Source organism: Amphiura filiformis, chromosome 9, assembly GCF_039555335.1.
Source record: "Amphiura filiformis chromosome 9, Afil_fr2py, whole genome shotgun sequence".
Lineage (NCBI taxonomy): Eukaryota > Metazoa > Echinodermata > Ophiuroidea > Amphilepidida > Amphiuridae > Amphiura > Amphiura filiformis.
The window spans coordinates 30,646,643-30,718,731 of NC_092636.1; the positions used below are offsets into that span (position 1 = coordinate 30,646,643).

General features: G+C 36.3%; 1 protein-coding gene across 1 annotated transcript; it reads left to right on the forward strand.

Annotated features, from left to right (window-relative positions):
* The first annotated feature begins 25,835 nt into the window (after positions 1–25,835).
* On the forward strand, positions 25,836–29,070 carry LOC140160857 (growth hormone secretagogue receptor type 1-like). The gene has a single exon (XM_072184180.1). It carries the CDS (start codon positions 25,955–25,957, stop codon positions 27,164–27,166), a length of 1,212 nt encoding a protein of 403 aa, XP_072040281.1. The 5' UTR covers positions 25,836–25,954; the 3' UTR covers positions 27,167–29,070.
* Positions 29,071–72,089: the final 43,019 nt, after the last annotated feature.

Below are 72,089 nucleotides of genomic sequence, written 5' to 3' on the forward strand. Positions count from 1 at the left end.
GTATCTATTGGTAACCACAAAACTAGTTACATCAGTTCCTTACACTTTGCAACAGTGTTACCATGGTTACGAGTACTAATTACTCAAGGCTACAAACACCTTTTTCCCGTTTTCGCACACGAATGCACAACAATACCACACTGTTCGATTAAGTTAACAAAATCTGAATGAAAAGTAAAACATGATTGATACGGATTGTACACATGAACAATATAATCACACTAATAAAATTGTACTACCCTCCATGGCAGTCTTCTTCCTGCTATTTTGTGGCATGTACCCTTATGCTATGCTGCACAAATGCCCCCCAAAATGGCCCCCGTAATGGCGGCGATGTAAGAGGGCGCCCTTTCGAGAGCGCTCGCTCGGATTCGTCTATACAATACACACAAACAAATATTACGCAAATTCTGTATATACCTAAACAAACTATATAATCGATTAGCATTGTTTTGTTGAGATGTTGTTTTCTTATCATAGTAGCGAGAGTAAATTGCAACAAAGTTAATCCAAGTAATCTGCATCGACACGCTGTGAAACTTCGTAAACAAATAAACTCACGGCCCGAGACGCTCATGTTACACATTCTTGTTTTCATTTCTAGTTCATTTTATTGAAAGTGCTACATGATTCCATGAAACTCTAAATTTCAGTCCTAAGGCTACACTATGTTAGAGTTACAATATTGAACACCGTACTCATGAAAAATAAGTTGCCTGTTGCATGAAATCGGGAAATATGTTGTTAACTAAATCATTCACTTATTTGAGTAGTTGAAGAGGTAAAAGAACGCTAAATATCCGCCTTAGTTAGCGTTAACCTTATACATGAATACATGTACGTTGTGTTAACAGTTTCGAATTTAAGTGGATTTACCGTCTTTCCTAGGTATGAAAATAACAGATAAGATATTTGGGATAAATCAAAGAGACAGAAATATCTTTTTCGAATGATATATTGACAATAACCCGGGCAATAACCACGATAACTGCTCGTATCTTTGTGATTTGATATGTGCTTCATTTCAATAACACATTTTGACTATAGAGTGCCAAAAGTGGAGAGTTATACATTATTTACAATAAATATTATCGTTTGGATTATTGTTTTCCAGAGCATAATAGCTTGTCTCGTTTTGAACATTTGTCTGTGGTGACGTTTGCATCATGATTTAATGATACGGCTTACATCATTTGAACAGAAATTCCGTATGAATATGATGTAAAACATTATTTACAATAACTATTATTGTTTCTTTTCCGATTTTGAGAACGTTTTGGACATTTGTACAACGTTTGTGGTGACGTTTATGTCATTTAACCGGGTCGTTTGTTGCATCATGATCTATCGGTATACCGTATTTGAATAGAATATTGTTGAAGCAAAATTATGCACATGATGTCAAACATTATCTACATCAAGTATTACTATCTGGAATACTTTTTTCAGATGATAAAACATTTTTAAAATTTTGACAATAGTTAGGGTGTCATTTGTGTTATTCAATCGGGATAGTTTGCCGTATTATTTGAATAAAATATACTTGAAGTAAAAAAGTTAATAACATGTCAAATATATTATAACGAAACGAATTGGTTATGACTGAGGGGCATGATTTCCTTAATATTGACCGACATCCATCTTAAGGAGGTTGAGTAATTGAAATCAGGTTAGATTTCATTGTAAGAAGAATGACCGAAAGAGAAGGCAAACACTTGAAAGGAATTAAACATACAGACAAGGCAAATATAACAAGCAAGACATTATGATCTAGAAATTTGACAATTTGAAAAAGGAAGCAATTCAATACCAATCAGTATGGATATTCAAAAGGATACAAAGGAATCGTTTGGTGCACAATGTAGGCTATAATATCAGAAGTATCTTTGAAATTAACCCTATAGCCTTGTTCAGAGTGTCCCGAGAGTGGCGCTTTGCTCGGTATTTTCTTTCAAGACGGGCTGTGCTGTTGACTCAATATTACTTGACCAAAACGATATTAAAGCTCCCTGCAGAGTGTGCCAAAAATGCTTGGATACATTTTACGATGGAATGTGAAGCAAGATCATCATTTTCATTGGAATTTATGGAGCTGCACAATTAATTGGTGGATGTTACAATCAATAGTGCGGATAGGTTTGCGCCGTGTTCGGCTGCAATCGGCTTAGTTGATGGGAACTTTGTCCCCTTAGAAAGTCCTTCGCGGTCATTCAAGGTGTCGATACTTTCTTCGGATATTTGTGTCCGAAATTCCAGTCTGAATTTACAGGACAACCCCAAACCTCAGGAAATCTCAGTTCGGTCGATTCACAATACGATGCGCCTTCCGCGATAGCTGAGGTAAGGCCAAACTACGCAGTGCATCATGGGAAAATGTCGACATCCAAAGTTCGCGTAATACGAATACAACACAAGAACATGTCATTGTGTGTTTAAATGGCAATATTATTATGTTCCAACGAATGTTCACTAAACAACACTTTACAATAATGTAGTAGATCCATTTTTGATCTATTGATCACCCGGAATCCTTCGTGGAGATGTTTTCAGCATAATTATTATCACACTCGCATAAACATCCAATCGTGGCTAGGAAGGTGATGTCGACTCTGGAGGTCAAAAATTGGACTAGCAAGATCAACCGTTGGCGGTGCATTGTGAATCTCGAGAATTCACAATATTGATGATCAAAACCGATAAATCGGAAGTACTTGGAAAAAATCGTGTCGCACACATTAAATTATAATTTTCATGAGTGTTTTAACTTCCATTGTTAATTTCTTTTGTATAATCAAACATTCAGTTGGAACATGGCTCGTATTTGAAGTAACAATCTATACTGATACAAAGCAGCGAAAATTTAAATGCCATGGCCTACTTTGAGTTTTTAGAAATACCATCGTAATATGTCGCAAGGTTTCGTAAAACCTACGTTACCCCGATATGTTAACACGTACCTTAGTGCAAGCTATATGATAGTTATGTTTTCAGGTCCACATGATTTATGTATTTGAGAAAGAACTCCTAGGAAATTCGAATATTCAGACCGTATTTTTAAGAAATGAAACATACGTTACCATAAAGTGCAGGATTAAAACAAAAAAGTGACTATAAACTGTTGAGCAAATTATAGCCGCAGGTACACTTGATAAACTTTATTTCATTAACGCATTTCCATCACACTTGTCGGGTATTTTGAAGTTAAAATGTAACCTACGTGACAGAAACATACGTTACCATTAATTTTAAAACCATATTAAAATGTATTAAAACCGCGTCCGATTACCCGCGTATTGTTTTCTTATAACGCTACCATGCATTATAAGTACTTAGGAAAGACAATTGCAGAAAATATGCTCAAGGAAAAGTATCCTAATTGTAAGTTTCATCTAAATTTTCAATTCTTTTTGAACTCTTTTTGAGGCAATCAATTCCCCTTTAACAAAAGTTTCTTTTTGAACTAAAAGGCGACATTGCATTTTTTATGCCAAAACAATTAGTTTTTGCATTGTCAACAAAAGAGCTTGCAGTACTCCTTTCAATCCAATGGTAACATACGTTTCCCTTAGTAACGTAAGTTTCCCATAGAAAATACACGGGCATTATTCAAATTGATGTAAAAACAAAAAGTTCACAAGATTTGATCGTCATATTTTCCAGAAAGAAACTTAGAAGGACTGCCTTTGATTTGTGAATAAAAACGAGTAGTTTAGAGATATTTTATTTTTGCCGATTTTTCAATTCCAAGTACTGCCGATTTAACGGTTTTGACCAAAGAACGTGTTGCCTTAAAGTTTCTCAAAAGTACCTCGGAAAAAAGACAAGGTCGAGACTTGTATGTTGCTGAGGCAGGTAGGCAGCTTTCTGACAAGATCTTTGACAAATGTATTCGTGGATAGCTCATTTCTCCTTCCTAGTGATTTTATCATTTTGAAACAACTGCTGATTAAAAATTTCATTTAAGAAAATCTCATTTTACGCCGAAATTAAGTTCAACAAATCTTTGTTTTGCACTGGATAATGGGTGCACGGGTGCCTGCAGGATCGGAGACAGAAAGGTGAAGGAAAAACCAAGAATTAAATCAACCTTAACATTATAACATCGAGAATATTTTGCACATAATGTGGTAAAGTGCAAACTTTTTCTGAAAGCATCGTTTTTGAAAAAGGTGATTTTTCTTTTTTTACCAAAAATATTGTTTTTGCAAATGAAACAACTTTGGCAGGATTGTAAAACGATTCCTCTATTCACAGCTTTTTGAATTTTTCAAATCAACAAAATATGTGTCAAGTTATGCAGAGAAATGTTTTGTTATTTTAGGGGGGGTATTTCTTTTGAACCCTGTATAAACCAACGTATCTTCTTAAAACTGTCATTAACCTTATACGCTCTAGCAGTCAAACAAAATCCGCAAACCAAACACACCTCTAATTCTATCAACTACTCGGTAGGGTTTAGTATCGACCAGAAATGGTGTGCATATATTTTGAACTATAATTTTACTGAACCTTTGTACTACTCGATATAAATATGTTTCATAACCCTTCACAACGAAAGTAGTTCAGCAAAAATAATATGTGATGTTGCCTCCGGTGTGTTTTAATATCAAAATCAATAGTTATGTTTTCGAAAAACATGAGATAAACGATTTTGATATTGATGAAGAGGCCTTCCTTCTGCAGAAAATACTGCAGGGAATAACGTATATCGATAGATAGATTGGGGGTTGTCTCTTTAAATCCTTATATATCTCTGGGATATCTGAATTACCATTATTTTGGTTTGGTTCAAAATCTATAGAATCGATGGAAGAGATGCTCATGTTTGATATCCACTGTTTTTATATAACCTTTAATTAACAAACCACACCTGCGTATGTTATAACAATTTGATTGATACAGTTTTATTTCCAAGTTGATACCACATGTGATACCGAAAGCTCTAATTTGACAACGATTGATACCAGTATATGAAATTTTGGGCGTTTTTAAAAGTAGCAAATTAAAGGAAGAACGCCGAGCTGCGAAGGTTAATGGCAGAACGTTACCAAAACTTATACACAGAAAAATAATGGTGTCGAATTGACTCTATTACTAGATACGAATTTGCCCTAGTACTATTGCGAGTACTGATGCAGCCATTAAAGAGTCCATTCGACTCTAGGTAGCTTCTCCAGCCTTTTGAGTATATGAAAGTGTCAGGTATATGTCTGAGAGAGTCAAGATATCTCTTTTGGAGGGTCAAAGTAACTTGTGTACGGAGTCAAATTTATGCAGATACCAATAGGGGTCAATACAAACTGACTCACTTTATATCTTAAAGATATGCAAGTGTTAAATGGGGATCAAGATGCCTCCCTCATAAGACTTCCTGTGATTCATGGAAAGAGTACTGCGTAAATATGACTCCGTAAGGAGGACACTCTAAAAAAAGGTGACTCGATTACTAGATCCTAAAGAGAATCCATATGCAGCCATTAAAGAGTCGATTCGACTGTAGGTAGCTGCTTCTTCAGCTTTATGCGTATATGAAAGTGTCAAGTATGTATCTGAGAGAGTCAAGATAACGCTTTAGGAGGGTCAATACTACTCCTCATAGAGGAGTGTCTAACCTTGACAGCGTTTACAACAGAAAAGCATTGTAACAATCCATGCGTTTCTAATTAACAAATGAATAAACTGCGCCTTGTACGGACTCTTGGGGTAGTCGATAACTTTTGAAAATGCACCAAATATTTTGGTAACAAATGCGGTATGCACATCTTTGTGTAAATCAAAATAATGTTCCGAAAGGGCCGTCAATAATTTTCGAAATTTTTACTTTAATACTTACCCACAAAGCGTGCGTAACTTTTTACCCCACCCCCAAAATAAAATGGCGAAGGTTCCACTATATACATGATATATATTAACCAACATTAAACGGTAATAGTGATGTAAGGTCTTCTTGCACTTGTTTTATTTTCTACCCGTAAGTCAGATAAACTTTCGGATAAAATTAAGCACCGTTCATTCCCAATGGCATGGGTGGCAGTTCCTTCTCGGAAAACGATATTTCTGTAAACATTATTATCAAGCAAAATATCCGAAATCAATGTGTGCATCCTTCCTTGCATCACAAATCCGGTCATTTGTTTGCATGTTTGGGTGGGGATATGCAGCTGGGTCTCAAAAACCTTAATAAGAATTAAACCATATTTGACGAGAGATTTTCAGGAATCATGTAAAAACTCTGTATAGCGCTATACTTCACTGTGTAAATAATTTTCTTTTCTTTTAATTCCTTATATTGCGTACTTTTTATGATTATTTAGGCCTACTACTGAATAGTTTAATAAATATCAGTATAATTTTGAGTTCAACGGAAAGCGTTCATCATGAATAAAATTTTTATTTATCAAAATCGACTATGGCATAGTCTAGTCAGTATCGGTCTGATCACGGCAATATGTATTGAAATCCAATTTCAGTATGTTGTATTGTTATCAAGCACATTATCAGTATATGTTGTATTGTTATCAAGCACAATATCAGTATGTTATATATTACCAAGCATAACATGCAGCTAGTACTTTTTGGTATTCAACGAACATCCTGACAAATATTATGTGACTTACATCATCATGCAGTTATTGTTAACTACATGTATGCACACAACACAGGGGCACTCACATAGGTAATTGACCCGTACGGGTAGCGCTGTGCTCTGGGTATAGGAGATGAAATAAAAGCTCTGATTTTAGTACTTGCTCTATGTTTCAATTACTTATTCTTTTCATAATATCTGAATTTTTAATCCGGTACAAGCTTTAATAACGGGGGACCATGCATTTGTATGAGAAAGGAAATCTACCATCTTATCCAAACTCCCGTATTAATCCAATGCACATTTTGCTTCACCGGACCGCCCTGACTTGGTCGCGTTTGGAAGAGGGATGCAACCAAACAGTAATAGGTGCAAATTTAGTACTTTCTGTCAATCAAGTTTATTTCTACATGTCAATCTTTAAATTATTAGCATAGTCCTATTAACACTAATAATATAATCACGTGGTAAGAAATGTGCATTGGACAATCGATTACTATAATGGTTAGTACTGCATATTTCGGTTTAATCTTCACTAAGCGGGTTTATGGCTGAAAAGGTCACGGTGAATTTGCCGTGAACAAAACTGCACTATGTACGTTAATAAGGTTGTTGTACCATCTTGCACCTGAAACTCTAGACTGGTCAACTCCTCCAATATATCATTTCCAGACGTAATACATTACAAATGCAACGAAATTATGTGATCTGATATTAGGGGATAAAAATGTATGCACTCCTGCTGATGAAGTGTATTTATGTTGCATGAATATTTCATTACAGTGTTGCGTTTCACTGACTGTATACAACATTATCGGTTTAAGTTGGGGTGTGTTTGCTTAAGGGGTGTGTGCGTGTTTGCTTACGACCATGTAGAAGTGCCTATGTTTGTTAAAAATAAAAAAGAAGAAGACTTATAGCTGGCCGTTACTTATGTTCTGAAATAAAACACTAAAGCTCTGTTTTTTCACCGGCCTTGGACAGAAAGCAAAATTAAGAAAAGAAATATATTAATCCCGTTCAGATTTTTTTCCATGTAGCAAATGAGGGCAAGATTAACAAAACGAGAATATAAGTTATACATTCCCAACTAATTAAATATCCAAACACCAGTAAGTTATGTGGCCATCCACTGAAGCAGATGAAGTTGAATTAATAGAGAGTTCGCAAAGTGAAGTTTAAATATTTACATCAACTTCCACGACAACTTCGCATAGATCGATTTGGTTTCTTGCTCATATTTACTTCAACGCGATGGGTATCAATTGGCAATCAGAAGAAGGGCACGTGTAAGCGACTGCTGCCAAATGTGTCCATTCTGTTTGGTCAAGTAGGTTATTGGTCATACCTCAAGATAAAAGACACTACCTTAGGCGTTTCGTTTGAATAAACATGAATGGACTTGCCAGGCGATGACCTTCTCAAGACAGATTATGTCAAGAGCCAGCGCTAATGTCCCTATCATGATATTTCTAAACTAGCTATAATGTTTTAATTAAAAATTTCTTTTGATTGTAGAGCTGTATTACTTAATAATGATTCAATTATTGAAGTTAACGTTAGTTTTGTCAATTTCATATTTTCATTTTGCAACACAAAGCATCACGAATTTTTGGCCCTGATTTTTGACACCTGTCTACCTTCAAACCTCTTGTAATATCTACTTATAATGTCCGTACTGTTAATCAATGTGAAAAACCATCATCTATTCATGGGCTGTGCTGATACAAGTTCTGATATTGCCGAAATTCAAGACTATCGTCTCATTACACCTAGCCCAACTGATGAATTTTGGTCAGACGATAGGAACTGAGTTTTAATACCAAATTCTGCTACCACGCAAAGGCACGGAGGAGTGGGCCTGGTCAGGTCCAAGCACATTCACAGATGTCTTAACAGTGGAAAGAAAAAGAGCAAGGTACACCAAATTGACGTGGGAAACAAGTAAAATACAGACTAGACAGTACGCAGAGTGGGGAAAAAATAGCAAATGTAGGCATTAGAAATAGGTAAAGTTTGATAGCCAAAAATTACCAATTCCAAGGCCCACGGAAGTGCTAACCCTGCAAAAACAACAGAAATCAATGGGAACACACAAGTACACTAGAACAACTGATGGCAATCACTGTGCACATAAACAGATACGATAAACCAGACAACCAATCAGGCAAAGTTCGATGGCCAAAAATTGCCAATTACCGAGCCCACAGAAGTAGGAAAGCTTCAAGGAAAACCGACTTCCCTTGAATGTCACTTTAGTGAACTTCAAAAACTCCATGAACCGGTCCGTCATGTTTCAGTGCTGCGACATTGGATGGTAGATGGCAGTATCTCCGAGCCTTTCCAAGTAATAACTGAAGTGTTTCAGGGTGGCGTGTTGGCACCATTCCTGGTCATTGTCCTGTTCATTGTCCCTCTGAAGATATCCACTTCTGGAATTGACGCTGGATGGAATTGGTACCTACCCACGTCGGTCAAGCAGGCATCCTGCTAGGATGCTGAATGATCTGGATTTCGCTGATGATATTGGTCTGTTGGAATCTTCCAAATCCCGATCCCAGTCACAGCTTACTAGGACTGCAACTGCAGCAGCGGATCTAGGTCTTGTCATCAGCACACCTAAGACAGAATATAATGAGCGCAAACTGTAACGCTCAGCTAGCACTTGAAGTCTGTGGTAGTACCATTAACCATGTCACAGACTTCACTTGGGATCCAAGATGGGCTCTAGTGTTAGAGACCTAAAAAGAAGAAAAACACTAGCCTAGCATTCTGACCAATCGAAATAAAATCAAGCTGTTGAATACAACCTGTGTTACTGTCTTTGAGTACGGGTGCGAGTCATGGCTAATCACAAGGACATGAAAAGCAAGATCAATGCCTTTGCAACATCTTGCTACAGAGTCATGTTAAACATCAAGCGTGCGGATCGGATTCCAAATAAAACAATCTACAATCTGACCAAGACCATACCACTGGTTGCCAGAGTCAATACTCATCACCTCAAATGTCCCTGCCATTCCACCACATGGGAAGAGGAAACGGACACTGTACTTGCAGTGTGTTCAGCATCTCCTGTCTAATACTGAAGGGATGCTGCAGTCAAACAAAATTGTTTCGCTAGCCCAAGATGGCAACAGTTGGAGAAAGCTCCGCAGCCGACTGATGATGATGATGACACAAGGCATAATGAAACAATTTAGCCCTCCTCCCTTCTCCATATTTTCCCTTCCCCCATCTATCCTTCTTTCAAACCTTACTCCCTCCTATAATATCCCACTCCAACCCCAGTGGCGTTGTCAGGGTTTTTGTTGTAGGGCATGGGAGGCCTAAAGAAGCCTAAAAACGTAAACATTTACAGCGGGCGGAATCCACAGGCAGGAGAGGCCAGGGTCAAGCATTAGCTGTCTCTTCGCTTTGGCTACTTTTTCCAATACCGTCTATCTGCTCCTCTCTATCCCCTTTCTTAAGAGATGCAACATAAATAACTCTTCTATATAAAAATATATGCACCTGCTAAAGAGTGTCCCTGAAAAAACTGTACCATTTTTGTGTCAACGCCACAACTTAATCATAACTAAAACTACTGGCGTGGTTGAAGAATAAAATCAGCTATCATACACTTATTTGAATTTTGACAATTAAACACACCGTTCCTGAAATATAAACACTTTCCACAGATTCAAATATCACTCGATGATCTGTATTCGAATCAGTGCGCGGCATCAGCGCATGAAGTGTTTATGGTCATTGATAGATGAAATAGTTTCGTAAACTTCTTATTTCAAAAACGGAGCGGTTAATTGTCAAAATTCAAAACGTATGTGATAACTGATATTTCCTCAACCGCATCAGTAATTTAGTTAGGTTTGGTCTTCAAATACCCCCAAAATTCGATTCAGATACCGACGATACAGTTCTTTCAGAGACACTCTGTATACTCTTCCCAGAGGTACACTGCTAGCTGGTACCAAACAATGACCTGATAAAGAAAACCAAAATGAACAGGACACGTTCCAGAAGGTAGAAAGAAGGACAGTTGGTCGCCCTAAGACAGCATGGAGGCGGACAATGGGAGATGAAAGGAAGAAACTATGGTGGAGGTCATGGAACGAAGCCAAGGGAGCCGGCCAAGATCGACTGAATGTTGACGTCCTCATTGGTTTTACACGTAAACATGAAAATGTCTCGAATATTTCCAAAAGTGTATGTATGTTTTCAAGCAATATTTTATCAGTCTAAATCCGTTGAGGTTCGACAATGAACCTCATTGTAAGTACTATTTTTTTGAATTTTTTGTATGAATAACGCACTATGTTATGATACAATATTTAAAAATTCACCCGTGTTTCACAATAGCCCTCCGTGGTGTATAATTAAAGACAGAGATAAAAAGAATTTATCGCGTCTGACGTCATCTGTCAATCAAATTCTAGCACGGTTTGTTTACAAGTGTCGTGATGATGACTTGGTGAACGCGGCGGTATAACCGGGCGCCTTATTGTTAATTTTGCACCTTCAAACATGCAAACCATCTCAAAAGTTAGGTCTTTATAGTAGGAAACTTTCTTTGGCGAAGGCACTATGTCAACAATGCCTAGAAAAGCTGCTTTTGCCTTGTAAAATTACGTATTTTTCGCCATTTGCTGCTATTCCTTTTCTCCGATCAGCATCAGATACACCGGTCTTCCTTTTACGCGCTATTATTACCTGTGTAAACCAATCAAGGATCGTAATTGACAGTGACATCAGACGCGATAAATTCTTTTTATCTCTGTCTTTAAGTCCGAGTTCGATCCCTATCCCCGCCCCAGCGTAAGAATTGTTTTCTTCACATTCGTTTGGGATCCAAAATCATTTATTTTCATGTGAAAATGTTTATATTGCACTAGGAAATATATTCTATGCACTTTTTTTCTGTAACGGGGCCAATAGAGCTCGGGGAAAATAATATTAAATTGCGTCGAACGTCCAGGCAGTGTTGCCGTCATATTGTTTGTTTTGTTTACGATATTGGCTGTTGCCGCATTAAAATGACGTCGTCCACCATCGTCTGGAACGAAGCTGAGCCAATAGCTAGAGACAGGGACTTCAAGGAAATAGTACACAGCAACACATTAAAATGGTGGGAAAAATATGTGCATATTCATCTCAACATAATGTAATTTGATTTGAAGTTTAATCAATCAACATGCTTCAATGATGGCCAATTTAATTACTGCGTTTTGTGCATACACGTATCTATTATGTGCTTAATAGTTTAATTAAATTGATTAAATCTTCATGCTATTTACTTCATATCAGGGCAATATTATGTTTGCCAATCTACGTCGTTTAAGTCTTATGGTGATGTAATACCACTGAAGGGGATATCATGTAAAGTTCATTCTAAGGTCATTTTATTCGAAGCAGGGAAAATGAACTCTGGTAAGTGGGTTTTTCTAGTTGTTTGTTATGTCCTCTTACGTATTCTCCAAAATATCGTACAAAATGGACGAGAATGTACGTGGGCCTCAAAAATTGGAAGGTCTACCCAGCAAACACACAACGTTTTAGAGAAAATATTGACAAAATATTTTACAAAAATGTATTTTGAATAAACATTTTAAGGGGTACTACACCCTGTGGTAAATTTGTGACTATTTTGCATTTTTCTCAAAAATAATAACACACTGGTAACAAAAGTTATGTATATTATTGGGGCAAGGAATCCAATTACTACACTGAAATTTCAGTGACTCAAGACAAGCGGTTCAGTATATATGATAGGAAATGTGGTACAGCCTAGCGGTACCTTATTTCTTATCATAAATAACGAACCGCTTGTCTTGGGTCAATGAAATTCCGGTGTAGTAATTGGATTCCTTGCCCCTATATAATATACATAACTTTTGTTACCACTGTGTTATTAGTTTTAAAGAAAATGCAAAATAGACACAATTTATCGAGGGGTGTAGTACCTTAAGAATATGTTTGTGTTTGCTGGATACCCTACCCGCGGTTAAGGTGTAGGATCTCATTGTTTCACTAGGTCATTGTACTTGGGGAGCTATTGAGAGGTCTCATTGTACGTGGGGAGCTATTGAGAGATCTCTTCTGAGACAGTGGTGCATGTCTAAATTTTCCAAACGAATCAGAAGTGAGTTGTAGATGACTGGCATGGTTAAGGCAGTCCCTCCTCATTTTCATCTGTCTTTGTCGATAATTTTGGTCTCTGTTATGTCAATGCTATTCCTTGGGTCTTAGCATGTTCTGCGACAGAGGAACCCTCAACGGCGGTGTTACGAGATCCGGATACCTATAGTTCGTTTTGTCTCACCAACATATGAGGCGCTGACTCTTGACATGCAATCTTATATACAATGTCAGTTTGAATGACTTTGTCCTTGGGTGCAGGCTTAAGTTTTTTCAGGTTATTTCCTGTGTTTATTAAGTGAAGGCTAAAAATCCTTACCCGCTCGTTATCTAACTCCGTAAATTAATTACAAGATAATAATTGTGAAAGAGGATAGTCAGCACTCTACCACGCGCAGCTAACGACCCAACCACGTAATTAAATTGACGATTCTGATTGGTCAAACAGCTGCACGTAGCTTTAAATAAGCTGCGCGTAGCTATCTGCACGTTATGACCCTAATGGCTTGCAATATACGTCCGCCATGGAGAACATTGAGCAAGTTTGTCTTTACTGGTTTACTGTGTCCCTCTTGCAAACAAAACTGTATTTTGTTGCCATCACAGATCTGAACATTATATTGTAAGTGAAACACAAGTAATTAACTTTCAGTGAATATGTCCGCAACGGAGGTGTTTCGGTGACCTGTCATGCCAACGGAGAATGGGGTTGGACTTAAATTTTCAGGTATTACACGTCTATCAGAGATACAAATACAAGAGTTCAAAATACAAAAGCTTCAATAATTTAGAAGTTCTGGGTCCTCATAGTCTTCTGAATGTACGTCCGCAACTACGGAGTGCGCAAATACTTCCAACCACAAGCCCTGCAACCTCAGACTTGACGATATACTGTCTATCAATACAGACACAGGTTCCAAATTCAACCAACCGACTTCGTCACGCCAGTTATAAGTTCAGTAAACACGTGATGATCGACTCGAACCAAGGAAAGTCTTATATTGTCGAAATCTTGAGTGCGCTTCTTCTAGCCACATCCCTTGTACCAGTGGGCAGCTGAGTAGGCGGCCGACGCACGGCTTTCTGTTTTAACTTTGTCCCCGACACAATCACATTGCAAATGAAATACATAACTGTGAAATCTAGCATTTATTTAGTAAAAGAGACACCATGGGGCTTTTATACTGCAACACGTACGACAGGACGCAAATTCTTCAATTAAAGTGCTGTTTTTTTGTATCTTATTACGTCCATACAAAGTCCTAAAATATCATTAGAATGTAATGTCCATTCGGTGTTAATAACAGGCGGCAATAAGCTTTCAGTAAGGTAATTAAATCCACGGGAGGGTAACACGTCGCTCAAGTAAAATTGGACTGACAGTCTCATCACATCAACGTGTGATCTGCTGCACAGTAAAAGTACTTTTCAAGGTTATCCACATCAATTGCTATTATAAACCTTTGCAGTATCCTTTGAATAAATAAAAGGTACTTTCATGATTTAATTTAAAATTACGTAGTTTGCGATAAGCATTATCCAGTATTTATTTGTTTACTTGGATACGAATCGTGTGTTTGGATGTGGTACATGCCCCCCCCCCCGTAATCCATTACCCATCATGCATATAGTTGCATACTTTAGGTTATACATAGATCCCTTATTTGTACACAAAGAAACTTTCCACTCAAGTAAAATACTTATATTTTTATGATTTCGAGTAATACAAACGTTCATCAAGATGATATTTGCTATGTTTTAAAAGTGTAAACTTGTGTATGACTATCATTATCTTTGCTTTAGCTGCGTACATGAAGAATTATAACGGTTGCCCAGTGGGTACCCTTGGTAATTTCGAAATATTAATGTCTAACAAAGAAGTTTACACAGGGGTCAACATTGCTTAAACCAATTCCAATGTATTCATCTGCTTACGTATTTAAAGATTCAGACATGGTCACTCTGGAGTTACTAGTGAAAAGTTCGAAGGTCAACACTTGGGCTCCACATAAGTTAAACCAGTTCCTCAAATTTTCGCGATTCACAATACAATGCGCCGCCAACGGTTAATTTTGATAGTCTAATTTTTGACCTCCATGCTGTGTTGTATTATACATATTACGCTGCGTATTTTGGCCTCTACCCAGCTACCACTGGAGGCGCATCGTATTGTGAATCGACCGAATTGTGATGAAAATGGTCTCAAATAGTTTGATAAAGCAACCAAAAACATGATAGTTTACACTTTGTAGGATATTTGCCTACCATGAAAATACAGCACAATAGTTCATAATCAATAGGACTGAGTTGGTAATGACCAATTTTGCGGTGTTACCTAGGTAACAAAATATCTTACATACGGCGTACTATTCTCTTTGGGGATTGTTATAACGAGACATACAATTTGAGGCCATAAATGAAATGTGATATGAAGTTGGGATACGCCAACAGCCATTCAACATATTTGTAGATGGAAAAATAGATACTTTTAAGAATGATATTCACATAGAAGGTTCAATCCCTTGATCAATGATCACACTTTCAACATACGAGGACCTGAGACTTTTCTTGTTTTAAACCACGGAAGTGTAAAAACTGCACATTTTTACAGTGCATTTTTGTGGAGGGAGAGGGGACCTGAGTAGGTTGGGAAAATCGAAGAGTTGAATTTGGGGGAGCTGTAAAATAATGATAAAAAACATAATGATGTCTGTATGTTACCAGTGGCTTAGCAGACGGGGCAGGGACGGTCTATAATTAGTTGGCTTCTACACAATTGGCTTCTACTTCAGTTGAATTTGTTAACAATGCCCACATTAACTTTTGCACAACATGTTTCAACCAAGTAATATTTGAAAAAGGAGTGATTTGCTGACACCATCTATATGCATGGTGTGCTTGATTGATTGAAGACCTAAAGACCTGTACAAATGCAAAACAAACAAACAAACAAACAAGCTTTTATTTCTGTAGTTTCATCTACCTTACATAGTGTCACTCCGATCATTGTTTTACAGCCTCGAATTCACATTAGCTGTTTCTTCGCATCAAGTAATATGTCAATCGCTTGAAGGACAATCATAAGTTCAACCTTTCTTGTGTACGAGGCAATGAACTTTCCTATCACTTTGTGGGATAGGCTTTTACGATGGGAATTCATAACAATTAGTAGGTTTTTAGCGGGTTCGCCGTCGGACAAGTTTCCTATCACTATTAACAATTAATGCTGCAATGAGAGTTTTTAAACGAAATGATGTAGTTTTATTGTTGTCATTGTGCGGCACCAGATGAAAAAATTCCGACTAACATCCTGAACATGAAGTTTTTTTATCAAACAAACATAATTATGTTGTGCATTAATTGTATACGTCTTCGTTACTGTGCAATCTAAAGGGCGATTGTAGCAAGCGGTCAAATCAATAGAACTACTGAGCCATATTTTGTAACACGGACTACGAAGGGTTGCACCCTCCAAATGTCAAATTATAAACGTTATATTATACCCTTATATTTGGTATCAATGTACCCGGGTCAATGTATAGGTATGAGTTTCCTCTATCTAGTGATAAGTACAAACATTTCCCACATAATGTCGCTATGACGTCATAATGTGAGGGCGCTCATGCAAATTTGGGAAATTCTGGCTATGTACAAAAGTATATTTGTACAAAATTACAAAATAATTATTGCAACATTTTGGTCGATAATAGCCAAGGATGCAAATTTTTATGTACTAAGTGTTTGACAGTGTTATAATTCGGCGCGGCCACACGATACTGGCCAATATACGTAATCGATAAGATCGGTTTTGCAGTAATACGTATCTTAAATTTTTTTTAAATTAAATAAGGCATCAGCTTAATATCAATTAAGCCACATGCGAATAAAAGTCTTATTTGTGGCTGCAGCAAAACGGATTTCTTATTTATAGGCGTGATAAAGGTTAACTCATGCCCTTGTGGCGGTCTTATGGCGGTAACAATGTCCTTCACACGTTGACGTTATCTCTTCGAAAACGTCGCAGGCACAAGACCTTTAACCACACGCTCACAACAGCTTCAAGAATTTAAAAACCTTTTTAGAAATACTCGCGTGAAGGCCATAAGGTGACGTACTATTGAAGCATCTCTGGCAGTGAGTATAGAGTGTCAAGTTTTCCACAGGCAAGTTCACAACCAAAGAGTGAATACTTGAAAACATTGTGGTGGCAATCATATGACATAGACAACTCTTGCGTTAGATTATCTCATCCTTTAGGGGATTTCGACACATATTCGTTCAGTCATAAGTGTTATGTGGCATTTTGAATGAGTCTGATATAGTTAATTTTAGAAATGAAAAGTGGAAGAATTACTGGAGGATACTATTTACATTTGAGTTGTCGTTGTTATCTACTGGAGACACTATGATCTAGAGCAAGTCCATTGGCAAAGACACATTTCTGTAACCTCAATATCCTTGCACACTCATAGATTTACCTTTGCACCAGAGGTCAACTTTGGATCTATACAAGCGAGTGAACTCTGGCATTAGAAATAACACCATTTCGGCTCTTATTTATCGTGATAGATGAGAACAGTTTAAGATTTCTAAGATCAATGGTTTTCTTTGTTAAATGTTACAGATCTGTAACAAAGTAACAAATTGTGATGAAACTTAATATCGATAACAACAACAAAATCCATGGCAAGAGTTGACATCTATAGACAACTCCACTTTTATAACTGAGAGAGTGAGCGTTTCTATCATACGTATGTTGCAAATATAAAAAAATATCAAATAAAAAAGAGAGTAAAAGGAAAAAGAGGATAAGGGAAGGTACTAAGAGGAGGAGATGAAGATGGGGTAGGAGGAGAAAAGAAGAAAACGAGTGAGGACAAAAAGAAAGAAAAAGGAAAATTGATTTAATTATAATTATATCAATTTCCCTTGCCCTTAGTAATGCCGCAAAGCCAAAGGAAATGGATAATACAAGGTGTCCCAGAATGATTTATACCGTGTTTGAACAAAATATCAAAAATATATAGTCAAAAGTGTATCTAATCTTAATAAGTGCAATACAATGCCACACATGTCTCCTACTTATTCTGTGACTTTCATGGAAATAGCTTGATTCGTTTTCGCGTGACATTACTATTACTGAAAATGGACGAAAACTGCATGTGTGTAATTTACAGTGCAAAGGCATCATAACACATGGATACTTTATCACCATCGTCCAGCCGCACTGTGCAATATATTGGAGAAAGCCATATTCTTTTATAGGAAACACATCAAATTTGGCACAGATGTAGAGCTTACAATGCTAAATAATTCTTGATATGTGATTAAGTGAAACATTTCAATATGACATCAGATATTTAGGTTGAAAACGTACTTTTTATGTGATTTTTACTTCAATTTTTACCCCAAAATACTCACGGATCCTCCGCAGAAAACTTTAACCTTCTTCGTCACGTAGCTGTGAGTTTGCCAATATACTGTGGACATAAATGCATGCTGTGACACTAAGAACGAACCTTCTCTATACTTTTATGAAAAATCCATCTCTGCCGTCATTTCAAATGATGAAACTCACACACCGTAATAATTGGCTTCAAAACCGCCGCCAAAGAAAGAATTGTCTAAGGTCACTCAAGCATAGCAACTCCTTTATTCCATACAAGGATTGCTTCGTAACATCATAAATAAATGATAGATATCGACTATTTAGTAGAAGTAAAACAGGACACATCAAATATACTGCATAACATTTTCCAAATAACTTTGTGCTGAACGGTTAGTAATTTTACATATTTTCAAAATAGGTTGCTTTGTCAAAACTTGGAATTCACCCTTTTTTACGTAATCCTCTCTAACTTCTACTAGAAACGTCTAATTTTTAAAATCTAAAAAATCTGAGAAAGCTAAATATATGTAGAACTTAAAATGCAAACCAATATGACCAATAGGAATGCCGTTCATACCTAGAAAATTCCATTTTTTCCGGTATAAATCATTCTGGGACACCCTGTACTTATACGTATGAATTGTTGTTCCGCCTGAAGGAAATGTAATATACTTGGGTTTTATTAATGGAATGGCTTGGTGTCGTATTTGGGTTCTTGATGTTGTATGGGATGTTTGTTTGATATTATCTTAATATTTGGTGCTCATTTTACCTATGCCTATGGTGTAGCAAAGGATATCTAAAATGAAACTTATATAATCGGAAGAGAAACAAGTAATATTTAAAATATCTAAGACATGCGGAATGTATTTAATAATTGATACCCTTCCAATTAAAAATACAGTATCTTGTATCTGGTTTGTAATTAACAGCAGATACTTGTTTAAGGGTGGTCTTACCCCTGGAATTATGGAAACTTTCGGTCCTCATAACTTTTAAATTATTGGTCTAACGAATATAAAAGTATAAATATATCTGTGAGGTCAAACTTAGGCCAAAATGCTAATTTTTGGAGAAAATCCTCCCAAAAGATAATTTTGATGAAAATATCTAAGACCAGTTAATTTTTTTAAATTTTGACCAACTTTGAGAAATTTGGTTCTTAGATATTTTTATCTAGTTTTTAAAAATTAATAAAAACAAATTGCCCAAGATTTTTTTTGTTACGTTGAACGAAAATTTGGGCCCTAATAATTGAGCAGTTATGAGGCCCGAAAGTTTCCGTAGCTCCAGGGTTAAGACCACCCTTAACTGAAACAAATCTTAAACAAAGTCTGATATTGCTTACTAATCTTCAATGACATTGATCAAACATAAAGTACCGTTGATGTTGTACACGCAACGAAGTGATCTGTCGTATATGTTTCTTCAAAGCTAATTAGTTTGTTACATAAGAGCCTTGATATAGAAGGTCTAGACAACAAGCAAAAACAACATATCATGATGGTTATTAGTTACTAGTAGAAACGACCTTGTGTGTTCACTGCTACTAGATGGCACTGACCTCTGGATGTTGTATAATCAAAGACATAATTAAAAAGACTAGTTTGCGTCATAATGTAATGATGGTAATGGAGGCGAACCTGTATATAAACAGTGAACGGAGTGCCCATCTCTCTTTCATTGGCGATTGGGCCAGACTCCTCCATGTAATGTTGCTGTAGGTGAGATCGCTACTCCTCCTTCACAGCGAGTCTGTTACCTTCCCAACATTTAAGAATGCCGGTACCCATTTATACACCTGGTGGATCGAAGTAATCGAGATAAAGTACCTTACTCAAGGGCACAACACGATGGCGTCACCGGGGGTCGAACCCGCAACCTTCCGATTATGAGTCGGCGCCCGTTCCGCTCGGCCACCGTGCTCCCAAGTTTGCGTCATATGTCTCTCAAACTCCGGTATTTGTAACAAGCGGTCCAATGAATACATTATAATAAAGATATTAATAATCGGATAACTTAGACAATGTATAGAAAAGGTAAATCATCACCAGGGGTAAGACCACCCTTAAACAAGTATCTGCTGTTAATTACAAACCAGATACCAGATAATGTATTTTTAATTGGAAGGATATCAATTATTAAATACATTCCGCATGCCTTAGATATCTTAAATATTTAGTTTCTCTTCCGATTATATTAGGTTCATTTTAGATGTCCTTTGCTACACTAGGTAAAATGAGCACCAAATATTAAGATAATATCAAACAAACATCCCATACAATATCAAGAACCCAAACGCGACACCAAGCCATTCCATTAATAAAACCCAATTACATTACATTTCCTTCAGGCGGAACAACAATTCATACGTATAGGTATTATCCATTTCCTTTGGCTTTGTGGCATTAGGGCAAGGGACATTGATTTAATTAAGATATTAAGTTTCATCACAATTTGTCACTTTGTTACAGATCTGTAACATTTAACAAAGAAAACCATTTATCTTAGAAATCTTAAAATGTTCTCTTCTATCACGATAAATAAGAGCCGAAATGGTGTTATTTCTAATGCCAGAGTTCACTCGCGAAGTTGACCTCTGGTGCAAAGGTAAATCTATGAGTGTGCAAGGATATTGAGGTTACAGAAATGTGTCTTTGCCAATGGACTTGCTCTAGACCATAGTGTCTCCAGTAGATAACAACGACACCTCAAATGTAAAAAGTATCCTCCAGTAATTCTTCCACTTTTCATTTCTAAAATTAACTATATCAGACTCATTCAAAATGCCACATAACACTTATGACTGAACAAATATGTGTCAAAATCCCCTAAAGGATGAGATAATCTAACACGCAAGAGTTGTATATGTCATATTATTGCCACCACCATGTTTTCAAGTATTCACTCTTTGGTTGTGAACTTGCCTGTGGAAAACTTGGCACTCTATACTCACTGCCAGAGATGCTTCAATAGTACGTCACCTTATGGCCTTCACGTGAGTATTTCTTATTTTCAAGATGAAATGCTCTAAAAAGGTTTAAATTCTTGAAGCTGTTGTGAGCGTGTGGTTAAAGGTCTTGTGCCTGCGACGTTTTCGAATATATAACGTCAACGTGTGAAGGACATTGTTACCGCCACAAGGGCATGAGTTTAACCTTTATCACGCCTATAAATAAGAAATCCGTTTTGCTGCAGCCACAGTTAAGACTTTTATTCGCATGTGGCTTAATTGATATTAAGCTGATGCCGTATTTAATAAATCATTGCAAAAATGAGGTGTCATAATGCGCAAACATAAATTCTAGTTCCCACTTTTTACCAATTTGACTTACGATAAAACGTTTTCATTACGATAAAATGGTCATTCATTTAGGTTAGGGGATAGTGTTTACAACAATAAGAAGCACAAATGAAGAGATTTCTAAGTTCTTGGAAAATACAATAATCAGTCAATTTGCAAACAGCATTACTCCACTGATTATAGAGATTGGTTTCTGTAAAACATTCGGTCCAGAAGTAAGTGTTGTTGACCATACTCGTGAAGATCAAAACAATAATGTGTTTGTCGTGACAACTTACATTTTCTCAGAATTTCAAGTTAAGCCTGTCCGGCAGTAAAATATTACTGTTTGATAATAGCAACAAATATTTGCTGTCTTTCACATAAATATTTAGTTCAAGATGGTAATAGCCGTTGCAAGTCTATTCCTTTTTCATTAAAATTAATGTTTTGTAAACTTTCAAAAGGTAAAATTAAAACAAGTGTGATTTTTTTTCTCCAAAAGTATATTGGTCTTCCAATTCCTGTACAATATATGTGGTTTGTGGTTAAAGATAATGACATTCAATGTCAATTATAGGACAAGAAACTCTTTTGAGGCGAGCTATCAATTGAGGGTTTAAATGGTTATGAACTCTCTTACCATGCTTACAGCCAGGATTTAGCGATCGTGTCCTTGCCTCAACAAAGTCTGAAATCCCTTACTAAGTCAATAATCTTCAATGACACTGATCAAGCATAAAGTACCGTTGATGTTGTACACGCAGCGAAATTGAAGTGATCTGTCGTATTTGCTTCTTCAAAGCTAACTAGTTTGGTACATATAAGAGCATTGTTGTAATAGGAGGTCCAGACAACAAGCAAAAACAGCACTTTATGGACTGCGATAAATTACTGGTAGCAACATAATGACCGTATGTGCTCACTGTCACTAAATGACACTGACCTCTTGATATGTCACTAAGATATAATCAAAGATATAATTATATAAAAAAATAGTTTGCGTCTGACGTCATATGTCAATCAAACTCGGGCATGATTTGTTTACGCGTGTTGACGATTGAGTTTCTGAACAAACCGTCTCAATGTAACTAAGATTCTAGGTCTTAGTTATAGTAAGCTTTCTTTTCTGAAGGCTCCGTGTCAACAATGCCTAGAAACGTTAATTTCTGCCTCGTATCGCTATTTTCATGACCATATCACCATGGAGGTCATGGGTATTGGATAATCAGTCAGTATTATGTGTTAATGTCTACAGAATGTTATTTACCTCCTGATTTAAAATGATGTAAATATGCACCATTTTAGGATATACGGACAGCAAAGGGGAATCCTTTTAAGTAGCGGCTATATACACACTGTTATAGTGTGAAAAAACATATAGCTGTGGTGCTAGTCTGTTAAAAACATTTAAACAGATGACACCAAGTTTACAATAGCTAAATAAGCTGTATTTTCACTGACAAGGGCGACAGTTTTTGTCGCAATTTCGTCGACTTGGCCTTTTGAGATCATTTAGTAGACTTATTTACCAGTCGTTTTAGTTTCGTAACAACATTTCGCCCTTTGAAAAGTGATCTTCGACGTACGTGGTGCGACACTCTCTTGCCAGAAGCCGAGAAGTTTTTACGGCGTGTCCTGTTTCTTCTAATCGTGTGGTTTGGCAGTGCCTGAAAACAGGAGGGATTATGACACACGGCACTAGCTTTATTGACTTGTCTGAACTAAGGTCAGTAACCAAATGTAAGAGTATCCGATCTGATCACAATGTAATAGCAGGTGTTGGAAACTTTTTCAATCATTTGTAATCATTGAGGCTATTTTTTCATTATAGTGGCACATCATGACCGATTTTGCAATTCATCATAAAGCATGCAATATGTTGTAATAATGATTAAGTAAATAAAACATAATATCGGCCGCAACGACTGTTATGGTCTATGGAATGGCATTGACCTCGTGGGGGGGGGGTGAAGTGGGGATAGAGAAATTGAGAAGGCGGGGAAAGAAAATACAGAATTGGTGTTAAAACAAATAGGAAGAAACAAATTCAGTCAAATCCAAAACCTACTCAAAGACCGGTCACTCACAATCAAAGTCAAAACCAGACTGCTACGGATGTGAAGCCTGGACGCTGAAGAAGGTAGGCACCAAAAAGATCTCAGCCTTTGAACTGTGGTGATACCGTCGTATCCTGCGTGTCACTTGGCAAGACAAACACACCAATGAATGGATTCTTGCCCAGATTGATCCAAAAGTAAGACTCCTGACAAAATTAAGAAAACACAAGCTACAGTACTTTGGTCACGTAGCAAAAGGCAGGGCAGGAAATCTTGCTAGAACCCTGTTGCAAGGACAAACACAAGGTAACCCAGGCAGAGTACGTTCACGTACATCATAGGAAACAAACATCAAATCCTGGACGTGAATGACCACATACACTGCGACCCCCAAGCCGCACAAGACAGATGCAAATGGAGGCTCATCACAAGACTGGCTGCAACCCACCCCCATGATGAGGATGGTTCCTGAGGTAAGGTGAGGTGAGGTGTTAAATATTTGAGCGTGTATTAAATAATATCAGTGGACTGATAAGCGGTGGCCCGATGATCCATTGCCAGTGGATATTGCGTCGGGTCAGTATAAGCTTCCAACAATGCTGACCCTGCGGGCCACTAGACATTTGAGCCTGATATAAGTCAAAAGAGAAAAGATATAATCAGTGATGGACATAATTTGAAAGTTCCTGTTCCATCTGTCACCTGTGTGTAATTTGTATCTAATGATTTTTCGTCTATTTCTTATTATTCTTGTCCCAAAACGATTTTAGATGCCCACAGACTTAAAGTGGCACAGAATAAATGTTAACACTCGAGTATCACGTGTTATGTTTGGTATTTGGTAGTCTCTAACTTCTAGAGTAGTTTGATCCCCCATTGATACACATGTCCCAAGTTTAACCGACAAGATGCTGTTGATGCAGTTAATAATCAGACGTTCGCGTTGAAGTAAGTTTGAGAAAGAAATCTGATTGATATTTCTGAAGTTGGATTTGCATTTGAAGCAAATTGTCAAACCTCATTTCGCAAACTCTCTAATGCCTTCGTACGGACTCCCGATAGAAAATGTGATTTCTATTCTATGTCCACAAAATCAAAAAGTCTAACCATAATGAAAACCATGACAATGCACTACTTCTAGCGACACATTCACAGTATGTTACATTACATGATGTATTATGCGCATGTATCATTGTCACAAAAGTGGAGCTCTTTTTCGTAGAACATCCTTTGTCAGGAAAACGCACAATAGCATATATATACAGGGTTCGATAGCAATACCCCCTAAAATTACAAAACATTTTCTTTACATAACTTACATACATTTTGTTGATTTGAAAAATTCAAAAAGCTGTGAATAGAAGAATCGTTTTGCTACCCTCTCAAAGTTGTCCCATTCCCAAAACAATTTATTTGGTTAAAAATACTCACATTTTTCAAAAATGCTGCTTTCAGAAAAAGTTGCACTTTTCAACATATCATACATTTAATGTACAAAACGTTCTCGATATCAATGTTATGATTGGTTGAATTTCTTTACCTTCATGCAGTACAAAACAATTATTCGTTGACATTTTTGACACGAATGTGGATTTCTTTGAAGTTTTTAATCAGCAGTTGTTTCAAAATAATAAAATCATAAGGGCGGAAATACCTGGTCAAACATATTTTAACCAAAGGTGAGAACATTTACTTGTAATTGATGGGTAGGCTGAAGCATCTTGCATCTTGATCTAAAGTGATGGATTTATGGGATAGAGGCATTACAATCATAATGCGTCCACTAGAGTTAGGAGTTAAATGCTTAGGATGCCTACATCCAATCTCTTTATTCAAGTGATCTCTGATGACCATTATAGTATTTCACTTGCGCCTTTATGCAAGAGAGCCGTCGCTCTCTCCCTCTCTTCGTTTCTCTCTCTATCTCTTTAGCTTTCCTTTCTTTCTCTAAATTAGAAACGTTCTACTACTTGGTCAAGATGTGGGTTCTTCGCCATCTTTTATGTCTGCGTATGTTATTGCCACAACATACTACCATAACATAGCCTGCGGAGACTATGGGTATATGCATATCAATAATAATCAAAACATTGAACAATTTAATATTTTAACATGTTATACTATCTCTTTCTATTCTACAACTTAATTGCCTTGAGAAACAAAACTACAAACAAGTTGATATTAGATTACGAATCAACATATTCTGTACGAAGCACAGATTGACGAATCAATTGCTGCTAGTGAGAAACCGCAATTTGCTGTCACTCACAAGAAAACAGCACGTTATGAAAATGAGCAGATTCTGCTGCGCATGTGTAAGTGGCTGCATTCAGTGTTCCAATGAGTGGTATCGAGTGCCTTCAGTATATAAAAGCATGATACTCCGACAGGTTCAAGTCGAATTTGCTCTTCGATAGATACCTGCAATGTTTTTACATGAGTAGATTTACAAGTTAGTATCAGTTCGTCTTAGCGTATACAACTACTCACCTTGATTCAAGATGTTGTTATCTAACAACTCCGACAAAGATGTTTTTGCCAACTACTCGTATCGTAATTTTGCGGAAGAACAGTGTATACCAAATATGAGTTATAATACATCTGTGCCTGAAGCTGAATCATACCAATACTCAACGGGTTATATGCTCTTAGTAACGGTTTTTCTACCACTAACCTTTCTTGTTGGGATCATTAGCAATGTCGCTTTTACATATGTTGCACTACGGATTAAACACATGAGGACAGTCACCAATAAATACCTTATTCACCTTGCCGTAAGTGATGTAATTTTTTTGACTGCAGCTATCGGTGACAAACTTTGGAAGTACACTGGATCACCTGTTATGGGTGATGTCACCCCATTAGGCTCATTTGGATGCATATGGGTCTACTTCATATCAGATATGGCTTATTTTGCCTCATTGATTTTTGTCACAATAGTTTCGCTCGATAGATATTTTGCCGTGTGCCGACCACAAGACCGTAAGAATGTCATAAAAGGTAGATCAACAGAAATCACGATTCTTTCCTGGGTATTAGCATGTATATTAGCAGGATCATTAATTCCATCTAATGCTAATATAACCGTATACTGTATGCTCTGGCCCGATACGGAGCCTTATGTAAATTGGCCGTCAGCTATAAGCTTTTGTCTACCGATTAATAATTGGATAGCCGACTTCGGGACCGGAGTACAAACTGTGCCGTTTTTTGTAACTTTAGTACTCAATGTTTACATGTATGTAGCCATTATCAGAGGTCTTGATCAATGCATTCAACGTATGAGCCAACACGGCGTAGCTAAAAGCAAAGATACCGGAATGCGACGTCAAATTGCTCGGATGTTAGTTGTCAACGGAGCAACTTTCTTCTGTTTACTTGCGCCTTTTGAACTTGGGTCATTATTTCAGATGATCGCGTCACTACGTGGTGGTGACGTTTATTTGTTCATTATAACTAACAATACGGCTCGGTCATATTTGATGTTAACGGCAAGAACATTAAGTTACGTTAATTCGGCGATAAATCCATTAATCTATACGGCGATGTGTCGACGTTACCTTGAAGCTTTTAAGCAAGCATTTCTACCGTCATCATGGAGAAATAAACTTAATCAAGATCTACGCATGGATCAATCCACACGAGTTTCAGCCTTGCCGACACAGACGGAAGAAACCAAATTAAACCCAGACTTCAATGATACCAATGTGTAAATAACAATGTTACATTTACTGGGTTTCTGAGGACACGATTCAGCTTATAGACATTGACACAATGATTGTAAAAGTATACCAAAATATCATCAAAGTTACTTTACGCGCCAAATAACATTGTTGTTAATTTGTAAACAAAAATATATCAACGAATGTTGTCAGCGTAAGCTTCCATGTTAACAACTTTTTTATTTCGAAATTGCAATGCACTATATATGACTACAATCGAAAATTGGTAAGCTATTATATTTATTTTTTGTTACAATTAAAATAATTAAAGTATTTGATAATATTTGTTAATATGTCGTACATAATTTTCCATACAAAATTAGAAAAGGAAAGAAAAGTAGTTGCAATTGATTTTCATCTTGTATTACTAGGAAAATGTTATTCATTTATAATTATGTTTATTTGTATGTGTGTCGGGGTTTGTTTATGGGTGTGGGAAGTATGTGTGGGTGTGTGTGTGTGGAGGGGGGTGTTATGTGTATGTGTTCATCAAAAGGTTCTTTTTTATATTGATCTATAAAAAACGAATCATAGCAGAGAAGGGGAGTAACCTATTGATTGAAATCGGTGAAAATTTGTCGGGTCAATTACCAACCAGAAAAACAAAGTTACTACGTGATTCCATTATCGGTGGGAAGAGGAGGTCACGGGGTTCTACACAGGTGACACGATCCGGAAAGAAAAACAAAAAGAAGAAAGGGTTATGGATAATGATAATATACCATATCAATTTGTAAGCTCTCTTTAGCAAAATCATAGTTCATTGATTTTACAACCGTATGACACAACAGGCGAAATCAGTAACTTTTTGCACAAGCTTTGCAATTTAAAGATAATTGACCATTGTTCATTCTAATGAAGCTAGCACATGGCCAATATAATTGTGCTTTTTCATTTAATGACTTAAAATTTGAAAACTATTTTAAGGATCACTTGAGGTTTTGATTTTTAAAACCTACATTTTGGTCAAACAAGTGCTTGGATAGGTAAAGAAGTGTTTTTAGGAGGAAGTGTCAGCTTTAGTTCGATATCAAAAATATTCTGATTGGATGAACGGAACACTTGAGGTTTTGACAAAGAACAATCACAAATATCTACGTGTATCGAGGTTGAAACTGTGCGTAGATGCATTTATAAGAGAATCATTTTATAGTCAAACCTTTTCATATGCATTTTTCACCCTGCTGTGGATGTGACGTCAGTGCGCTCAAATCGCTAGTGCTCGCTCAAACCGCTGATGTACACACCCTCGTGCTTAAAGACTCAACATAGAAGCGCGGGCGAAACAGCTGCTTCAACTGAAACATCAGGGTGAACAATGGTGTAGAGGAGTTTACGGGATTACGATTAAAAACGATAAGAAAATAATTGTATTTCAAGGTGGACACCATGCTCGTAAAAAGGGTTGTTTTTCAGCATTGGGCAAGTACAGCGCTGTACCTGTTTAGGGTGTCAAAAAACCCACAAATCAGGAAAAATGGTATACTTTTCCAAGCCAATACTTGCTTAGGGTACCAAAAGTTTAATGGCAAAATAAAAAAGGGTGAAATAGGCTCTGTTTGGCTTCTATCAGAACAAACCGTAGGGTAAACATTAAGAAACATCAAACTACTTATATTAAACAAGAACCTGAACATGAATCTTTTACTTTCTTAGTGTTAAAAAAATGGCAAAATACTTGTTTAGGATATGTTTTGCACGCGCTGAGTAATACTCGTTTTGGGTGCGTTTCGAGAGTCCATACATGAGCATGGTTTCCATCACGTAATGTAAGTGCCCCCCTCCCCGGAAATCGCCAGGGGATGGGATGAAAATAAGGGATAACAAAGACGACAAAAACGCAAGTTACGGGTGGTTAATGATTATGTTTCATGTTATAATGTTATTTAGGGTGTGTGTGGAGTGTGTGTTGGTGGAGGGGGTGTGGGGTGGGTGGGGGTGTGTGTGTTCTGTGTGGTGGTGTATGTTGGAGAGGGAGACGATATAATAGTTATTTGTCATGGTATCAATCGCCATGTGTAGACCTATATCTACCAGTTTTAGTGGTCACTCCCGTTTACGTAACTAATTATAGAAGTGGAATGGCGAAGTCTAGCTAATTACGTAAGTACAGGTGTACACCTTAGAAAAGCTAGCCACATATATAGATTAACTAAAGGGTCATCTAAAAATTCATAATAGCATTATGAAAACATTTGTATTTTCACCCACACCGAAAATATTAAGACAAAAATAACTGTTTGTAAATTGTAGAGTCAAAATAATATTTTACAATCAGTTGTAAATAAAATGCACGTTACTCATCGTTGGTAGTAGGCGCAAAAAATCAAAATGTATAGAGTTGAGAAATTGATTTCAGATATTAAAAAATAAATAATACATTGTAAAAAGGATCAAGCATAAGTTGGATCGACGTGCGTTAAGTCAGGTAATACAATTGACATGCCCGCCTTAAAGGTAAGCCTCAATGCATTTTATTACAAATCCCAAAACAAAAAAGGTGCGAGGAATCGATGCAGCTGATTTCCAAATGAATGTGAGCACACATTAAACAGATTTCAGATGTAAACTAAAGCCTGCATTATGCCATGGATTAATTATTAGCACGCTTATCATGCTTATATGCCTTTCTAAAATGAGCGAGCTTTAAGGTTCAATACCACTAATTATGTATTACACGGGTTTCAATGGGAAAATGGCTAATTTCGGGTGGAATTTTCTCATCTGCAGAACTCTTACACTTAAATGCCACTAATATCAGGTGAAACTATATTATTTAGATGCCAAATGATCAAAAACTCAACATTTGTTGACCTGAGACTTTTCTTGTTTTAACGCACTGAACCCGTAAACACCTTAAAATGGCAGCGCGCCATCGAAGCTGAAAGGTACAATATGGTAGGGCGAATATTTACTAAAAACCGAAGCCGTGGGTATGAATTTTGGTACGAATACAACAAAAATGTCATATAATGAGAGAAAATATACCATTTTGAAGCATCAAACCCTAAAAAGTACTTTTTTGGCTATATTACTTGTTCAATTTCAGCGATTTTAAAGCAGTCTTTTCAGATGCCATGCAAACAAATAGTTACTCGTCGTATTTCCATGTATCGCCCAGGCCTATTAGTGGTATATAACCTTGAACGATATTAGAATTTGCGTTCAATATTATACAGTAGCATAAAAAACAAATCAATACATATTTCGAAGACATATTTTTCAGGGTATTATACATTAGTTCAACAGTTGGGATTACCAACATTTTCCAGATTCTTTTCAGCCTTTCTTAGATTGTTTTGCGTTGGTTTACAATACAACGTCAGCGGGGTTGCCAAGCAATCAAGTAAAACTAATTTAAAACATGTTTCTAACATCATTTGAACCCGTCACTCTATACATTGAATTGAATAGCTGTGTATGTTATTATACTTGTGAAATTTTAATTTCCTGATTTTTTTAAAAAGCAGAGTGTAATAGATGGGAAGGCGGAATTGGATTCAAAATGATATTATCTACTTCAATTATCCGATATAATGTTGATTTTGGAAATTCCATGGTAGATATGCATGTAACATCTAAAAGGTCTGAACATCATGTTCCTAAAGCAGCTTCCTTGATAGTGTGTATGGTGTTGCTCAGCAACTAATGAATCGTTGGTTCGAAACCTCCAGAAACCTGCTTAAAACATTGTGTTTTGATTATAAATGTTTGTAAAACATATCAGTATAAAATATTGGTGCTTAGGAGAATGAAATGAAGGTAACCTGAACTACAAAATATCTACTCTCAGAAAAAATGTACTGTCCGGTAGGCAAGACTCTCAGTAAAACGTGAAACTATGAGTGTGTGGTGTTGAATTGTAAATTACGCTCTCACGTCTTATTACACCTAGCGTGTCATATACGGCTGTAAAAACAACACGACCTACAAATGCGCATTTACAATTCTCGCCAATTTTATTACTGTGCAAGGTTAGGACATGCAAAGTTTTAATAATGTGCTGGCGCTAATATTTAAAAAAAATATTTATTTTATACAAAGCGCCTTTGCTGTAACCATTATATATTGTGTGTGTGTATTATATTAATAAACCTGATTGTGAAGAGATTAAAATGTGTATGGAGATTATCATTCAATAATGCAACTGTGTAACTGAATGATAGTTGCAATGTTAGTCATCTTATTGTATGTATTGTATTGTATTGTATTAAAATGAATGAATTCTGGATGGTTTTATTTAGAATATCGTGCCGAGAATTGCCAAATGTGTTTGCCAGATGTTAAACAAACGAATATCAAGCAAAGGAGCCGCATCTGAATGCATTATCAAAATTAAGTTTTGTAGCGTGGCTTGGCTTTCTTTCTGTGGGTACAACCCCTAGTAGGGGCCTACATCAATGCCTCAGTTCGTGTCATGATACTATATGCATGTGTATGGAGGAACAGAAAACAAAATCAAGTCCTGCGTTTTATTTGTTTTGCCGCATGAGTGTCAGAAAACCGTATTTACATTTAAAGTATTTACAGACTAGAAAGTAAAATAATGGGAATTATACGAATTGCTGAATTATTGTGGAGCAATTAACAAATAAAAGAAAAAAACCTAAATAAATTAAATAAAAAATATTTAAAAAAAAAAGAAGCTAACAGACAATAACAGCAACAACAACAAAATCGGGCAATAAAAATTCTATTACTACCGCATGCGCACCTGTGTAACATGTACATTGGGATACATCTGAACTGAATGAATCATCGAAAGAATCTTCCCATCACGACTTATTTCATAACAATTAAAATGGTTGAAAGAAAAACAACAACAGTATTCTAATCACGAATGAGTTCATTACATCTCTTGGGAATTGTGTCGTAACAGAAGTGGGTCATGTGTAAAAACAAAGAATATATTAAGGACATGCCTGTCTAGGATCGGAATAACGACACCTAGTACATAATGGTTTGACAGAATGATTTTAAAAATGTCTTAATCTTCTTTATATATATAATGTTTAACGTTTTAGTCAACATATTGTAACGTTGGATGCTGAAAGGTATTAGGTCTAATTAGTTAAAATACATTTGTCAAGGTTCCTAATTAGTCAGTCGTCAGACTTAAGAATTTCAAAAGTGTGTGTGTGTGTGTGGGGGGGGGTTAACTTTTTTAATTAGTAACTATTTTTACATTCACAGTATTATATTAAAAATTCTTCTTGCTGCCGCCCCTTCCTCTTCCGACGATGTCTGAATAGATGTCTGGAAATTTAACAAGCTTTAAACACCCATTCTTTATTATGTGAGTGATCCAAGCATAACTAAATAAAACTATGAAGTTCTCTAGACAACCTGTTAATCTAACATTTAGACATTTCATAAAAAGTCAGCTGGTCTTGTTTTAAATTTAAATTAATTAGGTACGGTACTGTTCGAAGCATATTATTACGTGTCGTTAATGACTCAAGGCCAAAGACATTTTTTCACTTCAGAATGCACAACAAAACACATTGTTTGATTAAGTTAACAATATTTGAATATTTTAATCAAAAGTAAAATATGTCTTAACAATAATCTTGTGAGTGAACGCAATCATTCAGGATCAATCAAATACACTATAATTATGTTTAATAATGAAACCTAGCCAACTGCCTTCATGCTGTTGATTTGAAAGTACTGATGTATATCCTGATTCACAGATGTGTTGTTTCATAAACAAGACCTCAAGTCGACAAAAGAATATAAATATTCCTTTCCAAAAAGTAACTTAACATTGTGATTTGGCCATATCTCAAATATTTCCTACTTCATACCAAAATGGAGAACATATTCATATAGATTGATCTTTTAGAATTATTCTGATACCAAAAAGAGCATTATTGATGACCCTTTGACCTTACTGTGCGACTGTACATATGTGTGTATCAAACCCACAAAAGCAAGCTCGTGTGTTCTTTGTTCAAGAACATGAATGATGTGCTTCCCTGAACAATAGAGTTGGTTCACTCACTGCGCACGCTACATTTAGGTATGAACATTCATGGATTACATGGCTTAGCGTAAGCGTGACTGCTGTTTTAGATTATAATTAGGATATATTGACAATATTAAACTTTACTTTAAAACAGTTGAAGTGAAGATGAATTTCCTATAGATCAACGGATTCAGGTCGTATGGTTCTTTGCCGAGACAAAGTCGGACAAACTCACTGAAGCAATGTTTAAGGAACAGTTTAATGTAAATTATGCACTACCCAGCCGAAATACAATCCAGCAACTAGTGCTGAAATTCCTATGAACTGGATCTGTTCATGATCTACTTCGGGCAGGACGTGGAAGAACAGGAAGATGGGCTACAAACATAGATGTCATACGAAGAGCGGTGGCGAAAAGCCCAAGGCGATCAGTACGTCGACTTTCAATGGAGAACAACGTACCCCGTAAAACTGTTCATCGAATCCTCAGAAAAGATCTTAAGCAGTTTCCATATAAAACCCAGATAAAACAGAAAATGAAGATTACGCATTGAAAACAAACAAATAAACAATCAAACAAACACAGCCAGATTAAACAAAACAGATTTTAAAATGATAACACGTTATATCGTGTTCACGTCTCAAATGACGAGACTTATTTTGCGTTTATAAAAGTGGGTTTTACGGTACGGTAGATAACCATTAATTTCATGCCAAAGGGTCATGACCACATAGGCATGTTTGGTATCATAACATTTCTAAAAAAATTATCTACATACTGTGCAATTTTTGTAACAACACTATTAACACAACGCAAGTTATGGCAAATTCACAATGTTAAGGGACTTTTGGGACACCCGGTACCTTCACTACCTTAGATGTCTGTTAGCACATTAACTAGCCCGCAACAACACTGTAATACTGTGACAATAATTGCGTCAGTCCGAAAATGAAAAACACTGCGCTAGTCCGAATAAAAAGCATGCGCTAGTCCGAAAATGAAAACCACTGCAACAGTCCGACACGCCGCTAGTCCGAATCTGAAAACACTTTTTCAGTCCGACACGCCGCTAGTCCGAATCCGAAATTCATTGCGCTAGTCCGAATCTGGAAAACACTTCATCAGTCCGCCACTGCGCTGGTCCGAATTGAAAACCATAGCACTAGTCCGAAACTGGAAACCACAGCGTTAGCCCGAATCTGAAACACACTGTGCTGGTCCGAATCTGAAAACACCGCGCTAGTCCGAAAATTGGACTAGCGCAGTGTTTCCTAAATTCAAATTCGGACTAGCTTTTTTTTTCAAATTCGGACTAGCTGAATGGTTTTCAGTTTCGGAGTAGCGCGTTAGATTCAGACTAGCACAGTGTCGTACTGAAGGAATGTTTTCCAGATTCGGACTAGCGCAGTGGTTTTCAGTTTCGGACTAGCGCAGTGTTTTTCATTTTCAACTAGCGGCGTGTCGGACTGGCAGAGTTTACTTTAAATTCGACTAGCGGCGTGTCGGATCGGACTGGTGCAGTGCCTTTTTTTTTAGTTGGACTAGCGGCGTGTCGTACTAGCAGAATTAGACTAGCGGCATGTCGGACTAACGCCCTGTATCCAAAATATAAAACTTTGTCATATTAACTGAGACATAACTGTATTTACATTAACTGATAAGGATCGTTTAAGTACATGTTTTACTGAAGAATTCATATATTTTCCTACTTGCTTTATAGTGGATATTTTGTCTACAATTATGTATTTTGGCAACCAGATTTTACTAACGACTCTGTTACTATTACAAAATGCTGTTTATTGAAATATTACCAAACGAGGCACACACAAAATAATACAGTATGTTTATAGGACATGTTGGTTGGTACAGACTTGACATTTAGTATGGTATATTTATTCACGAAGACTAGTCTGGAAGGGGTCTGCATAAACCGTACAGGCTAAATATTAATTGAGGCGTGTAGGGAGATGGTGTAAAATAATTGTTTGATAGAAAATGCGCTATCCATGTGAGTTTACATTATGGTGCTCATAATGTAGTACATTTCCCTAAAATGGCTGAAGCTGTTTTGTTATTATCAAATTTATTGGGGTTTAAGGTGACATTTCCTAAACTTTGTTAGCATTTGACGTTTGTCACAGCTGCATGGACTTGGAATGTACCATTTTTTTTTTAAATGGAATGAGTTTAAAATATGGCGGGGGGGGGGAGGCGGCCAAGATCGACTGAATTTTGACGTCGTCATTGGTTTTACACGTAAACACGAAAATGTCTCAAATAATTCCAAAAGTGTATGTATATTATCAAGCAATATTTTATCAGTCAAAATCCGTTGAGGTTCGACAATGAACCTCATTGTAAGTACTGTTTTTTTAATTTTTTGTATGAATAACGCACGACATGTTATGATATATATTAAAAATTTCCAAAAGTCCCCTACGGAAATCATAATACCTCCGTGGTGTAATGGTTAGCAATGGCACCTTTCACGCAGGCGGTCTGGCTTCAATCCCCGGTCCCAGCAGAGAAAAACATTTTTCTTCTGACATTCATTTTAAATCCAAATTATTTTCATGTGCAAATGTATACATTGCACTGGGAAATATATTTTGTGCATTTTTTTTCTGTAACGGGCCAATAAAGCTCAGGGAAAACTAATACTATTGCGTCCATGCAACGTCCAGGCAGTGTTGCCGTCATATTGTCTGTTTTGTTTACGCTACTGGTTGTTGCCGGCATTGAATCGATGTCGTCCACCATCTTCTGAAATATGGTTCTTTAAAGTGGTACGAACTCGGAAAGTTTGAATGTCCCCTACTGGGGTCAAATTTTATAAACTTATGGTAGAAAAACAACTACGCGGATTCCTGGTTGTCAAATGAACTCACGCTGTTTATTTTTTATACAGTAAGTTTATAACACTTGGCGCCAAGGGGGGCATTCAAACTTCCTGAGCACGTACCCCTTTGAAGAGCCATTTTTTTATCAAAGCTCCTCCCAAATTCAACATTAGGGATGTCTCTTTGAGTGCCACGGTCACGAAATATTGCTTGGCAGACAACAAATTGCGACTCTACTCTTTCCAATTATATTTTCATTTACTGTAGATTCCTGTAGATTTTGTATAAAAGCACTACAAACAAGAGCGTACTTCATTTTGACACAGCCTGTACCGCGACAACATGAAATATTTTTTTCAATATTTACCACCTAACAAGGAAAGTTCCTGATTTACATTTTTAAAACACACGTTTTATGCATTTGTAAAAAATACAGTTAACATATCGTCCTGTGCCTGTATATTGTTTGTTTCCGATTCCCAACAATTTGTCTAGCACCCCCCCCCCCCCACCCCACCCACACACACACACATATACACAACCATCACCACCACCGCCATTATCATCCAATACTGGAAAACTGGAAAGTATCCGTAAAATAAGCAACGTACATTAATTAAGTAAACAAATCGAAACACCCGTCATATTTTGAATATTGATTAAAAACGCTTAGGCAACACTGGACTACAGGCTTCTGATAACATAATTGTGATCAGCATCCTCAATTTACGAAGTCGATAAATAATGTTCTGATATATTGCAGGTGACATGCTCGAAGTATGTTATTAATATCGAGGGCGCAATCTATACTTTGACGTATCCTAAATAGAAATAAAAATCCGCGAAGCGCTGCCTAAAATGATCATATCATATACAGTTGTATCCTAAGTGTAGAGGAGATATATACAAAAAGGGAATTTTGACATATCTTATATCGTTGCTTGCACCTACATTTTGCTTGCCGTGACTTGGCAACCATGCTGACATCTCTTTTTGTCTTCCCTTTTTTTCCTTTTACCGTCTACTTTCCCTTAAATAATATGTAGCATTATCGTAAAATGTGACACAGCTTCTACACTCTTGTTCCGGCAGTTAACAGTCGCCAAGTATAAGAAGAAAAGTTTAAGATTTTTAAACAATTAATGTTCAAAGGCGTGATTTTGCGCTTAATCTGCAAAGTTTAACGTATGTTAAAAGACTGTTAAACTCGAGCGTATAAAGGTGGTTATTTTTTGTTACGTTAAAAGGCGTTAAACTGTGTAATGTTTAGTGGAATTGTACTTTACCTGTTTAACGATACATCTCGCGCCACGGAATTTTAACCAATTATTGTTTAAAATGACAAAAGCAAATGGCGGCCACGAGTGAATGCTGGTCGTGCTGCTTATGGTCTCCTGAAACTTCGTTCAAATAGGTAGGTTTAAGTCAATCAGGTTGCACCAAACTCGAGATTCGTTTGATAAGTTATGCATAGACATCGTTGAGACATAAAAGATGGATATTGATGCGTTCATTTGCTAGATTTAACAACGTCATTGGCATTGACATTCTAGCGATACTGTACTGTACTGTTCTACGTGCACGGTACATGTATATCATCAATGTGTGTACCGCGATGTTCAGTTTTGGGCATACGCACAATAGCTTACAATGTAGACGAGATGCATTGAAGTATCGGTATGCTGGATACCGTATCGAGTGTGTGAATTTATTAGCGTTGATGTATTGTATTTTAGCATTGTATCGTAATGCATGCGAGAGAGAAAGGCTTACTAGATTTTATTTTTTTACTCGGATACATTGCCCGGATACATAGCGGGTTGAACTGATAAAAAACACCCAAAATACTTTATGCATGAAATTGTATTTTTGAACGAATCTCACAGTTTACCAAGATCTGATGACTTCAAATCTATCATGAATTATGTTTCAGTATAAAATTTAAAAAAGAAAGAAAGAAAGAAAGTCCCAATCATAATTAAATCCAATACAACCATTGATTAAGCAGTTGTATTTCTTAAGCAATCCTTAGATAAAATAGAACATATAAATCATTATCTGTTTAGAGTTATTAACCAAATATTGATTAAAAGACCTTAAACAACCTAGTTGGTTAAGCACTTAAACTTGAAGCTGGTTAAAGTGCTATATGCATTTATTGGGTAAAAGTTTTAACCAACTATTGATTTGAGCCTTAAACAACAAGAAAATTAAGGGCCCTTAACCAATATTTCGACGAGAGGACCACGTAACTAACACGAGTTTAAGATTGATTAAGATTGTTTAAGACATTTTTGATTGGCGAAATAAGAGTGTAGGTATAAACTATCTTCAGAGATACCACCTTTCGTAACAGATGACATGTAACGTTACTCCTGCAGGATAGTTTTGTTGGGTCTCTTTTCCTTCCAACTGATGTCCAATAATATCATCTGTCATAATTATGTTGTGGTCTGCCTCTCATGATGTCAAATGTTCAGTTTCGAACACGGTAGTATTCTATACAGAATATAGCCTTTGTACGTAGACTCAAACACTGTATAAGTAATAAAGGCAATATAATACCCTAGTGTACTTGTGCTGACTTGTGAAGGTAAACCAGATCCAGTGTTGTGTGTCAGTTACACACAGAGTATTGTGATATGTCATAAATGTCTTCTTTCAGTCTGGCACTAAGTTGAATCAACATCCTGTCACTTAGACTTGACTCTTGGAATAATAATATTTTGGAATACGATCTAGGTTAATCCATGTATATCGAAAGCGAACACAACAATAATAAATATAAAAAAATAATATGAATACACTTCCCCATTTGTTTTGTACACGACGAGATATACCAATAATTTACATTCTAGCAATTCGCCGTTTGACTACTCATTGCCATGGTAACAATGCAGTCTGCAATGCTCGCAAATCATATTTTAAATGTACATTTAGTGCAAGAAAATCAGATCGCAAAGAAACAATAGCGATCAAGCTTAAATTGGGTCTAAAGAAAAAAAAAAGGTATAAAGAAAAAAAAAAAAAAAAAAAAAAAAAAACAAAAAAACGACGGGCGATAACTAAATGTTACGAATTGCTTTTTTTTTTTGCCCTGTGGAGACAATATTGGAGCTTCATTAATTACAAGTCCTCACTATTGTAGCTTCCGGCCTCGGCCCAGGCTGGTTTGCGACCGGACATTGATGTTTTTTGTTGAAGCTGGGGCCCGGACCATCATATTAAAGCCGCAATCCCAGCAGGGCTGAGGTCGAAAACTCCCAAAGTCCATAAAGGCGCAGGATTGGTCATTGCACAAAAAGCCTACAATTGCAAGAAAGTGTGCAATTTGTACAAATAGCACAAATAGCCAGGTGCCTAAGCAATTTTTACATTTACAAATTGCATAAATAGCCACAGATAGTTGCAATCGATGCAATCTATGTCGGACAAATTTTATAAATAGCCACACGTGTTGCAATTTGTGTGATTTATGCCAGTCAATTGCACGAACAGCCTACAGTTGCAAGAAAGTGTGCAATTTGTACAAATAGCCACGTAAATTGCATAAATAGCCACAGGTGTTGCAATTTGTGCCATTTATGTCAGTCAATTGCACGAATAGCCTACAGTTGAAAGAAAGCGTGCAATTTGTACAAATAGCACAAATAGTCACGTAGGTGAGCAATTTTTTACAAATTGTAGAAATAGCCACAGGTGTTACAATGTGTGCAATTTATAAAAGCAATGATGACAATATCTGAGTTGCTTCCAGTAAGCGCTATTTATGCAATTGGTGGAAAGAAAATTTAAGTAAGAATGATACGTACGAGGATGTTTATAACAAAAAAAATTCGAAAACCGCCCTAACTACGGTTACACTCAACTTTTCGGGGCTCGCGCTACGCCATTTCTTTCGAGAACCGCTTTCATATAAACCGAGAAAATTTAAGGAAGAATGATACGTACGAGGATGTTTATAACAAAAAACAACTACGTAACGCTTACGTAACGTAAGTCCAAAAAATGTCTTCATTTCAATAACGCATTCATTTAGCCCTTATTCCCGCTAATAGCGTAATTATACTCTCAAAATAGCGCTGCCCCATTGCTTTCGAGAACCGTATTGTTACAAACCTAGAAAAATTAAGGAAGAATGATATGTACGAGGATGTTTAGAAAGAAAAAACAAGTCCGAAAACCGCTCTAACTACGGTCACACTCAACTTTTCGGGGCTCCCCTAATTTCAATACTCCCAAAATAGCGCTCCCTGTTGGTTTCGAGAACCACCTTGTTACAAACCGAGAAAATTTAAGGAAGAATGATACGTACGAGGATGTTTAGAAAGAAAAAACAAGTCCAAAAACCGCCCTAACTACGGTTACACTCAACTTTTTTGGGCTCCCCTAATTTCAATAACGCTAATGTTATTTGTGTAATTCATAAGTGTGGCAAAATGTACAATTTCCCTATACCTTAAAATCTACCAAAACAAGCAATCCTGCGCCTTTCTCCCAAAGTGAAGACTTTTAATGGAGCTCCAATATATAATAGCCCAGCAGGCCAATAAAGCAATGCGTAATCTTAATGTAATGTTGACCAACAGAGGAAATCTATCAGCGTACTTCGGTTATATATATATATAAATGCGCTTTTATAAATGCGCACGTGACCACCTCAGCGGTGCCATAACAGCTTATAGACAGTAAGTCTCGAAGTGACCTTCTACATAGCGAGTGGTCTTTCTATACATAAATACAAATTCGGAATTGCATTTCAATTAATACTTAAATTTGATGATATTTATCTACAGAGTTCTTATCCCTCTCTGTATAGTGGTCATTGCATGAGGATTAAGTCACGCTTGCTGGTCTTGGTATGACGTGCCCATGGGTCACGTGCGCATTTATAACAGCGCATTTTTAGATATAACCGAAGTACACTGTCTATATGAGACGCTGTCCTCCACAGTATTCCATGTGTTTCTGCATGTTCTACTACTCCCATTGGGTGCTTCATCAGCATATTCATTGTCATTTCGAAAGACCAGATATTACGATTCACCCAATGTAAAAATTTTCAGTGGTTAATATGGCTTTATAACATACATATTAATTTTCAGTTATTACAAAATCATGCAGCGCAGCTTAGCATATATATATTTTTAGATTCTTACTATTAAATCTGCAATATATATTACCGTTTACTATCACCGAAATTGCCGACAAATAACCATGATATAATATCCTCGAGATATTCTATAGAGGTCCTAATAATAGGAGCACCAAACAAGACATAATTACAAATATGCATAGCAACTATTTATTTCAAATGGAAAATGGCCCTAGAATCTATAAATCTATAAACAATGTAATTTTACTACTTCGATTACGATATTGTATTATTTTTTAAATATATGTTTGATATTATTTTATTTCTTTTGAAATGTTATAGAGTGTCTGTCAAAAACTGTAAACGTTATATCATAAAAAAGCAGATGGAGATAATTCAATGCAAGATTAAAAGATGTATCAGATACCGATGTTGCATCTTGAACACCTCATATATTGAAGTGCATGGGCAGACATCAGATTAGCCAGAGGATGCGAGCACACTTGTTTGTTTTTGTTTCGTTTAACTGAAATAATCTATCAATCTCGTGTTACAAAAACTGTTTATAAATCGCACGAAGTCCCTCCTGAATAGCTGCTCAAGATGGCCTTTAGAATTATCTTTATGGAGAATCGGTCTCGTTGGCCTTTCTGTTGCTCCTCCATAATATTATTTGAATGTATGCTTTGTTATTTTGTAATTTGATTATGGAATTTGATTATTGATTGATTGATTGATTGATTGATTGATTGATTGATTGATTGATTGATTGATTGATTGATTGGTTGGTTGATTGATTGATTGATTGATTGATTGATTGATTGATTGATTGATTGATTGATTGATATTTTCAGGATGCGGTTGGAGATCAATACAAAGAAATCTATATGTTTGAGTATGTAGGATGTCGGGAGAGCATTTGATTAAAGTTCAATCCCGATTTTTCCCTTCCGCAGATGGTCATACATAGTTTTAAATCTTAAACCAGTCGCAACTGATAACAAATAGATAAGATGACACCTGACCATGAATAAGACACATCTGGGCCACAATGAAGATAAAATGACACAAGTGAAAACTTGTTTCTATTCCCAACGGTATCCGGTTACCAAAGATTATCCTTCACTGTAATATGTACCGTCAATAAGGCCAATCAATAATATGTTTGTTTCCTGTATGTTTTAGATAAGAATCGTTTCTTAAAATTTATAATGTAAACCCTTAAAATGTTTTAATTAGATGTTAGTAATTAGATATTGTAATAGACTGTGATATCTACTTGGTAAATATTAAATATAATGAATGAAACATGCGGAGAAATTGATTGTACTCATATCTTGGTGTGCAATGAATGAACGTCCGTTTACCCTGGGTGTCGCCAATACTAGAAAATATATCCTAAAATGTAAAATAGAAAGTGGCTACAATATAAGTGGTTTATATGGTCTACGTTTATATAGACTGCATTGAAAATAAATATATGAAAGAGTCTATGAATCAGGTGCTTTATGGAAATTTAAGATGTTCTCCGCCATATAAAGTTTAGCAGTAGATATTCTAAGCTTTCAAAGCAGGTGTTTTATAAAAAAATATATATAATCCGCAGTTGTTTTAAGCCGCTATTGGTCATTATAAGTCGTTGAATAAAACATAACAATTCAACAATATATATTTTACATGGAAGATGCCTCCTTTACTTGGATTCTAATGAAGATGTCGGTCAGAAATCCCATTATAGTCCAAATCCAAAGTTGCACACGATGTGCACTTTTTAGATTCTTAAGCGCCGTCCTGGATATTTCCGTCGGCAAAACATGCTGTACACCCCCGAATCATATTGGTCTAGCGACGCCCCTGGGCCTTGGAACCAATTTCCTGGGCCTTGGAACAGCGATACAAAATACATGCTAAAATGCAATAATGATTGAAAATACAATAATGATTAAAACTACAAGCAAATGTAAAATGTATTGTTAACTGCAGATTCAAGTGTACGGGTATAAATTGTGGTATCTAGCAACCGAGTGGTGTCAGTAGCGGTCTGCAGTCCTTGGCAATAATGAATATTCTGTGCCCGAACCAGGAAGGTAAAAAATATTTGGATATGTATAACATCACCTTGAAATGGAATCTGTGCTTCACAGGCAACCAGGATTGCTCAAGACTGCAGTCCACCACTCGAATATTTCATTCCTTTGTTACATCAAGGCTGAATTCTGGCAATACGCGGATTTAGGGTATCTCTACCGGAAGTCAATTTGTGCCGAAATTCCTCCCCACAATGCAATATGCGTATTGCATAACAAAGAATATTGATTAACCTCTGAACTGTATCTATTGTTATGCAAAACGCTTATTGCATTGTGGTAAGGAATTTCGGCACAAATTGACTTCCGGTAGAGAAACCCCAAATCCGCGTATTCCCTCATATTCAATGTGGCCTAAATGATAGAAGTACACTGATGATTTTTTGTACCTGATCTTAGAAGTAGTATAATTATTAGGACCTAAATTAAGCCTAAAAGTTATAGTTTGGTTAAGAAAAGTCCCGATATATGATAACATATAAACCTAGTCTTTTTCAGTATTTTGTGGCCATTTTAGGCACCATTTTGAAAATATACTGATTCTTGGGATTTTTTTTCTTATATCAACTTGAGTTTATGCTGGGCTCTTTAATTGAGCTAAAACGTTAGTTTGGTTCAGAACTAGTATTCATAAAACTATGGTCATTTATAGCGATTATCTGCATATGGCGGCCATTTTGGGCTCCATTTTGAAATACACTGACTCTTGGGACTTTTTTTCTTCATATCAACCTGAATTTATGTTGTGCTCTTTAACTAAGCTTTAAAAAGTTAGTTTTGTTCAGAAATAGAATTCATATATGGTAATTTATAGTGATTACCTGCATTTGGCGGTCATTTTGGACGCCATATTAAAAAAAATTTGGAAACATCCTGATTATGTTTTGGGGTCATCTCAGGAACCTAAAAAGTTGGTTTGGTTTAGTACTGGAGGTGCAAAGGCGATGCTTTTAGCTACCCGAGTACTTTATTCGTTAGTTTTATTGCTGATATCAACGGAGAAATCACCAATCATCTTGTAATGTTGAGTGGAAATGACAAAAGGACATTCCGAATAAAAGAATCGTGATCTTTAACTTGTTTTCGGTTAGCTGCCTTCGATAAGTAAGCCACGCAGACGACGCGGACGCATCGCTGTTAATCGGTGATGAACAACGGTGAAACATGATTGAATCCTTAAATCCATACAGTCTGCCGGTTGCGAAGGAAATTTCCTATTGTTTAGATCGTTTTCATGTTGAATGACAAACACCAAAAATGACGGTTACGAAATGTAAACATGAACAAAATCGCTTTCATTTTTTTTGTCGTCTCTTGGTTAAATTTCAACAAATTTCTCCATTTTTTTTCCAAATTAGATTTGCCGTATTTATAGGTAAATTATCCTGTACAATTTACCCCACCTGTTGGCCGAATTTTAAAGAAACTCAAGAAAATTAAAATCTAACAGGCTGTTTTAGAAACTTGCTTTGCTCGTTTGCGCAAAGCTCACGTCTTTAAAAAATCCTGTATAACTATTCAAAAGGGTTCAGACCATATTTGGTATGCAGTAAATAAAAGCACTTTTCCCCATGTTTATCAAGAAGCAATAATAAAACGGGGTATTGGCTAAATTTTTGAACTCAAAACCCAGAAAAGATATCTTACCCTTCGCACATCCGCTTCAACATAATACATTCCCTCATTTCAACAATGACGCTCCCATCTTGGCATCCTGCAATTTTCTGTGAATTTTTTAAGAAGATTTCTGAACCTAAATCTGAAATTTGGAGGTTTATCATTGAAAAAAAAAAAGGTATTTTTGACGCTTTTTTTTCGCCACGGTTTATGTGCCGAATGTGTGCAAAACGTAGCAATGTTCGTTGCCTGACGCATTGAGATCGAATTTTATATATTCCTTAGACATGTTAGAGTAAAAGGGTGCCGGGAAAAAGTGCTTCTCTTTCGCCTACAATGTTGCTCTCCAATTTTCTATACATTTGTGAACCTCATAAATCAGAAATTTGGAAGTTTGTAATTAAATGAAAAGGTATTTTTGACCCTTGTTTTCCCCGCGGTTTCTGTGACGAATTGAACATGTTTTGTATGTACAGCATGCATTTAGCGTTGAGTGTCCCATTGAGATAGCTTCAGATCGATGATTTTTACTGGGCCGAGATTTTCCATAGCGATGGTAAAACATGCTTCTGCTTCATGCACAATAAATTTTTATAATAATTTGATCGTCTTTTTTTTTTTAAATGTAACCCTCAAAATGTGTTGTTTACAGACCAATTACACACACCTGTACGAAGGTTGATTTCTGTAAAGCTGGACTGTCCGTGCAGTCACCGGAGTAGATCAGTTACGTAATCCAATGAAAATGTGCTTAACAACTTGGGATTAAGGCCAAACTGCATACAGGGGATGTGTATGCTATACTTCTGTCGTTAGTAAAGCGCGTAAATACAAGGCATGTTATATAAAGGGATACTGTCATACTACTAATCTGCTCAAATAAAGAAAGTCCGCAGTCATGTAACCCGTCCTACACCAACACCTGATCTTGTAATGACAATGTGATTGATACGGTCGTGTGCAGAATCTTGTTAGCTCCAATGTGATACCAAATTTGCTACGAAACACTCAAAAGTGACAAAGATTGATACCAGTTTATGGCATTTGGTGCATTTTCAAAAGTTGCAAATCAAAACGAAGCACGCGACCGAAATTGCTTAGCGTGGCAATATGGTCAAGCTTGCTAGCCCATGATGGGCCCCTGTCGACTATCCCAAGTGAGCGCTTTATTCAATTGTTAATTTAAAACGTATGGATTGCTACAGTGCTTACTGATGAATACTAGGGCACGATGCGATCGATATGACCTAGCGGTTGTTTCGGGCTATGTCAATGGTCGCGCTCTGCCATTCACCCCTACAGGTCCGCGTGGTCCGTTTTTAATTTGCAACTTTTGAAAATGCACCAAATTTCATATACTGGTATCAATCTCTGTGAATTTAGAGTTTTCGGTAGCAAATTTGGTATCAAATTGCAGCTAACAAGATTCTGCACACGACCTTTTCAATCAAATTTTCATAACAAGATCAGGTTTTGGTGTAGGGCGCGTTACATGACTGCGGACTTTCTTTATTTGAGGTGTTTATAATGGTCTACTATATTTGGTATTTCATTTGTATTCCATCAATGAAATTAGCACTAAACCGAACGTACTACATACTTGTGGCAGAGGTTATTTGATGATTCGGTCAATTTACGAGCGATGTAGCCAACGCCACTTCAACGCCCCAGGTGCACTCGATCTTGAGTTACGTGCCAACTTGGGATGAGCCACTTCCGACAAAACATGATATAATTGCTCTAGTCGTAAAAGCACTTCATCAGAAGAGGAGTAGTTTTAATCCCTTAGAGTATCAGATCTCGTTCTTATTGATGCATATCCAACTTTACACATGCCTGCAAAGTTATATTAAAGAATCTGACCAGTTTATTTTTTCCCGTTCATCAATATGGTAAATTGTTGTTACGCAAGTGAGTCGTCACCCATTATTACCTAATAAGCACTTTGCGACAAGTATATTAGTAAATGCGCAAATTGAGTATACTGAAAGTCTCAAGTACTAATACCCGACTAAATGTTTACAAATGCCAAATAATGTTATAAAAGTGCGTGAAAACCTGCATGTGTTTGCATTGAACACATCCTACAAATGGCAACAATAAAAGACACCGGGGATGATTATGTGTTGTGGGATGTCATAAATATCTTCTGTGGGTTTGACATTTGAATGCGCACCTGTCACTTCGAAATGTAATAATTATTTCAAATACGATCTATTTTAATCATTATATTGAATATAAGAACTGCTAACCAAGAAACATAATACGCACGCAGCAATTATACCTTAAGATGGGATAAATCGCAGATTTGGCACTCTACTTAAGGTCTGAAATTTGATCTTAACATAATCTACGAAAGGATATACCAATATTCTAGCAAATCTCTGCTTCACTAGTAATTGGCACGGAAACAGGGCATTTGCTAATCTGAAAATGAAATGCTCGTCAGTGAATTTATTTCGATGTGCGTGTGCTAGAATAAATGAAGAGGTTCATCAACATTGTGAATAGTAAGATGAAATATGAACGTTTACAGCCGCCCTTCTTTGATGAATGAGATACGCTCAAGTTTTTTTAATCCTCAAAGTAAACGTAATTCGTGCATATGTATATTCAACACACACTCTTTGAAGATATTAATGGCGAAAATGAGACACATTCTTGAGCGGAAATCAAAATGACGCCGCCCACAGGACCGTACAGTTCACATGTGCTGAGATAGTTTCAGCTTTTAACATTTGCAATGTAAGTACACGAGTATTCAACTGTGTCAGTGTGTTCAAAAGGTGTTACATGGCTTTGAATGGCTAAATGTGTCCATTGTAACCACTTTGAACACCAAAGTGTTCAAAATTGTAGGATTCAGTGTTCAAAGATGAACACACATCTACATCTACGTCTACAAAATACTCAATAACGTTGCAAAAAGCAATATCTAATTGAGATAGGAATGGTGGATTTGGATGAATAAAACACATACAAAAAAAGAAAGAAAATTGGTTACTTCATAATGTGGTCGGAAATAGCTGTCTTGAAACTTTCAGTGCTGGTTATGTTGAGGATATTTGAAGGGAGGTCGTTCCAGTCCTGTATTGTACGAGGATAAAAGCTGTATTTATAAACGTTGCTGTTGGTTTTGACAACTCTGAATTTGGCAGGATGGTATTGCCTTGTGATTTTCATTGATTGGCGATTAATATAATCCGGTATGGGTATGGCAGTGGTTTCATTTTGTATCTTACACATGGTGGTTAAACGAGATTGCTTTCTACGTTGTTCCAGTGTTGGCCATTTTAATTTTTTGAGAATTTCTGTCATGGAACCCTTGGCTCTACTGTAATTTTTGGTGACAAACCGAGCAGCCCTGTGCTGTATCATTTCCAATCTTTGGACATCTGTTGTTGTATGTGGGTCCCACACAGCACAGGCCAGCAAACTCTAAATGAGGTCTTACAAGGGCGAAGTAGAGTTGCTCCTTAACTTTCTGCGGGCATTGCCAAAGGTTCCTACGAACAAACCAGAGAGCCTTATTTGCTTTGGCAATTATATTATTCAGGTGGAAAGTCCATTTAAGATTATGAGATATTTCAACACCTAGATAGGGATGATGAGGGACTTGTTCCAGTTGATCATTACACATGTTGTACGATTTGATTAGTGGGTGCTTTTTGGTTGTAATCCTGACAGCTTTGCATTTGGCGGTATTAAATTTCATTTGCCATTTTGCGGCCCAGGTACAAAGAGAGGAAAGATCCTTCTGAAGAATTTCTGTATCTTGGGGTGATTGAATAACTCGGTATAAGAGACAATCGTCTGCAAATAATCTTATCCTGGTAAAACTGTCAATATGGTCTGCTATGTCATTAATGTAAATGAGAAACATGAGGGGTCTAGAACAGTTCCTTGGGGGACTCCAGATTTAACCTGTGCTGCGTCTGAAATTTCACCGTCTACGACTACTCTCTGCGTTCTTGATGTCAACCATTTTTCAACCCACTGTAAAAGGGGACCTCGTATGCCGTAGAAATTCAATTTTTGCAGCAATCGCCGATGAGGAATAACATCAAAGGCTTTCTGAAAATCCAATATTTGAACATCAGTCTGCCAATGATTGTCTAGGTTGTGTGCAAGATCTTCTATCGTAATGATAAGCTGAGATTCACAAGAATGCCCGGATCTAAAACCATGTTGGAAATTTGAAGGATGCTATGTTTTTCTAGGTGACACATAATATGGCGGAAAATGATATGTTCCATAAGTTTACATGTAACTGAAGTCAAAGACACCGGTCTATAGTTTGCAGGTTTGCATTTCTCTCCTTTTTGTAAATAGCAATTATGTTGGCTGTAAGCCAGTCCTCCATGAACAATGCTGTTCATGTTCAGAACACCTTTTTACAGTTGCCTTTAGAGTCACCCTGACTCTCGTTTGGCTTTCAGTATAACGGAAAACTTGAATTCCATCGACTCAACCAACATCGTCAAGTTTACGAGCAGGTCAGCAAGAAAGTTCAATTCTCTTCCTCTACATCACCAGAAAACCGGACAGATAAGTAATGGGCAGAAAGAAAACGCACTATGCCCAGTACCAGTGTTTTTCGGTTATATTTATAAATGAGCTTTTATAAATACGCACGTTACCACCTCCGCGCTGACATAACAGCTTATACTAGGCAGTAGGTCTCGAAGTGACCTTGTACATAGCGAGTGGTCTTCCTATACATTTTAATGCAAAGGCGAAACAACATGAGACTGATGTGCAGCAAAATTGTTTATTTGTTCAACTTCCTATCCCTTTCTTTATGGTGATCAATGCATGAGGATTTGGTCACGCTTGCTGGTCTTGGTATGTCGTGCCCATGGGTCACGTGCGTATTTATATCAGCGCCGTACACCGTATCTTCAGTTTCCTTCCACCAGCTGGAAGTTGTTATACGTGACGCGTTGGTAACCGAGGAAGTCGACAAACAAAAAGAAGGGAATAATATTCGCGAAGCGTTGACCAGTTACGGATACTCAGATTGGTCAATCAAGAAATTAAAACAAGACAGATCCATTCCAAAGACAAACTTGCCTTAAAGCGAAAATATGACAGTGATAAATCCAAAAGCATGGTTGTATTTCCCTATATAGAGAGCCTATTACGAGTCTCAGGAGTGTTTATAAATTATAAGCCAATTACTACCATGAGGCCACACCGTACCATCCGCAGTGTTTGTTTCACCCACACAACAAGCGTCTCCCTCAACAAAAAAGCGGAGGTCATTTACGAGGTCCCTTGCGGTAACTCTTCCACTTCTTACCTTCGTTAAAATGGCCGTCCCTTTGGCATTCGGCTTAAAGAGTACAACAAGAGGTGCAGAAATTTGAATGTAGGTCATTCACGCGTGCAAATCGCAAATCTTTGGTAACGGACATTCCCAACTCTGCCATTACCGATCACGTCGTCTCTATCACTTTATCAAATAGCAGGACTCTACAGTCATTGTTCGTGAAGCAGACAAGACTACTATGTGGCTCAGAGAAGCCATTTGGATCCGCAGAAAAGTACATTGATACTACACACGCCTTCTATGGTGGTTCATGTTGCCTAAAAAAGGAAACCGTAGTGGTGAAACGTCACTAAATTGAGAATTAAACACCTTCATTTTTCTTTGGAATCTTTTTAAATGAACAAAATCCACAGCAACATGTGATCCTCTGAAAAAACCCAGTTTTTATTTGTATGGACTTGTAATAACATACTGACACGTGCTGACACTATTCATTATTGTACATCAATCAAATTCCATCATTACTCTTTTCATGGTTCGTGGAGTTGTAGCTGTCGGCTGCTTGTTATTTGAATTTGCGTTTTATTACTGTTGATCTTCAAGTGTGATAAAGTACAAAGTCACTAGTCTAGTCACAAAAAACATGTTCGTCCTGCTGGATGTGCAGGTTTTTTTGGTGGGACTCTGTTGAAGGCCTTCGAGAATTCGGACCAAAAAGATCAATTATGCAGGTTCACCATATTTCAAACATGAAGCAAGGTAGGTGATAATAAACTATTTGTAGATTTTATTTGCTATCATTATGTTGCATACATGCACATTTTTTATTTATAACATTCGACCGAAGACAGACAAACCCCAATAGTGCCTCGAGTAGTACTCAGAGGCTACTAAATTCAACCGAATATGATAGAACAGGGATATTGGAAGCGGTCCGATTTTAGATGTAGGAGGAAAACCGGAGCACCCTGAGAAAAACCAGGGAGAATAAGCATGGATCGGCACCTAACTCACATGCGGCAACGCAGGGAATTGAACCCGGGCAGCGGTGGTGATGAGCGAGTGGGAAGACCCACACTAACCCAGCTGTCCCTCTAAGCACAAAAACGGCCAAATATTTAAAATTATATTAGGAACAATTTGACACCATTTTGATATACGGTAAATCGGTAACACTTTGTAATGGAGGATACATTGAATGTTGTTCTGTTTGCATGCACGTCTAGGGCAATTCAACCATACTATTTGCTAACTACTTATGTCGAGCAAAATATATTTAAACTAAATTTGACCAACTCTGAAATTTTAGTCCTGCACTCCAATTCGCCGATTAAGGGAATCTTTTTTGGCTACTTCATCAATTGGAATTAGCACTAAACCGAATGTACTACAGACTTGTGGCAGAGGTTATTCGGTCTATCGGGCGATGTAGCAAGTATACGTACTGCCCAGTTGCGCTCGGTAGATTTACGTTGGTCGTGAGTTATATACATCCAACTGAGGGATGAGAAATGACCGACGAAACGTGATATACTCGATACCAAGTCGATGTTACTTAAACGCACTTCATCAGAAGAAGAACATTGTTTTTATCCCCTAAAGTATCAGATCACATTCTCTCTTTCTATTTTGAGTGAATTTCTAATGATATACATACCTGTAAATTTATATTGAAGAAGTTGACCAGTCTAGAATTACCGGTTCGTCAAGAGTGTACAATTACCCTTACGCAATTCCATGACCCACCATTACCTAATGAGCACTTAGTGGCAATAAAACATATAAATTGAGTATACTGAGAGCCCCATGTACCCGACTACTCCTTATTCCAGGAAAAAACACAGCACTAATATTTTTGATTAAAAATATAATCCTGTCTTGACAAATTAAACAAGTCTATGTCCTAATTATTTGTTCTAACTGGCAATGAAGTGCAAAGTTGACCATTTTTTTGGAGATAAGGTAAAAAATAGAGGATATTTTTCGCATGTTGTGACCAAGCCCACAAAGATTTTTTTTGGTTTATTTTTCCTCACATTGCAAAAAGTACTAAGATATTTCTATTGCCAGTTACAACTACACGTCTTGATCCAGCTTCGAATTGTTGTATAGTATCGCTACAGATGCAGATACTAAAAAAAGGATTTGGATTGAACTAATTGTCGTTTGGCAAAACAAGGTATAATATTTCTTTAGTTTAAACATTAGTGTTATATTCACAAACCATGTACTAAACGATTCCAAAAAAGTAAGTCCCCCCAAGACATTTTAGTATAATCCAAAAACGGCTCGGTCGATTCTCTTGTTTTAAAGGTTGGAACATAGACTGATTAGTTATATATCAAATGAGCGGGCTTTTGTTGCTACTTTTTATCATCTTCATTGCAAAATGCAGCCATTTATGAAATGTTCGGCCAAAAAAAAGTTGCATTTTTAATGTCTTTCAATAATGAAGAGGCATTCCTTCATGTGAGATGGCTCTCAAGCATCGTTCTTCTCTGCTGTTGGTCAAGCTGGTTCCCCGCATGCTGCAGGATCTGCTGCAAAGTCTTTTAAGGTGGTGTTTTCCCTCACTTATCCGCTTGTGACAAGTTGAGTCTTGATAACAGCTACCTATAAATGTTTTTGAACCATTCAAGGAATGACCAATGAACAAGTGTATAGGGATCCAGCATAAATGATCTAACCAGGAATCTGTTGGTCCATTGGTTAAATTAATCAATGAACACAAGATTTATCATTGAAGTTACAGTTGATCCTTTCTAATAAATTTAATCAGAATGAAAACTTGTTAAATTTACGCATAAAAGCCAATTTAGATTTTTGTTGATGAATACAATTTCATAAATGGCTATATGATTATTCACTGAACCATAAAACATGTTTGAAATATGTAAAAAGTAATTCATGAACATCTTAACTTAAGTTATTTAATAAAAAACAAAAACAAAATAGAAACATCCCTTTTTGATTAATTTTCTCCAAGTGAAAGAGGTTTGAAAACAAAAGTAATGCATAAAAAGCCTATGTAGAAAAGTGCAACTTTTTTTGGCCGAAAATTTTATAAATGGCTGTATTTCTCAGTGAAGATGATAAAAGATAACAACAAAAGCCCGTTCACTTGATACATAACTAATCTGCCTATGTTCCAAACTTTAAAACAAGATAATTGATCAAGCCGTTTTTGGATTATACCAAAAATTCTTGGGGGGGGGGGCTTATTTTTTTGGAACCGTTTAGTATGAATGATATTGGCAACAACAGCAAACACCTGGATGCTTGTGCTGACTTACATTTATGTGTTATGGGAGTGGGGATCCAATTCTGCCAATCAGAAAAGTAATAATATTTTTAAACATGGTCTAAGTTCATAGATTATATCGAATATAAATACTACGAACCAAGAAACATAATACGCAAGCAGTAATCATACTTTAAGAAGGATTAAATCACAGATTTTGCACGCACTCCACTTTAGATCTGAAATTTGATTTTAAAATAATCTACATTATACATGGAACGGCTACACCAATATTCTAGCAAATCTCTGTTTCACTGGTAATTGGCACGGAAACAGGGCGCTTGCTAATCTGACGATGAAATGCTCGCCAGTGAATTTTCCTCAATGTGCGTGTGCCAGATAGGATGACTGAAGAGATTCATCAACATATGTTATTGGTGAAAAGGAATAATGTGAACCTTTACAGCTCAGTGATGAATGAGATACGCTCGAGTTTGTTTAATCCTCAAAGTATACGTAGATTTCACCAAAGATTTTGCCAACAGCTTAAATCGTGTACATGTATATTCAGAACCCTGTCCGATATGTGAGGCATATGGTTGGCGAAAACACGATACATAAAGCAGTTTGGGCGTCTTTTAAATGTAAAAATATTTTCCCGTTTTTATGAATTTTACCTACAAGTTTATTACAAAGCCTGCTTCTTTCAAAGGCAACAATTTGAATTAAAATGTAAGCACTAGACAATAATCTTTAAAATGATACCAAAATTATATATATAGCATCAATACTTTTTTAAGATATGGATAATTTTGTAAATGATACCTTAATATTTTTGACAAATTGCTATTCTGAGTAATCATGGTAATGGGCCAATTAGTTTCCTGCCTTAAACAGGATTGAATAGGTATTACCACAGTTCAACTGTTTTAAAAGTGTTGATTAAATAATCCTCTTTTTAATAAGTACTTTCAAGGATTTAGAAGTCCATTTAATCCCACAGTCAAATATCATGAAATTGAGAATTCCAAAATTATATTTTTAATGGGAATATCATCTTTAAAGACCTATAACTCAAAAACATGTCTGGCGACTTGTTCCGGGTTGTGTTGGAGTTGGTAACATATATTTACAAATAAGGTGAATCCAATGTTACATTTTAATTCGAAATTGTTGCTGATTGGTTTTGATTTTATTTTAATACAGCCATATATATAAATGGTGTATTAATTTTAAATAAACGGTCCCAAAAAAAGTAAGTCCTCCTTAAGATATTTTGGTATAATCCAAAAACGGCTTGATCAATTCTCTTGTTTTAAAGTTTGGAACATAGACTGATTAGTTATGCATCAAGTGAATGGAGTTTTGTTGTTATCTTTTATCATCTTCACTGAAAAAAACAGCCATTTATACAATTTTTGGCCAAAAAAAGTTGTACTTTTCTACATGGGCTTTTAATGCATGACTTTTGGTTTCACACCTATTTCACTTGAAGCAAATTAATCAAAAAGGATATTTTTTAATTAAAATACCTTCAGTTAAGATGTTCATGAAATAATGTTTAAACATTTCAAAACATTTTTATGGTTCAGTGAGAAATCATATAGCCATTTATGAAATTTTATACATAAACAAAAATTGCACTTTTCTAAATTGGCTTTTCGTATGCATTAACATGCGTAAATTCAGCAAGTCTTTTCACTCTAATTAAATTTATTAGGAAGGAACAACGGTAACTTTAATGATAAATCTTGTGTTCATTAATTAATTTAACCAATGGACCAACAGATTTTTGGTTAAACCTTTTATGCTGGATCCCAATGCACTTATTTCATTGGCCATTCCTTGAATGGTTCAAAAATCATCTATATGGGTAGCCGTTATCAAGACTCAACTTGTTACAAGCGTATGAGTGACAATTGCAGCAAATTCTGCAGCATGTGGGGAACCAGCTTGACCAACAGCAGATAAGAACGAAGCCATCTCACATGAAGGAAAGCCTATTCATTAAGGAAAGCCTATTCATTATTGAAAGCCTATTCATTATTGAAAGTGACACCTAAATCAGAAAATACTTAAATTTAATTACATTAAAAATGCTTCTTTTTGATTAAATTACTCACTTAAAGGGAAAAAATTGTCAAACACAAATTGAAACAAAAAAGCCTATGTAGAAAAATGCAATTTTTTGGGCGAAAATTTCATAAATGGCTGTATTTCGCAATTAAGATGATAAAAAGTAGCAACAAAAACCCGCTCATATGATGCATAACTAATCAGTCTATATTTCAAACTTTAAAACAAGAGAATTAACCAAGCCATCTTTGGATTATACCAAAATGTCTTTGAGAGGGACTTACTTTTTTGGAACCGTTTATTTAAAATTTATACACCATTTATAATTCAATTTAATTCAATTCAATTCAAGAAACAGTTATTTCACAACTTCAATAAAACATTATATAATGACAAATGCCAGAATTAGCGAAACAATATCATACAAAATTATTTGAGCAAGTAGTCTATCCGATCACAAGCCCACTGCTGACAGTCAAATGCGATCACGGTAAAACAAACAACCATGTGATTGGGCAAGAGACAGGACAAAAGTGAGCCTGAGATAAGATACAGGGTGAGTCAAAAAAAGTGCAATAGAGCAAAGAATCGATATTTATGTAAGAACCACAGTGAACTTTCCAATTATTGAACGTTTCTAGAAATGCCACACTCAATAGTTACCTGTTGTGAAAAAATGAAGTCAATCACATCTACCGTTTACTTTTTATGAGTCCTTTTTCTGCGATACCCGCTTTCATTGTTTGTCCACGAGGTAACATGTATTTTGAATGAGAGCACACAATGCACGATAAAGGCACCAGCTCTGAAACTGACTTTAACTTAAATAAGGTTGATTTTTGCGTTATTTAAATTTCTTTTTTTCTGTTCAAACAAACTTTCTAACATTACTTTAAGTCCTTCATACCTCACTTGACTCCAACTCCAGTTTTTTTAATCCTAATATGTCCAACTTATTGGATATTTCATAATTCACTCCACTTCAATTTGCGCGCATTTCATTTCGACATTTGAAAAAATCCACCTACAAATGTGTACGTTTTTGATAGAGAATAAACATCTTTAAAGTAAAGGTAAAATGAAAATAACAACACAGAATGTTTCTTTTCCTTAAACAAGACCAAGGTCAATAACAATTTGGGTGCTCCATTTTATTTCAATGCCAATGAGGTTAAGAAAATAGCAGTTGTTCCAAATCTACCTTACACAGAGTGAGCTGACATTCAAATTTTAGATGTTTCTTGGACAAACATTAAAATTGGGTATCACTATAAAATGTGTCATAAAAACAAAACGATAAATGCTAATTCCTTGGTTTTTTCACACAAGGTCACTAATGGATATATCATTTATAAAATATTTTAAAACCTAAAAGGTTCAACTCGGTTCTTAAATAAAAATGGATTCTTATCTCTATTGCACTTTTTTTGACTCACCCTGTATAACGAGTGGCATCAATGAAAAACCTGAAAAGGAGTTGAGGGGCAACACGCGCGGATCAAGCTCGTGGGGTGCGGGTTGCCGGCAAACAGTACAAAACAAAAAAATGTAAACATTCAAGGGTCTGCGGTTGAGCAGACAAACAGAAAAAGACAAGACATTAGAATAAAATAAGATGTGAACAAAAGTCAAAGAGAATTACTGGTAAACCGGTTGAGAAAGTAAATTGCTCTTAAAATGATGTTTAAAGGAGCTTGTGGATGTCACATTTTGGATGGAAATGGGAATGGAGTTCCAGATGTTAACTACATGCACTTGAATTCAGTTAGCAGCAGGATTTGAGCGAACACGAGGCGGATAGAAATTATTCACACGCCTTGTATTATGACTATGAATTGTAGCACTATATTGAAAATAGTTGTCAAAAAAGCAATTGTGAGCTTTGAACATGAAGATGCAGTGCGAAGGTCATTGATATCATTTAGATGAAGAGTTTTAAGAGTGGCAAACAAAGGCCCAGTATGTGATCGAAAATCAGTATTGGTGATATAATATCTGATTGCACGTTTCTGAAGTCTAAAGAGAGGGTTTAGGCGTGAAGACGCAGCTCTACTCCAAGCAATATTACAGTAACTCAGGTGGGGGAGCACAAGGGTGTCATAGAGTGACTTTAGAATGACAGATGACATAACGAAGCTTAAATAAAATACCTGCGCCCTTCATCTATGTCGCACTTGCATGACAACGAATGCTTCGCGTGCATTCCGAGGGAAACCAAATACCCCCAATTTTTGCTCCATGCCTGTATCAAGATGGCGGTCGAGTCCTGATTCTCTGTCTTTAATTCGGTGACCCGATCACATCTGCACTTGGTACAAAGAGATCAGAATTATTAGATCCTCCCTCGTATGCTACACGATTTTTTATAGATTTTTGTATAGGTCTATAGATTAAGTAAATCTCTCGATCATATTAGAGGTTGAATATAATGCGATCAAGCAAAATCAGTCGGAACTCGGAAATATTAAATTTTCAGTTTCATAAAAAGGATGGTAACAGGCATTTACAAACGGAGAAATAAAGTTTAATCTATGTGGTAAATTAAATATTAGAAAGGTTTTTTTAACACAAGTCAACACATACATAAATGACAGCCAGTGAAAAGATTTCACTGACTATCCAGGATTTGAACCTGGGACCTTCGGATCACCTGACCGATGCTCTACCAACTGAGCTAATAAGTCAGATGGAGAAGAGCAGTGATGTTATTATCTATAGGCCTTCAGTTCAATACCCGCCCTCTATCATCTTCTCATCCAAGAAGCTTTAAGAAAGAGGTTTGGAAGTCATTCCGAAATCATATTCGAGACGGAAAAATAAAGTTTCATCTATGTGGTAAATTAAATATGAGAAAGGTTTTTTAGCACAAGTCAACACATACATAAATGAGTGAAAAAATTTCACTGATTATACAGGATTTGAACCTGGGACCTTCGGATCACCGGACCGATGCTCTACCAACTGAGCTAATAAGTCAGATGGAGAAGAGCAGTGATGTTATTATCTATAGGCCTTCAGTTCAATACCCGCCCTGGTTTAAAGTTGTACAATGACATTTTAAGGACATGGTTTGGCTCAGAAAATGCAAGATTTGGGTGCTTTAGACGTAAAAGAATATTTTGTTTTCAATGGTAGGTTAAAGTAAACATATTAAGGAATCAAAAAATAATAAAAAATGAAAAATTAAATCTGCAAGGTTTTTCACCCCTTTCCCAACTTTGACTGGCCGTATCTAAAAATGGCCATAATATTGACACTGCTCAGGTACATGGGTATAGGCAAGAATCATAATTTTGTATATCAACCAAGTAAATATCTGTAATATTGATCCATATTGATCGATTTATCATTTGTTTTATATCTTAAAACTGAATACAGATGTTGGAAATATTTAACCATATTGGTAATCTATGTGCAAAGACTAGCAATTTGACACCTTGTTTGTTGAATTTGAAGATTGTTTTAAAATATGACCTCAGTTGACCTTTAACCGGAAGTGACCCTCTAACTCATTAACCGAGCTCAAATTGTATGATAAACTATATATTTTCGTAATCGTTGTGATGAGACGAGTAATTTGACATGTCTCTTGACGACATTGGACAATTTTTTCATTTTTGACCCATCTTGACCCCTCACGTGACCCCTATGGGGAGGGGGACAAATGTCAAAAAAATGTTTTTTTTGTCTTCATCCAATAACTTCAAAACCACCTGTAACTCAATTTCGTCAAAAGTTGACTTGCAGTCTTCTTGCGCTTAGGTCTTCAACCTATATGAGAATTATATTTTCCTGTAAAGTGACAAGCACCTACTACTCGTATGTAGCCTATCTACCTATCTACACACTTATCTATTCAATTATTTATCAAGCCTGTTTTCTTCATCAATCGTCCATCTTAAGCTGTTCGCTTAATGCATAGGCGGCGGAAGCGAAAGGACACATCGTCCTATTTTTTTTCATGAGGGGACAACCCCACAATCCTAATAGAAGAAAAATAAAGCAATGAGCGCCCACTGTATATTCCTTTTTAGTCAGAAAAACAATGTTTTGAGGCCACAGTATTGTGTGCGACTGTTCAAGATGAGATATTATTTGCCCTTTGCGCGCTTCGCAAAAACGTCCAAGCAACACTGGCACAAAATATGATTGACCCCTGCTTCAATGTAACGCCACCATGTTATGTATCTCCTACTTCGTCTCCTTTTCATAATAAGTACATCTATCATCTTATCGTCTTGCTAGATCACATGCCCATCTTTACTATTTTAATTTTTTTATATTAATTTGTTTATTTAGTTATGGTATACGACATCAGGATTGAGCTTTACAATTTAAAGACAATTTTAAATTCAAATCAGCAAATGTTATAAAATCAACGTTCACCAACAACAAATAAGCATTAAATATACAATTCAACTTTCACCAAAATTACAAGAATGAGTCAGCTTTCAATTACTAAATATTCATACACCATCACTGCACATAGTGAATGAATGTGACAAAATAGCAATCCCTGCCCTAGACGTTATTAGCGTCTCCACCCAGTAAGACACCACCACATTTAAGGTATGTTCACATCACAAACTATGAAGCTGAGTCTTACTGCATTTCGCAACTTAAGCTTATTTCTGACACTTCAATTAAGTGATTGTTGAAAATCAAATCTTTGATGTGTTCTATTTTAGGACTCTTGAAATTGACGCCGCATAATAAGCGTGACATGAAGCAAAACCTTTCCAAATTACTTCTACAATAGTACATATTCTGTTACGCAAAAACATAGCTATTGATTTCGACATTCCAAACATGATCGATGCAACATCGCACGTTCTTTTGTTGCTGTACCACTTTCGTTACAAAGCATTACACATACATATTTCCCGAAATCTAATATTAGAATTCGTATGAACCGAGGTTGGATATTATTTTTCTATATTATCTATTAAAAGCTGCTCAAGGATAACTTATATACGGTATGTGTAAATGTGGTAAATACACTATAAAAATTATTTTACTCACAGGGGCGTAGCAAGCGGGGGGGGGGCAGGGTGGACGAAATGCATGGGCCCCGAAGGTTCAAGGAGCCCCAAGCAAAAGACAAAATGAAATTAACGCTGATTATGGAGAAGCTAAAAGTACCAGGGCCGAATTTATTTACCTGGGCCAGGCCAAAATTTGGCCTCCAACTCGCCGTGAGGAAGGCATGTACACTCAACATGCTCAAGAGGCCAAGTTTGGTTTACAAATTGGGGCCTACTTTAAGATCGAAAGTGGTGGCAGAAGCATTGCAAATTGGAGGGGGATAAACATATTACGTTCTGGTCTTACAAGGACATTTGCGCGAAATAAACTTTTAATTTGAGCAATTTTACCATATTTTGGTGCAAAACATGGTCTTTTCGGGCTAAGAGGAACAGGCACAGGACAGTTTTGGGGGCCTCTCTGGCCCAATAGTAAACTCGGTCCTGCTAAAAGGGCCCGCACTGTTTCTTGTCCATGGGCCCCCAAGGCTCTTGCTCTCGCCCCTGTTTACTCAGTGTGCGTAGTAAAGCGTGTTGAGTAATAAGTTGAAGATTTAGTCAACAAAGTAGAAAACACGAATTTCCGTATTACCCCTCACCTGAGCAAAGCGTGACATCATATTGAGTAAAGCATATTGGAAGTCTAGCTCAACGCTGCGTTAACTGGCACGTTAACGCATTGAAAGATGAGGGGTTACTCCGCGTCGACTACAATCGTATGCAACGTCGCGTTGTCGACCCACGTGTGTATACCAGTCGAGTTGCAAGCATGCGGACTGTTATGATCTGTTATGGGAAATTTCATCCATTTTTGAAGGTAAGAGCAGACATTTTGACACGTAAATTATTGTGTCATTGTGTGATGCAATGACCTTCTTTTCATGTTTGGCATGATGAAGTTGATGAACGTAATGCAAATGAATTTAAGCTTATACAGGTAGAGAGTTATAGCTTGAATGAGAAACACTCAAGTTGGACTACCTGGAATCTGAGGGGGAGAGGAACGAGTGGAATACCTAGCAAGTGGTGTAAAGGACATGATGAACATTTTCAAATGTATAAATAGGTGAAAGTAAATAGCCAGATTATACAAAGGTCAGGGAATAAAATTGCTCTGATTTGCATAGAAAATTATGCAAATCGTTCTTCTTCCCAAGAGGAAAAAAAGAGAGAACAGTTTGAACTATTGCTGATGTCTGGTTCATGTGTGATTTGTGATCTATATGCCACATGAGAGCCAGTGGCTAGTTGATCTTGTCACTTAATTTCATATTCCGGTAACTTAAAGGCCCATTCAGTGATTTGCTCATCCGGACGATCGTAAAAATCATCAAAATTCTGATTTTGGTACCTTTGTCATTGTCATAGATGTGCTAATATAGTAGTTCAGCCGAAAGCCGTGTATTTAAGACAAAATAAGACATTTTACACGAATCTGTAATTTAGATAATGACAGTATCTAAATTAGCTACATGTATTTGAATGGGGCTTCAACTTCGTCAGTACTGCTGTTTTCTTCGTTTTTTGCCAAATTTGTCATTTCAAAAATACCAAATGACAATAATATTATAATGATTTTTCCTTTACTTTTAAGCAATTTATAAACAATTTTAATTTTTTTAAACTTTCGCTGGGATCACAAAATGGGTCTTTAATAAAGCAGAACTACTTTTTTCGAGTAGTTTAATTCTGATATAGACGATGAATTTGTAGCCATTGTAAGACAGTGACAGTGTTATTTGAGGACTTCTGATTTTTGAATAATTATATGTAGTCACTTTTTGAGCCATGCCATATAAATTGGTATCACTTGGATACTTCGACAAACCAGAGAACCAAAAGAATATAAAAATATTGTTTGCACAAGATATTATGTTCTTGAAGATTTTTTGTTATTTTATGTGAATTAAATGGTGTGAGTGTGAGGAATATAACGTGAAAATATTGGGAGCAGAGGTTCAAGTATGGCAATGTACTCAACATGAAAGGAGTAAACTGCGGCTATTATGACCAATACACATTTTGACTACATCAAAAGTGTTACTCAATATCAGTTGAGTGAACTTCATGTTGCTCAACAGTTGGGCAAACAGTCTGCTCAATATCAGTTGAGTCAAATACATGTTGCTCAACAGTTGAGCAAAACCTTTACTCAAATACAGTGCAACATATTAGACCTACCCCTTGTGGATTGAATAAGGTTTTACCACCCTGCTGAGTAAAAACAAGGTCACAGCACCACTGTTGAGTAAAGTTGAGTAAGAGTAACTCAACAAATGTTAAGTCATGTATTGGCCCTTTTACTGAGTAAAATGTTTACTCAAAGGGGGAGTTATAATGTTGCTTCTCAACCTTCGTTGAGTCAAGTTAACTCAACATGAGCTGTGACCTTTTTACTATCAAAAGGAGTACAAGTTGAGATGAATCGGACTCCGAAGTTACAACACACCGGCAAACTAAAACTAAAATTCCTTCAATCATGTACGGGTAGGATCCTCATTCAATCATTCCATATATTGAACAGCAAATTGAGACTGTCACAACTTTTGTTACCAAAGTCTAGACCATGTAAACAGCTCTACGAAGTCACACTATACACTGCATTGAGTTAAGTATGAAGACTGTACAAAAAGTAACGCAGCTGTTATAAATACGCATATAGCTTCAGAACTAACAATTGTTTTCACAATATTTCAACATAGAAAGAAGAATGATTTACGTACGGGCATTTTGATACCCCATTCGTCCAATATTCACAACACAGCAGTATTTTAAAGAAAATTGGGCGATGATAATACGGTGTTTACGTGCCACGATACTTGCGTAATAACCACTGATGGCTGGACACTGCAACTTTTAACGTAATTAATCGGATTAACTACCATAGCAATAGATGAATACAATTTTGAATATGCACTACAACGTTCACGTGTTACCTATACATTGAACCACAGATGTCAAAGAACAGAGATAAGGACCCATATCATAATTCTATAAAATATTCATATCATGCTGATCACTCGCACCTGTCAGATTAGTATCTTTGAAAAGAATGGTATTGTATTCAATCTATAGTTGCAGACAGTCACAGGTAATGAGTGCAACCTACTAGTCATGTAGTGCCGTTTTATTATGTTGTTTTTAGTACCAGCTATTACAATCATCTTCCAGAATACCGAAAATAAAAAGTCATGTTTCACGTTCCATTGTAAAAAGCCCCCCCCCCCCTTAATTGCCCATTAATTGTGGCACACTCTATATGAAGCTTCAATATAAATGTTTGCTTAAGTAATTTATCTCAGCTCCCATAGCCCCAACATGCTTAACAAATAATAAAGGAAAGAAATACGCATCTAAACATGCTAAATGGCATCATTTGTACGATGGGATTGACTCCCACTTGAGACATCAAACTTGTTTCTTTTCGTACAATATGGAATGAATTCTTGATGACTACACCTGAGCTAAAACGAAATCCTTATTGCTACTTATCGATGCAAAGACATTATTATTCCTTGTTATTATCATGACATACCCAAAGGTCGCAACACTCTTGTTCCGGCAGTTAACAGTCGCCAAGTATAAGAAGAAAAGTTTAAGATTTTTAAACAATTAATGTTCAAAGGCGTGATTTTGCGCTTAATCTGCAATGTTTAACGTATGTTAAAAGACTGTTAAACTCGAGCGTATAAAGGTGGTTATTTTTTGTTATGTTAAAAGGCGTTAAACTGTGTAATGTTTAGTGGAATTGTACTTTACCTGTTTAACGATACATCTCGCGCCACGGAATTTTAACCAATTATTGTTTAAAATGACAAAAGCAAATGGCGGCCACGAGTGAATGCTGGTCGTGCTGCTTATGGTCTCTTGAAACTTCGTTCAAATAGGTAGGTTTGAGTCAATCAGGTTGCACCAAACTCGAGATTCGTTTGATAAGTTATGCATAGACATCGTTGAGACATAAAAGATGGATATTGATGCGTTCATTTGCTAGATTTAACAACGTCATTGCCTCATTAGAATTGACATTCTAACGATACTGTACTCCACTGTTCTACGTGCACGGTACATGTATATCACCAATGTGTGTACCGCGATGTTCAGTTTTGGGCATACGCACAATAGCTTGCAATGTAGACGAGATGCATTGAAGTATCGGTATGCTGGATACCGTATCGAGTGTGTGAATTTATTAGCGTTGATGTATTGTATTTTAGCATTGTATCGTAATGCATGCGAGAGAGAAAGGCTTACTAGATTTTAATTTTTTACTCGGATATATTGCCCGGATACATAGCGGGTTGAACTGATAAAAAAAAAAAAAACCTTTATGCATGAAATTGTATTTTTGAACGAACCTCACAGTTGACCAAGATCTGATGACTTCAAATCTATCATGAATTATGTTTCAGTATAAAAATTTTAAAAAAAGAAAGAAAGAATGTCCCAATCATAATTAAATCCAATACAACCATTGATTAAGCAGTTGTATTTCTTAAACAATCCTTAGATAAAATAGAACATATAAATCAGTATCTGTTTAGAGTTATTAAGCAAATATTGATTAAAAGACCTTAAACAACCTAGTTGGTTAAGCACTTAAACTTGAAGCTGGTTAAAGTGCTATATGCATTTATTGGTTAAAAGTTTTAACCAACTATTGATTTGAGCCTTAAACAACAAGAAAATTAAGGGCCCTTAACCAATATTTCGACGAGAGGACCACGTAACTAACACGAGTTTAAGATTGATTAAGATTGTTTAAGACTTTTTTAATTGGCGAAATAAGACTGAACCTGAACTGTCTGACACACTTTTTGGTCTTCAAATACATCATACAGTCCCCCTACCGTGGTTTCCTGGATCCTATCTCACCTTTACGGGATAAATATTTTTAACTCACTGATATGAAAATTACATTACTGCTGTCATGTCAGAGCCAGAAACATCTGGTATTTTTATCTGTATATTTATGAGTATGAAAACTGTAAATCCACTTAATTAGCTCTTAAACAATGTTATTATTCAGAAGCTTAAAGTTGAATACGGTCTTTTACATTATTCAACTGCTGAAATAATGAATATTTTAGTGTTAAGATAGTACTCCGAATTCATGCACTGGGTAATTTGATTTACATGAGTGTTTTTGTCCAGGCCTCAGGAGCCAAATTGTTGAGATTTTCCTGAAATTATGTAGCACTTTAGAATTTTTACTAATATGAACCAGATATGAAAATGAGTGCAAGAATGTGTAACATCGGGGTGCCGGGTCTTCATATTGATTGTTTATGCAATTTCTCAGCGTGGTTTTTTTTTCTATATTTACTACACATTTAGAAAACAGATTACCCTGGAAATGCTACATTGACGTCGACTCTGATGCAATTTACTCTCGCTACTATTAAAAGAAAGAAATCAAATCTCACCAAGACAAATTGAATTGATTACATACTTTGACTAGGCATAATGCAGATCATAAATCAAATAGGCCTACTTCACATTTGTAGTTCAAACAACCTCTCCATTTCCATGGACTTAAACATCAAAGCACGTTTTGTTTTGGTATAACATTATCAGGAACCAATATACATTCATGAGGATTCATGTATAAATTTTAACATACTGTGAAAATTGTTGATTATACACACTCTTTATTCTTTTGTTGGGCCATTATATTACTAACACAAAGTTAATACAATAACGATATACTTGAAAATGCAAGGGAGTTTGATACGACAACTTACAAAAAGTGAGAATGTTACAATTAACTGCACGTACATTTTACCCTATCTCCCTTCAGAATACGCATTTTTAAACGGCTTCCCATCTATATTAAATCCAGTGACCTCATAGCAGTTACGAGTGAAGGCTTCACTACTCCAGCATCTCCTCGGTGGCTTTAGTTGTTCGAATCCTATATTTTTAACTCAAGGCGAAACGTCGTGGCAATTTCACGGATTGCATGTTCATGGATATGCACAGCGAGATTTGTTCGCGCCGCTGCGTATCCATTAATTCACCATAATGTTCTCTCGTGTCGTATACCCTCACCGCAATACTGTGGTAATGAACAAGTAAAAGATTTCTCAAAAATCTAATAAAGATCTTTGGTGGAGGTTGGTACCAGTATGTATAATACGGCTTGGTAGAAGCGTCTTTGCAAGCTCGTCTCGGTGAGTCCCTCAGACTGGTAGTTCTGTTCACCGGCTCTTACATCGACGAGATGGTATTGGTATGGGCGCTAATAAAAGCTCTCAAAGGAGCTAGAGGTTCGACCAGGGTCTTATTTTGGCTTTCAGACTCAGCCAAGCACCGATCAATTATCACACAAACAACAAGACAATCAAAACCACAATTTACTATTATTTAAGTACTCGTTATTTAAGTAATTCATTTCTTACTACATCTTCTTCATTCCATCCGCAACTTTATAGTAAAACTAATCTAACAGGTGAACTGAACAAACTCGACTATCAAAGTTGATATAAAGCGAGTTTATCAGGTTGTGTCCAATTCTTCAAAAGGATGCACACGGAGATATTATAGAGAGATCTTATCTCTCTGAGTGAATGCTACAAGCTACGACTAAATCGTACACTCTAAATTACAGGGATTCAAATCCAAAAGACTTACTTTCAAAACTTTCAGAGACTGTAGTTAGGGACCAATCAATATATAGTAGGATTAAAATAAGTCTTTACAAAGTTTTATAAATTTCAGTCCCACAGGGATTTAAAAAATAAAACTTTCAGATTTAAAGTTTAAATCTACAAAGAGCAAATGTTAATACTTCAAAGACTTATTTTCAAGTATAAAAGATTTAATTTTTAAATTCAAGGCGGACTGTAATTAGTGACAAAACCTTTGGATTAAAACAATAAGTCTATCCTTAGACTTAAAATTTCAAATCCTTGAAAGATTACAAATGCAAGTCAATTGGATTTGGATTTAATATTCAAGTCCTTTAAGATTTACTTTTAAGCATATCTGGGATTTATTTCAAAATAATATAAATCTTTATGGGGATTTAAATATCGATATTAAATACAAGTCTGTGTGACTTCTTATCAAGTAATACGTCTATTCTCTCCTACCTGTAGTTCTGAAATACAAAAAAAAATGTAATTTGTATTGTACATGACAGCTAGGGTATGAAACGCCTTACGCAATTTAAATAAATCGATAGAAGTATACTCAAATATCATTTTGATGACCATATTATTAGTATTATGTACATAAATTAGCTTCCAGCAAACTAATGGTCTGCGAATTTAAATACAATATTCCAATGGTAATGATTTTTAGTTTTAATACAGTTACTCGAAAACCAATCTCGCCGGCGGAAATAAGTTTATATTAAACATGATAAACTGCTTCACATTCTTGTACCTCTCGAGAGTCAACAATACAATATTGATACGGTTTTCGTGTTTATCTATTTCAATTTTTTTTTTATTTAAAGGTATTTTTCCCGATTTCCTGGATCAGAAGGGTAACTCGATCATCATTTTGATTCGCCGATGGAAATAGGTTTTATCATATAAGTATGGTCCCCTACTATCTGACTATTGTACATCTCACTCAGGATAGCCTAGGAGAATACGTAATAACATCCTATACGGTTATCGTGTTTATATATTTCAAGTTTTATTTTTATTTAAAGGCGTAATCCCAAATTTCCTGGTTCAATAAAGCCCTGGCAGTAAAATTCCCTCAAGTTTCATCCCTAATTTAAATTTGACATAATGGAAATATGAATATTATTTCTTGCAACGCCATGGGAACTTAAGAAATTGGAATGGAGATCAAATGAGAGATCGGCTATTTTTTTCTTTTTTATATAGATTGGAATTGTTTGCTGTCAGGCAAAGTCATAAATGTATTAGTAATAGAAATCCTTGAATTGAGAGTTCCACGTGCGTATGTATAACATGATACTCTCTATACATTTGAATATATGAATACAAAAGCCACCTAAGTCCATACTTTGGCCAAATTGAGTTAAGCATGGGAAATTGTTGCTATACATAGGCCTGTCATATGCATGAAAGAACAACTCAAATTCATCCTCTGTGTCTATTGGGCATGTGAAAAATAGCATGTATGAAAGAATCACCCAATTCCATGATTTGAGTCTTGTAACACATTGATTGAAATCCAGTATGTATAAAAGTCCACTTGTAACACATTCATTGCTAGAGAATGACTTTTGAACAAAAAATGGGTTTAATAAAGGAAAGTGTGTCCAAAATTTAAAATGAACCCCACGAAGTCCCTGAAATGCTAATCGTCATACCTAATACAGGTTAATCCACTCATTTGCACGTAAAACTTACCATATTGACCAGGTAAATCTAACTGAAGGAATTAAAATGATACACGTGTTTTTCTCTCAAAATAACTTCGCATGGACTTAGGTGGCTTTTGTATTCATGTATTCATTTTTACATAACTAATATGCATAAATAATGCCCACTGATGACAATCAATTCATTAACATACGAAGGAAATATCAAAAGGGTAAAATAAGTTACCAATTCGAAAAACCGAAGTTGATTGGCCGGAGTTCAATTAGTAGTAGCCTAATCCCAGCGAAACTTATAAGTTGTGTATAAATGGCATATTAAGAAACAATGAGTATTAGGCATTCTTGAAATAAAAAATTTGACAAAAACGAGGAAAACTGGAAGTCCCAACAAATGTAATTAAGCAAAACTTTGCCGTTAGTGTGTCCGGATCTGTGTAGCATAAATACATGTACCACTGTCTACCATGAGCGACCTCGGTAAAAAGACAATATCATCCGTTTTTAAAGTCTTTTTTTACTTGTATGAATCAATATTGGTTAATTTATGACCTAATTAAAACCCATCACTGGTAATATAATACGGTATACGACGTTTCGTCGGCCGCATCATATTTAACATTTTTGAGAAAATTGGTATATTAGTTTGTTATGTTCTACTCTATATCTTCACCAAAATCCAATGCTTAAAGTGGCTTAATTAGTAAGATGTTAATTAATTTACTGTAATTAAGTCGTATTTGCAAAACCTTGAAATGTGTGTATCACATAACGACGTATTTGCTGATCACCTATACTAATAAAGAGAGTTTTTCGTTTGTCAAAACCAATTTGAAGAAAACTTACTAGTTTTTCTTGCTGACAGTTTCGTCAGTGATCCACTGACTTTATAGCCTTGATCAAGTCCTTCTCCTTACTTTTTCTCTATTCATGCTATTCTTTAAATAGGACCCATGGTCGAAGTATCATATACTGCCATACTTGGCTCCCTCAGATTTTTATTCAGGTCAGAATTTTTGTGTAGGACTGGCAACATGAACTAGGGAGAAAGTATGCCTTTTGGGCATGGTGTGCATTTTGCTCAAACACTACCCCTGCAGTGCACAGTATGCCTGGGGTAAAGTACTGTATGATATTAAAGTCCACTATCTAGCAATTCAAATGTCAAATAGATTTTCACAAAGTCATGATGGTAAATAATTATTTTGAAAGAATAGATAACTTCAAAACTTTGGAAAGAAATATAAATTTTTGGAAGATGTGGCATAGCTTCCATGAATTTTACATTCACTAACTAATAATGGACGCCAAAGGACTTGAAACAAGTCTACTGACTTTATCAAAGCTTGGTGTTGTTGTGATGATCCAACAGCTGATGACTGGCGGGAAGTTATGTCACTTCCGGTGTTAGTCTTGCTAGCAGTCTTCAGAAGTGGATCGTACACGTGACTAAGATTGTAGACCCCCTCGTCTCTGTTCATTACTCCTCGCCCCCTCTTTCTGATCTGTATTGATTATTTAATCCATCTGGCTTTCCTATCACTCTCCCTCTCTAAGATTTTGGACTCCCCCCAGTTGATAATATGATTAGCCCTGGCTACGTGATCGCTTATGGCTGAGTTCTTAAATTGGCTCTCTGATTCGTTCCTCTTTGACCTTGTATACGTTTGTTGACTTGCTTTCTCCGCCTCCCTCCTGTGTTCATCCAGACGCGTGCCGAAAGTTCTTTTAGTTTCACCAACATAAGTTAGCTCACAGCTACCGCAGGGAACTTCATAAACACAATTAGGGGCTTTAACCGGATCTTGTTTATCTTTCGGATGGACCACCATTTTTCTGATCGTGGTATGGGGTCTCATAGCGGTCGCGATGTCGTGTTTTTGAGAGTTCTACTTATTCTTTCCGACACTCCCGCTACGTAAGGTAACATCACCATACCTTTACTTTTTTGTTCAGATGTTGTGCTCTTACTTTTCTTTGTCTTTTCTTGTTGTTTGGCTTCCATTTGATTCTTGACTTTATCAATTGTCCACTTAGCTAGAGCCTGTCGTATGTGTTCCTCCTCTTTGACTTTATCGTCCTCCTCCGTAACTATTCTGTCTTTCCTATCAAGTATCGTGCGCACAACTCCCATTTTCTGATCGACCAATGTTGCTAATAAGCTAATTTGCATATAAGTTGAAATTAAAGGTCCAATCACAAAATTAAAACCACTTGCAGTCTTTGTTGTGAAATTTGCCACATTTTAGTACCAAAGTCGATCATTTAAACAGTGTTTGACATTTTTATGCTAATTAGCGAATTTGCATAATACCTTGAGACTGAAAGGTTCAATCACAAAACTAACACCACGTTTAGACTTCATTGTAAAATTTGCCCCATTTTGGTACCAAGGTCGATTTAATTTGGACAATGTTTGACATTTTTTAAGATTTTGACCGGAAATGACCGCTTGATGACCTTTAATAATTGACCCCAATTCTGTGAACATCCTATATACACTCGATATAACCGATGCACGTATGCAAGTGACGTCATTGTATGATGTAACATGTAAGAGAAGAAGCGTTTTGAAATTTGTTGCCAGAAGGAGAAAGTAGAAAGATCCGATATCAAATCAAGACCTAGCCAGTAACCCGGCCAGGTAAAAATATAAACATGAGGGCATATTACGACTAAATCATTAAAAGAGGAGTTAACAGAATAGAATGTACTGAAACCGTGGTAATGTCAATATTGGTTGACGTAATTGAAATGGAGTGTATTACAAAATAGATTGGGAATGGAGGTCAAATAAGAGATCGAAAATATTGTTATGCAACAGGTACACCTAGAGACCTGCAATAAAGCAATACCTGAAACTAAAACCGAAACCCGAAACTAAATTTATTTATACGCCAATCCAAATAGAAAGAGAAGCCATTATTGCATAAATATCGCAACGTTAAGGAGGACGTTATATCGACCTAGATAGTACGCTACTCTGCTTTTTTATGTTAGAGTAGAGAGGGTTATTGCTTAAGAATGCCGAAATCCATAGAGCCGTCAAACGTAAGCTTGTTTCTGTTCGTACATTATAGAATGATTTCCTGATTACTACACCTGAGCAAAAGTGCACAATTAATTGCCACTTTACAATCCAAATAATAGTATTGTTCCTTTTTCCTATCAATATACCCAACACCGGGACCCAACATGAGCTCTCTGACCCACTTTTTATATCAAATCCGTCATATCATACCTAATTTCCTGGATTTTACCTTTACATGATAGAATTTACAATCAAAGTTACATAAATAAGAGTGCGTCTTGTAAAAAATTTAATATCTGTTTCGTGTCAGGATTTATTGCATGGCTTATATAGACTTATGGTAGATCTGTGATATGA

Excerpts from the sequence above, each read along its gene's own strand:
- LOC140160857 (XM_072184180.1), top strand. The coding sequence starts at position 25,955 with ATGTTGTTATCTAACAACTCCGACAAAGATGTTTTTGCCAACTACTCG.